At 36.7% G+C, this 72,089-nt stretch overlaps 2 protein-coding genes across 2 annotated transcripts; one reads left to right on the forward strand and one right to left on the reverse strand.

The window, feature by feature from the left end:
• Positions 1–12,270: 12,270 nt before the first annotated feature.
• LOC140144463 (uncharacterized) lies at positions 12,271–38,056 on the reverse strand. The gene is made up of 17 exons (XM_072166273.1): positions 37,576–38,056; positions 34,142–34,399; positions 26,434–26,664; positions 24,632–24,793; positions 24,199–24,315; positions 23,520–23,704; positions 22,436–22,512; positions 21,621–21,732; positions 20,081–20,187; positions 19,449–19,560; positions 18,655–18,808; positions 17,500–17,566; positions 17,170–17,230; positions 16,654–16,739; positions 16,121–16,241; positions 13,517–13,576; positions 12,271–12,327 (listed from the first exon to the last, which is right to left on the reverse strand). The coding sequence occupies exons 1-17, from the start codon at positions 38,054–38,056 to the stop codon at positions 12,271–12,273; spliced, it is 2,448 nt and encodes an 815-aa protein (XP_072022374.1).
• Positions 38,057–50,807: 12,751 nt separating this feature from the next.
• LOC140144465 (uncharacterized) lies at positions 50,808–51,362 on the forward strand. The gene has a single exon (XM_072166275.1). The coding sequence runs from the start codon at positions 50,808–50,810 to the stop codon at positions 51,360–51,362; it is 555 nt and encodes a 184-aa protein (XP_072022376.1).
• The last annotated feature ends 20,727 nt before the right edge of the window (positions 51,363–72,089 follow it).

The following is a 72,089-nucleotide window of genomic DNA, read 5'->3' on the forward strand; positions in this document are numbered from 1 at the left end:
GTCTTTTGCCAGGCGGAAGCTTTATCATAAAAGTAGCATGTTATTAAAAGGGAGGTCTAATGAGCGTGAACCTGGTTTGGATGCAGAGGGAGTGTGCCTGTAACAGACAAAGCCACCAGAAAAGGACCAGCTCAGATCTCGCGCCAAATAAGTTTGCAGTCCATAAATTTCATTTTTTCTCAGCCTTGCAAAAAATAGGCAGAGGTGGGAATCGAACCCGGGACCTCGGTGTTGTAAAACCTACTGCGTTACCACTGAGCCAACTGACAATCAGCTATGAGAAGTTTGATAGTAATCCTTGATATTGCTGAATAGAATAAATCAATACTGATAGGTCTATTTATCTAATGTACAATGTTATTCAAATTGGCCTATAATTAGGAATATAATGTGAAATGACTATCAATCGATCAATCAATCAAGTTGTCAAGTTATCAACAATCAATAATAAACCGACGTAGGCCTATCATGGAATATTACTAACTAGGCCTACTAACTAATATACCAAATAAATAAAATAAATAAATAAGTCAGTAAATAAATAAATAGGCACAGGCCTAAATAAATAAATAAATACATAATGCAGAATGCAGTTAGTATTTTAGTTGCAAAATTCCAAACATTCTATTCACACATTCTATTATAATTTTCTGCTATACACGCAAAGGACCTGTGCCTTTAATATGTCCGCGCCTAATCAATAATGAGTCTTTCACCATGCTCACACACCATGTTAAACTATTGTATCCCTGCAAGTATTATACTGACCAAGTCCTAACACCTCAATGAAATGGATGCTATAACGTACCCAATCAAGCGAACATATCAAGGTCATATCAGGGCGTTATACAAAGAATGGTCAAAGGTCAACGTTTCCAAAGAAGTATAGTAATAGATGTAGACACAAGCTTTCGTGCGGGAAACATAAACACATAGTCGTCAGTCGTGTGGTTTTTATGAGATTTGATACGGCGCTGAAGTCTATTGGCTGTCCCAAAATCAGTACCAGACCCGGTTTCCAGACGGCAATGTGTGTGTTGTTACAAGGAATGCAAACTCATTTTATCAATGAGTGAACCACATAGAGGAATACGACATCTATCGTGAGCCAATCTGCATTCTGTTGCCTGCAAAAGCCGACGATCAGGTAAAAATTCTAAAAGCAGCGTGACTAGATATTTGCGTTAATTTCATGATACGTGTAAAACGCATTGAAAACGCCAAATTGCAGTCATAAAATATATAATATTAGTAAATCACCCAATCGAATGTTAACGTAGGTATGTGGAAAAGAACTGCAATAACAATAACAAACTATGTGCCCAAAGAGTTGTCTTTGGCATGTCGCTTTTTTGAAATATGACCAAAAATATCAAATTTTGGAAAAACGCCCCAAAATTTAAAACAAACACGAACCTTCCAAAATAAATATATATTAGCACACGGCGGCCCAGTCACTACCTGCCGCTGTGATTTGGGGTAACTCATTGCTTCCCCTCTCCAGATACCGGAACTTCAAGGTCGCTCATACCCCAGCCCTTAAGTGGGCCTTGAATTGTCCCCCTCTGCGTACGGTCTAATCTGTATTTTACTTGTTTCTCCACGTCAAGTTGGTGCACCTTGCTCGTTTTACTTTCTGGTTCTATTGATTGGACTGTTGTGATTAATAGTTGACATACTTTGTATAATGCACTGATTGCGGTATTGTGTTTAGCAAATGATCCATGTGATACACGTGCTAAAAATTTGGTTCTATTGATGTCAGTTCCTCTTAAGTGAGTTACTTTGTATATAAATAATAGTTATTGCGGTATTGTGTTCAGCTAATGATCTGTGTAATAAACGTGTTAAAAATTGGGTTCTATTGATGTCAGTGACTTACGTTGTTAACATAATAATAGTAATACCTTTACTGCGCTATTGTGTTCAGCTAATGATCTGGTTGTAAATTTGCTACATTAATATGGTTCTATTGATATCAATTCGTCATAAGTGAGTTACTTTGCATAATACACTTATTGCGCTGTTGTGTTCCTAAAGATCTGTGTGATAAATGGGCTATCAATATATCAGATATGTCATTTAATTTCGAGCAATTAAAGCATGAAAAGAAAATTGTTAACCCTATTTCACTGTATTTTTGTCCTTTCATCTTAACACATTACAAGTAAGAACAATGCAATACGGAGGAGACAGTTTTAACATTAATATACGAAATGCAATAAAAAAATGAAATAATAATACTATCATTGCAAAGTAATACTATATCCCAGCAAACAAAAAAGTTTTCGACCGCATTCGTTAAGGTTAGAAAAGGTTGTCAGAAAACGTTTAAATGTCGGGTTATATAAAGCGTATATAAAAGGTATAAAAGTTTTTCATAACATTCAAACAAAATTCTGAAATCTTACTGCAAATATCCTAACATAATGTTATTGAAATGTTTACAAAATATTTGGGGAAAATGTTTGCAAAGGCGATTTATAATAACATTTTGCCAACATTTAAAAAATGTTGTTGTAGTGGGGTTTTTTTATGTACAAAATCTTCAAAACAATTTCGTGATCTTTATATAACCCGACATTTAATGTTACTAAAACGTTTCTACCAAAACCCTAAGCCCCAAATATAAACTATTTAAAACGTTTTGCGTTTATTGCGGATAATATTGTGGTGTGTGAGATATGAGTGCATAGAAACGCAGTGCGCATGAGAAATTGTGGCACCTATTTTATAGTTGCAAAATACCATAGTCTATAGCATTATCACTATATAGAATATTTACTAATGTTTAATGTTCTTTGTTTTGAAGCCACTTGTAAATAAAACAATAGAATCAGCATATTGCAGTAATTTGTTATGAAGCCACTTGTGAATAAAACAATAGAATCAGCATATTGCAGCAATTTGTTATAAATAAGAATGGTGCAATTTCACCATGAGATATTTCCAGCATAGTTGAATTACCTTGACCAGGACTCCCTATCTTTTAAATTTAATGGCTTTATTTAAATCCTTTCTGATGATACAACAAAATAGTGTGCATTTCTGAATGCCCATAGAGTATACGTGAAACCTGGTGTATCATAACTCCTTCATACAAGTAGAGTAGTAGCGAGACCACGAAAATTCTTCTAGTTAACGAAAAAAACAAAAATGTTGTATTATATGTTCTCAACTGTTAGTCAGATTGTATCAGAATCCTTTCCTACAAGTAGAGTAGCGGCGAGAATTATTTTCGTTAACGAAAAACAAAAATATTGGTATTATACATGTATGTTCGACTTGTTCTTGTAAAATCAGGTTTTACATTGGTAATTTTAAAGTTATGACGTAATCAATATTAAGTTTACTCTACATTGACCTGGTTGATAAATACTCTGTTACTACAGTAAGCCAACCAAATAAGGTACCAGTTGTTATGTTCACCCCTTGCATATCCTAAACAAAGACAGATATGTCATAATTGGAACCAGCAGCCAATAGCTGCATCTTTTAGCTCGAATTTAAGACCTCATTTGTTGCAATTGTTCAAGAAATAAAGATATGACGATCCAAAAACCCAAGGAAGATTCCAATTTAAAAGTTGCAGTTTGCCACATTGCATGCCCTATTGATTTGTACACAAAGTGTTCACGAACAAGACAACTAGCGCCGTGCTTCCATTGATCAATACGTTGAAACTAGCGTCGTGCTTTCATTGATTAGAACACAAAAGTGCAACTTTTGATTTCGTTTTTATTAGGTTTTAGACCACCGTTTCTTTAATTCTCAACCAATCTCAACAAATGAGGTCTTAAATCAGAGCTAAAGAGTACAGGTATTAGCTGCTTGTTTTAATTTTGACTCATTTTTCTTTATTTAGGATATACAGGGATGAACACAACTGGTACCTTAATGGTCATTTAACTAACTCATCCAGCACATCTTTATTTTTATTGGCCCCTTAATGATTTGTTCAACCATGTGCCATTTTTATGTAAAAGTAGTCTTGCTTTGAGGGTCGTTCCCACCAAATTTCAATCCAGTCTGCAAGTCAATCCAGTCTGCCAGTCTGCATAATGTAAGAACCGAAAATGCAGACTCCTTAGCTAGATTGTACTATCATCACATTATATGAATAAGGCCTACAGGGACTTTGTCTTTATTATTGATTTACCTGTTTATACAAATATGACGTTTCATACAATATTCAGATTTACAACATCATGATCATGTTTTTTATTTTTTTTTCGCATTCAAATGTTTTGACTATCTTTCATTTTCAAATTGTTTCCAATGATAGTTAGAGTAATCCCGGAGCTTTGCTGTTTTTGTTTGTCAGTTACAAAGTTTACAATGTGGTAAGCGTGCTTTTGAGGCGACATGATTAATACCTGGTCGACAATCATAATAATAACGTATGATATGATCATATTTTGTACATAAATAAAACCTATATCTGCAAAAAAAGTCTTGTCACGAAACCATGGATGTAACGCACATTAATTATTTATATACATTTTACTTTATGCCTCTTTCGTTAGTTTCAATTTTTAATTTTCTTAATTTCATTCAGTACAGAACTAAGAATCGAATTATTGAAATGTCTCATGTATACCACGGTTCACATACTGCTCCCATTGCAAGTAAAGTGTAAGTTTACCCTCATAGTGGCAAAGATTAGTTATGTTTATGGATATACAGCAATTTGGTACAGTATTATTATTATTATTATTTAGGTTAATATTACTATCTGGTGTAGATGGTGTAATTTCAGCACCTTTATCTCAGAGGGACATCATTACTGTTAAAGGACTTTTATTTAATGATACATGCATATAAAACTGCACATGGGCCAGAATGGAAATTATTTATTTTTGTTTGTAATCACACAAAAAACATTTTGTGTGAATTTTATTATCAAACTAAATTCCATTCAATTGTATGGGCCTTTCTATTTTGTATGTTAAGTCTATGGGGATGGGAGGGGGGTGGCAAGAACCTCGCTTTTGGTCAATTTAGGTACTAAAAATACCCATGGCAAATGATGTAATATAATTTCGTAAAATTTTGCTATACCTGACCGAGTACGAACATAATTAAAATACGTTTCATTTGTTGGGCTTTAAAAAGCCCTATACCGTAATGCTTATGAAACAATGGTGTGATCAACGCCGTAAACTGTCACCACTGTCATAATCAATTGCACTATTGAACAAACTTAGTAACATAGCGTTACTTCTATCTACTTCGAATTGATATCTACTAATAGCTTATTTAAAACATTTAAGGGGGTACCACACCCCTCGATAAATCTGTGTCTATTTTTGCATTTTTCTCAAAAACTAGTAACACAGTGGTAACAAAAGTTATGTATATTATAGAGGCAAGGAATCCAAATACTACACTGGAATTTCAGTGACCCAAGACAAGCGGTTCGTTATTTATGATAAGAAATAAGGTACCGCTAGGATGTACCTCATTTCCTATCATATTATACTGAACCGCTTGTCTTGAGTTACTGAAATTTCAGTGAAGTAATTGGATTCCTTGCCCCTATAATATGGATAACTTTTGTTACCACTGTTTTATTATTTTTTTTAGAAAAATGCAAAAATAGTCACAAATTTACCACAGGGGTGTATTACCCCTTAAGAATGTTGCTATCTACTGAATATAGCTTATTTAAACGTGTGTGTTTTTATCAGCTTGTACTTAGTTTACTATATACCGAAGATATAGCTTATTATTTCAGCTGTATTGTGTTACGAGGCAAGTAAAAATGATATGTGTCCAACTTTTCTTTTCTTCACATTTCGGAAAACATTAATCAAAATCAATCTATGGTTCCCAGGAATGTTTCGGTTTTTAGAATCAGAAGACATATTAATTTAACGACAGCTACCTAATTATGTTCATGACAAAATTGACAAAACACGGAACCCTCATTGTGACATTTTCAGTTTGATGGGACAGATGTTGTGAATATATAAGACTTGATTCAGGTGGACCCCGGGGACGGACCTAGCTGTTATTAGCCCTGTTATTCAGATTTAAAATACCAAGATTTTTGAAAGTCAGAATGACTAATATGATATAGAAAATCTTTGAGCGTGATATTTTAAAATGCCTGCATACCATGATGAGATTGAGTAATCATAACGGCAAAGAACAAGAGCTGAGCAGATCGCCTTTTTGACACTATGATTAAAACCTGTATAATAACAATTGTGTTAATTATCGAATCAAAATGTTGCAAGGATAGCTGTTAGTAATCGATGATTACTGCAATGCATACATATACTAGCGCCCGCGGGTAATAGGTGGGGGTATATTGCCAATATTGTTATTTGTGGTAATGTCCAACTGCACCATGAGCCCGTATGAAGCAATTTATTACAATGCAAAACATAGCGCCATCGGTTAATTGAGTGATTGGAAATGTGTGTTTCAATTTTGTGGCGATGCACCAAGCTACTGCATCATGAGCTGGTATGCAGATACTGTTTTATAATGCAGACGGTTAGCGCCATCGCTTGATTGGGTGATGAATTACTAATACTTCAAATTATATTGGTAGTGTGGCACTGCCGCAAACAATTGCCTGATAATCGTATACACCCAATAGTGACAGTTGGAAGCAAAGTTAGTATTTTGAAGATTTTTGTTCCAATAGGCTCTAACTCCAAGTTGCAGTAACCTTGGCAATCTAATAACATTGGACCACTAGAATAGTTATAATTTTTTTCTCTTTTTTACCTCCCACGTGCGAAAAAGAATCCATAACAATTGTCAAATGTCATTTACACTCAAAATTGTTAAAATATACCAGAAAAATGTGACACCAGGCAGCTTTTTGCAATTTTCTCCAGTGTATATTTGGGTATGTGTCATAACTGTAGGCCCCATGTGATGTACCATAAGTTGTGTGGCCCTAGTTTTAATCGGTCAGACTTCATATTACATTAGGCCCTATGTGATGTACCATTAGCAGTGTGGAGCTACATTTAATCGGACAGACTATCTATTTCAAAGATATTAACATGAAGTGTGCTCTTCTTATGGTCATACTGAAAATTGAATTTTCTCCTCATTCTTATTCTTACTTAATTCTTCTTCTTATTAGGCGTACTGTTGTTATTGTTTATATTCGTATACGTACAACATTTAAACTGCACTGAGTAGTGAAGAACAAACTGTATTGTTCTCATGTTAAATAATAAGGGTAGATTAAAAACCCGTTTCTTATCTGATGAAAAATGCTCAAATAAATTTCATTAACGTAATTGATTGTACACGGGTTATTTCACGTGTAGCTACAACTATCCAATTTGAAATAGCACCGTTCAATGCAGTTTCAAACCCAGTTATGAATAACCAAAATGTGTGGTATTATGGCATTGCATTGTTAGCATATGAAATTGTTTTGTTTTAATTAAATTATAAAACTACCGAACAATATTCTTAAACTTGGTACAGTCTGTCTTTTGCCCTTCTTTACTTATGTTTATTCAGATTCAAACAACCGATATGAATTCTAAATATTCTTACATTATATGTAGCTAATAGTACAAGTTGATGGGTAGCTAACATATTCGCTTCCCAAATTAGGACAAGACATGAATATCGATTATGAGCACGATAAAGGCCAATGCCGGTGTGTACGTCTTTTTTTATGAAAGTCAAATAATGTATTTTAACACCTTACCATCGCTACCATCACCTAATAAAAAAAACCAAACACAAACACACAAAAAAACAACATTTCTTAGTTTTGCCAGGAAGAGAACGAAAGAGACACAAGACACATTTTGTTATTTCGATGTAAATTTTATTTTATGTTTTCCTCATTATGAGTCCATTGGATGTAATTAACAAAACATGTTTTGTACGATATACATAATATTTTTAATTTACATTTTAATAAATGGATCAATAAATAGCTCAAAACCAATGCCCTTGAAGCATCTTTTAATAATTGTTATTATTATAATTTACTGTATCATTATTACTTATGAACATAATGAACATACAGCATTATTTGTTTGTCCACATTTATATATATAATATTTAAAATAAGTCACATACATGCCAAGTAAAGCTTAAAACCTATTGGGTTCTATTGGATTAATTTAAAATGTAATTGGAAACTGATTTTCAAACATGTGGTTCGTTATTGTGTGACTTAATATTCACTTACAATTGAAAACAAATGGAAATATGAAAAGTGCATATTCTATATATTGTGCAAAATCGAGGATTATATATTAATATTATATACATCGAATAATATATATAAATACCTGCCAATAGATAATTACCCCCCTTAATGAATGCTCATTATTCTAAAACGGTTGATCGTATGCCAAATCTGGGACATGCATTCGAAGCTGAATTTATTTCTGCGCATTATGACACCTCATTTGTTGCAATGGTCCCAATATTGATTTACAGACTTGACATTTAGTATGGAATATATTTTCGTAAAATGCCAAGGCTGGTCTGGAAGGGGTCCGCATAAACCGCACGGGGTAAATATTAATTGGGGTGTGTCGGGAGATGGTGAAGTAATTGTTTGACAGAAAATGTGCTTTCCATTAGTTTACATTGTGGTGCTCATAAATTTATCAAATTTATTGAGGTTTGAGGTGATATTTACTTAACCTAAATACCAATAAGTGTTCGTCAGAACTAAGATGGTAGGGTGGCATGTAATCAGCCAAAATAGGGGAGATAGAGGGAACTATATATATATATATGCCTACAGGGTAGTACATACAATAAGGGTGGCTTGTGGGGCGCAACATACAAGGAGGGCTTGTGAAAAAAACGCGTGTCAGTCACCCATAATAGGCGGCACATGGTAACTTGTAACCAGGAGAAGGGGGTGGAAAAGTATATCATGCTTTAAAACTATGAGCTTACAGGGTGACACATACAAGGAGGGTGACCTGTGGGTGGCACATAGAAGAAGCCTGTGACTTGTGGGCGGCACATACAGAAAGTAGGAAGAAGATAGAAAAAACCCTGCATGGTGGCTTTTAGTAGCCAGGAGAAAAGAGGGGTTAAAAGTACAACAGGCGTTATAACTATAATATGCCTACAGGATGACCTATACAAGGCGGGTGGCTAGTGAGGCAGCACATGCATGGAGGGTGGCTTGTAACATGAGCTATCAGGAGTAAAATGGAGGGATGGAGGAGGAAAAAAAACACTTGTTGGTCATGTATAAAGGGCAGCACATCGTGACTTGTAATCAAGAGAATCACGCTTTATGACTACATGTTTTATTGGCATACAGAGTGACACATACAAGGAGGGTGTCTTGTTGGGCAGCACTCACACAGAAATAGGGCGATTTGTGGGCGGCAACATACTGTACAACGTATGTAGGTATTCAAAAAGAGATGCGAAAACGTGCACTTCTTTATCCATACGGATTGGCAGCCCTTTCTGAGAGGCGTAAGTCTAAATTATAGATGGGCGTCAATCCCGGAGGACTAGGGACATGTCCCCTCCACATGTTGGGATGGGGGAACACAATATCAAATCCCTCAAGTAAGCAATGATAAAAGTTTATCCGTATGGATAAAGAAGTGCATTTTTTCGCATCTCTTTTTGGATACCCGTACACTTTATGTTTTAAGCCATTACGTAATAATTAGGCTTAAAATTAAATTAATAATGAACACCTGTTTTCGCTTTTCCTTTTTGACACCAGTACACTTTAACTTAATTACAAGGCATATAATAAATGAATGAATAATGGTCCTCGAATGGCTTCAATTGGGCCTTCATTTTCGCACATGTTTTACTACAACTTTACACAATAATAGTACCAAAAGCCCCTCCGTATGGATAAACAAGTGCACGTTTTCGCATCTCTTTAAGTTCAAAATATTTCTCAAATTGGCCCATCTGACTGCTCGCTCGACACCCGCCACTGATTGGGGATGTTGTGTATGGGGGGGGGGGTGTAGGGCGTCATCTTGTATCCTTTCTTCCGGGCGGAAAAAACTATCTCAGCCCCCCGGCTAAGGGCCTTCTGGATACGCCACTGGATACTGAATACAAGGCAAGAAGATTGTGCTGCAATTTTCAAATCTTAGGTTACGTTCATTTAAATGTACGCTGCGGCACCAATATTGGGACCAAATAATGTGTCATAATGTGCAGAAATAAATTCTGCTTTGATTGCATTCCCAAACTAATGGTCATTAAGAGTGGGGTTAATCATTTGTTGGCAGGTGTTTATGTTTCATCCATAAAATTTTATCATATTGCACGAGTATAATGTGGTGTCTGAGTTTCAGATCCAACTAAAATTAATGAGTAAATGGTGTAAATATGTATTAACTTTTTAATAATTATGACATGGCTCTAGTGCTCGCTTTCATGTCCCTCTAGTGATCATATTGTGTAATCCTAACTAAGACAATATGCTTGAAGTGTTACTAGAATTGGAGCAAATGATAGGACTTATTATATTATAGTTAATGAATCACACATATCTCGATGCATACGATAGCCAGCCTGCTTGTCATTGACGTTATTAAGGCCTTAATAAAGATTTTACAAGAAACAATTACAATAAAAGCTACCTGGCTACTCTTGCCACTAGTACTTTGTAACAATTCAAAATATTTCACATAGCTCGATGGTCATCCTCTATAATACAAGAACATCTACCAGTTTTGTAATGTTTACATTTAATTGCATCAAATTCTATTTTCCCCTTTATTAATTTATTATATTGTTTTTCTTCTGGGCACCTTGACAGAAAAGTGCTAGTGCATTGAAAGGTTTACCCAGGTTGAATAAGGGTAAAATAAAATACATTTTTTGTTTGTTTTATGTTATTAGGTGAAAATGTATTGTCAATGATAATACCATGTTGAAAATTAAATTTAAGTTCTGATCTTTACTTTACTCTATTCATACTATTTCTTAGAAATATTCAGATATCATGGTATATCCACATTACATTATCGTATTCTTTTATATCAAACTACATTTGATAAATTTGTTTTATATACAGGCTCTTTGTTTTTATACATATAAATAATTTATACAAAATTTAGAATATACAACACAACATGTGTCATTATCAGCTATTATCCATACCGTTGTTGTATGTAAACATATTATACACTACCTTAATATATACAATTGATTGCACTTGCGTTTCTCTCACATCTTTAAATCGCAACAACACGATCTATTTCAATACATTATATTGTTCCCCTGATCAAAAATATTTCTTGATCTAACATAATATACTCATAGGAGTGATATATTCACGATCAACAAAATACGATTGATGGTAGTATTGAACATGGTCATACGTCACGAATACAGGGCTCAAGATAAATAAGGTACCAGATACTTATGTATGTACTTAAATATGTAATCTTCTCATCTTTAATTTGAGATATTGTTGACTGAAACTGATTAAGTAATCAACTTATGAAAGAAAAACATTTGTCATCTTTGAAAACAAAATTTGCATTTTTTGATCTTTGATGCGTTATGTTATTAATTTGCATGCATAAAGCTCTAAACAAAATGACCCATTTTTAATGGGTTGAGAACGGTGGTTTAAAACAAGTGTTGCGTGCAGGCATTCTGAAAATGCTTAATTTGTATTTTACTTTCTGCGATGATATCGTTGTGTTTTAATCTTTCTCAAGTTTTCCCAAACTATTTTCAGGCAGTAATGTCTTGACTTAACAATAAGAGAATAGTGCGTAAACCATTCAAATTTCTTGATATTTTGAATCTTGTAAAGGATTTGGTACCTTTTCTATATATATTGTACATTAAATTTCTCATTTTTCATATGTTTGATACAATAACATTTATAACAGTTTTCATATGCAGGTATATATTGTTTTTACATGCAGATAATTATACGTGTATATACACAATACGTAGCAGCTAAAATTTGAATATCTATACAGTCATTCTGTTTACACTTGTTACGCTACTTTTTTTTCTTTCTTTTTTGGCATGCAAGCCCAGTCAACTACAGAAACAATGACTTCGATTGCTTAAGTTTATAATCTATAAACTGAATATTCATCTCATTGTAACATGATCAAGAGAAATGATGCTAATGTCAAATATATTGATTATTGTTACACCAGTTACTAGTGCTTTAAAACTGCTATGTTTGATGCAAACAACATGCAAATTAAACTCTGTGTTATTAGGTAGGCTACATATTAGCGACATTAGACTCATTTCAATTGTTCATATCACATTTATCATGTTTACAGACATCTATCATTAGTCATCTGTCGTATCTATAGGGTCATCCGCTGGTCGGACATTTATCCTTCGAAGCTACAAAATAGAAGAGAAATATAATAAAGTTATCATTAATTGAAATACTTTTTCTTTAAATCTAATATATTTTATAATAGTAGAGATGTATTTTCAGTTTCTAACCTCTGGCTATAATTCATCCATATTTTTGGTGTACAAAAAATAGGACTACCACCATTATTTGTGACCTCTCCCGAAGAAAATGACACCCATCCCAAAGAATGGTATTTGATCCTGTGTCATATACTGGGGTACTCAAAAGGTGGCTTTGTTACATTTGGATGTGCAGCGTGGATTTTAAAACACTGTCTCTTGTGTATTCCTTCACTTAAAAGATTCAATTAGGTCTTAAATTGAGGCTAATTTATTCTATATTACTCATGTTTTTAACCTGTTTTAAAATAATTTTTAATTATTTTCTTATGACGTTTGGCATGAAATGTGCCAAGGGTGGCTGAGGATTAGGGGGAGGAGGATTAGGGGGAGGGATTCGTATCGTAAATATGATCTAAAACCCCCATTAAAAATTTGAATCTAGTAAAAAATGTCTAAATGAACTCCCAGACATCTAAACCAAGTAAATAAATACAGAAGGTCATTTAAAAGACTAATACTTGCTCAGAATTATTGTAAATGTGGAAAAAAAGAGGTGGGGTTAAATCCCGGGGGTTAAATCCCACCTACTTTGTGATTGTTTTTGCCCGCACTCTCTCATTTTTTATCCGCTTTCCATAAAAAAAAAAGTTGTCAAAATGCTCAGGAAGATGAAGCACTTCAAATGAGACGTGTAGGTAAAATGTTTGAACCATTTCATTTTTTTACTATGTAACACAAAGGTACCCCAGGTTATGACACAAGACCATTTATAGATGTTGGGTTTGTGCCGATTTGTTGTCATTTTGAGCGCACTTTGTTTGATAATTACGAACGATGTAATTAAATCTTTCCGTTTGGTATAAAGTTTAGTTTTTTAGTTAGCATGGTTAGTGGACTGAGCTTTCGATCTTTATAGAATCGTCACCATGGTCACAAGACTTTGTCTATAATAAATATTCTGGGATCGCAAGTTTTTTTTTCTCTCTTTTTATATACATTTACCTATTTTCTATTTTTGGTATTGTTTTTAATCTTGATAGGCATTCATTTATTATCTAAGAATGGTGCATTTTTGTAAAACCTTAATAATTAGTATGATATATTAGCTTACATTTATATGTTCGACCCGTCCATTTCTTCTACTCCATTCGCTCTTCAATGCATTACGAACCTGAAATTAATAACGAAAGTCAATAAATTAATATTATGTTTAGATCTGAGTATAGCGCTGGCACAAAACGTTTTCGACATAATTCGCAAAAGGTTATAAAATGTTTTCAGAAAACATTTAAATGTCGGGTTATATAAAGGGTACATTGATGGTATAAAACGTTTTCATAACATTAAATAACCTTTGTTGGTAATTTACTGCACAGCAAACACAAATGTTTTACAGAAAACATTTAAATGTCGGGTTATATAAAGGGTATAAAAACGTTTTAATAACATTCCAAAAACATTCTAAACAGAATGTTATTTTGGGGTTGAAAAATATTTTGCAAAAAATGTTTGCCCAAAATATTTACAATAAGGTTTTTAAAATGTTTTCACGACCTTTATATAACCCGACATTTAAATGTTATTAAAACGTTTTGTAAAAAAACATTTTAAGAACATTTCTGTGTTTGCTGGGTGCGAATATTTTAACATAATGTTATTTAAGTGTTGAAAAAATATTTGGCCAAAAATGTTTTCAGTAATAGTTTACAATGACATTTCGAAAACATTTAAAAAATATTGTTGCAGTGTGTTTTCATACAAAACGTTTCAAAATGATTTCATGACCTTTATATAACCCGACATTTTAATGTTATTAAAACGTTTTTACCTAAACCAAATTTACAAAACCCAAAATATAACTTATTTAAGGGGTACTACACCCCTCGATAAATTTGTGTCTATTTTTGCATTTTCTCAAAAACTAATAACACAGTGGTAACAAAAGTTATGTATATTTTAGGGGCAAGAAATCCAATTACTACACTGAAATTTCAGTGACCCAAGACTAGCGGTTTGTTATTTATGATCAGAAATAAGGTACCGCTAGGATGTACCTCGTTTCCTATCATATATACTGAACCGCTTGCCTTGAGTCAGTGAAATTTCAGTGTAGTAATTAGATTCCTTGCCCCAATAATACACATAACTTTGCTTACCAGTGTGTAATAATTTTTTGAGAAAAATGTAAAAATAGTCACAAATTTACCACATGGGTGTAGTACCCCCTTAAAACGTTTTAAAAACGTTTTTGTGTTTGCTGGGACTACTTGAAGGTGATTTAGAAACAAAAGGAGTCACATTATGTCTGTATTATAAACAAATCCAAGTAAAATCCTACATCATAGCACTTTCTCAAATTGAGAAAGTGCTACGAGAAAAGGAAACTGCTACAGTGTAGCACGACACGTCATTGTAGGTATGTTTAGCACCATTTTACCCAATATTCACTTGGATTGGTTACAAATGATATCTATTGACCATCCTGATGAGCATGGTTATGGAACTAAAATAATATGTACTTGTGGCCCTTGAATATGTTTTAAAACAAAACTGCCCAGAGGTAACATAAGACATTTTTGCTTTAAATATGTTCATACTGTGTTTTGTACCTAACATTGAGACTTGTTACAAAATAATCTGATTATAAAAAAAATAATTTGCATTGCAGGTTTTGATATGAGAAGCACCAATGTGTTTCTCACCGGCCCATAGAACAGTATACTGGTATCCTAACATGAGGGGTGGTCACTTTTTCGTTCGTATTAAAGCTAAACGGAACATATTGCAGGCTTAAAATCTCGCTGAGAGTATGAGACAAATATGAGCTTTATTCTGATGCCAAAATGTTGATAGGATAAAGTGTGGGGATGAGGATGTCGATCTGCCACACTTCTTTAATTAGCAATTGTTTATGTTGCGTATGATATGTGTACAAAATGCGTAAAAACTGTTGTTTCATCTGTTGTTTGTGTCTTGAACGCAAGTGGTTTGTATTTGTCTGGTACTTTTTCCGTGTTGTACACCAATTTTGACCATTTTCTCAAAGAAAATTTGAATTGTGAATTAAAATCCATTTACGGGTTGTTGGAGTTAAAACTACGTACCTCTGAGTTAACATAGCAGGTGACGAAAACCAGATACATCCCCTGCATTAAACAGAAAATAATATTGACAAAATGTGTGAACATATTATGTGTATAGACATGGAAACACCTAAAAGAGAAAAATATACATAAATTATATAGTAGAACAAAGCATTAAGCATAGGAAAGCGATCAATCTTTTTGTCTTTGGCTTAAAACGGTCACAAACGACAAGCTTGTGTCCTGATGTGACCCGGTCATTCTTATAAGCGGAACCACGCGTCATGCATGTAGTCTATAAAGTTACATCAGCCAGCTTTCTTTTTTTTTCAAGAGAGAGATCGAGTCATTTTAATAACAGGCATTGTTTACAATTACAACAGGGGTAGTGTCGTTGAGAAAACAGGGGGTAATCTTGATATTTTACATGATATTAACATGATCTAATTACATCGTCAAAAGAAATTGGGGCTTCCTTTAGATTTTCAATTCTATATTATGAAATAAATATAGCAGTCTAACGATGGTCTTCACCATGTCAAGCAATTTTATACAACACTCTTTTGAAACATGTACGATGGCTTATGAGGTTCCCCCATTGATAAACGTCTACACCAGGTGTCCACACTCACCTGCAACGCACTCAGTAAATCAAAAACGTACGCGACGTTTATGTTGGTGTTGCCAAGGAGTCCAATCAGCCAAGCTACTCCAACCATTGGAAGTAACAAGACTGTACTTCGCAGTCCAATTCTGTTGGAGAAATAGAACAACAAGACATTGCTTAGGGGTAGCTATGTTTTGACATTGCTTAGGCGTAGCTATGTTTTAAGTGCTAAATAAACAAACTATGCCCTTTTTGTGATTTTGGGTCCCTTTAAGAATTTAAGGGTTTCAGGTCTTACTGCTTGTATATATAACATGGTGTGATCCAATCAGACTAAAAGAGACAATTCTGAATATTGTCTTATCGCCATCTGCTCAGTAACTTAGCACACTTTACTGAAATTCTGATGTCACTAGGACACATGGTTGCGAAGTTATGACAATTATGATTTGCCTGTGTTTCAAATGGATAATTGCTACCTTTGGAAATATTGAATGATCTTGTCACCCTAATTGCTCTGGAACCAAGTTTTTCATATGTTATAGGTCGATAACCTACCTGATGGAATGAATTCCGTCCTGTTTATCAGCCTCAGCTACTCCCAAGGTTTTGCACACGATGATCACTAGGATTACTAAGTTGATCTAAATGATAATAATAATAATACTAATAAGGTCATCTAAATTGATAATAATAATAATAACAGCAACAACAACAACAACAACAACAACAACAACAACAACAACAACAACAACAACAACAACAACAACAACAACAACAACAATAATAATAACAGCAGCAATAATAAATGCACACACCCTCACCCCCACCCACCACCACACACACACAAGTTATGAAAAGTAGAGGTGGACAAGAAACGGCCCAAGTGCCAGTTACATTTGCGTGGTTAAGCCGTAAATAACCAAAATATTGGTATCGTTCACTATTTGATCAGGAATGATACTTCTTGAACATTTAAAGTATCAAATATTACTATTTAAGCTGATAATTAAGTTTTAAAAATGTCGCTAGTGTCCTTTACGATAGATAGTCTTATATGAGCCAAGTACTTACCGTCAGAATGGCGATTACTGGGGCGATGAAGGCCCAAATAAACTGTCCTGTCAACCAGCATCTAATGAGAACAATCATAAAGGGGGCACGTATGAATTGGTTGATTTATTTAGCTACATTGATCCCATGTATTACAAATATTCAAATTAAAATATGGATTTTACTACTGATCTGAGCACTATGTTTTTAGATTGTCCGTGTTAATTAAGTAGTGCAACTCAATGTAGTCGCATTGGCAACCTTTATAATATAATATAAATTGTCATAAGACAATTATACACTATAATAAAAGGTCATATAATGATCATACACATTCTGGTTATACTGTACCTTTCGTGGTCGTGCAAATGTTCTCTACCAATTGAAGCTGTAATGGTGGTCATTAACATAGGCACACCTGATCAAGTAAAATACAAAGTTTTGTGTGAAGTTCGCGAAGTTGATGTATTGTGTTCATGGAGATATTTAGCATAAAGTTACCGTAGTTTAGAACCATCTCGTGTAATACAAAATAAGAAAGCGATGGTGATAAGTTCAGCTAAAGAATATTGTTAATCTTCTTCACTAGTAATATTGGGCTATTCCAGTTGAAATACAATTCAAATGGAGTCATCCATTCAGGTAAACCCATTTGAAATTCACATTCCTGTGTGGAAGACTATTAAGGCTTATATCGTCCATATAGCCCGTTGTTTGTTTGATTCCTGTTTAAGTCGAACCCGGAATTCGAACTAAAACATTCCCAGAACTTGCGGAACATTACTTGCCTCATCCTTTCGAAGTGCCAATCTTTATCCTCGGTACATGTTAATTTTTGGGCTTTTAATTGTTATATGAGCGAAAGCGGAAATGTTTGCTTATTTGAACCTTCACTGAACATTTTTCACATACCTTTAGCAATATTTAGTGAAGGAAATGAGTTATTGTGCTGCTTCAAAATAATAGGCCAAAATTACCGTCGCTCCATTGAACTGACAGTATGTCTTGTTTTTCCCTTTTGGTCTGCCATGACCCCCCCCCCACCCACCCATTATCCCGCCCTTTTGGCCTGCCCCTTATTACAGTCTCATGGGACACGTATTTACTTTACAGTCCCTTTGACCATCGAGTGAAACATTTGTCGGTTTTAGATTGTTTCATTTCTTTAGAATGATGACTTTTATAATGTGATTTTAAGTCATACAATTCCGAGCTACGCATCGTGAACCACGAACCAGAAAAAACAGCTGATCACGTGATGGGATCTAGGAATCAAGTTTATGGTAAAGGAGAAACTATAATCATAGCACGGAAAAGAAGGGCTTAAACTACTCAATGTACTACGATATATTACCTGCAAACAAACTCATATAGCAATTGCCGGTTTAAACTCAAGAAATCAAAACCTCAACTCTATGCATGCTAGAAAGACGCATTGTGATTATTGTGGTCTTGAGTTTTCCTCGGAATTCGCTAGTTTCGTTTGTTATTTATTCATGCCCTTACCCCAGCTAATGACGATGTAAGCAACTCTAAAATTTCTCTCAATCCCGAAAACGAGCACTATCATACGGTAAAGATGTAGAGCTTCGACGAGCATGCAACAAAAAACTGACATGAGCATGTTATACCGCAAGATGGTTACTGCAAGACAGGCGATCTGATGAAGAAGAACACCAGGGCATAAAATATAACATGAAATAGCAGATTTATTTATATCAAATAGCAGAGTATAGCTCTGAAGGAGATGATAAAACTAATAGATACATGTACCGGTATTTATTCCATGGTAATATGTGTAATGAGCGTCAGACATAAGCCAGCACCTTGCGTGACCTGCGGCACACGTATGTCCATGCTAAAGAAAGGAGCACCCGCGCCACTGTTTCCCAGGTGTTGAATAGACATGTTCGAAACCGTAATTAATAAAACAACACAATTAAATATTTTTAGACTTGTTTTGCCAAATTAAGATCCAGTGACTTGTCTGACCTCTTGTATCGCTCACTTGAATTTTTCATTATTGCTATATATGGGTAGACTTTATTAACATATTTCCATAACAACCAAGAAACATTAAAAGAGGTTATGGAGGAAATATATGTAGGAAATGACTGAAAGCCACTAAGGCTTTCATATGGTCATTCCTATTTAGAAAATAAACATGAAAAAAATAATGAAATCGACCATGAGAAGAGCTATTCAAAACTTTAGTAAATACTCTTCTAATGTTTCTTGAGCATTATTTCATGTATTTTTTAATGACTTACAGCAACTATTATGTGCAATTCATTACATACCTGATTCGATTTGGCGCTGCTGCTTGCAAGGGTCATAAAGTACGCTAATGCCATTGCAACCATCAGGTTGGCATGGATCAATATCCTTTCCTTGTCCAAGGATGTTCGTTTCCTATGTAAAATACATTATAGAGAAAAGGATATTAACAATCATTATTATTTGTTTTAATTTGTATTGTAGTTTTTATGAATTTAAATTGAGCTTTACCTTTTATCATGTATTTTTAACCCTATCCTAATACAGTCCCTAAAGTTTTTCATCCAACATATAACGCTCGTATAATACTCTCACACGACTTAAGCTAATTGTAGATCCATCTTTTGCGCTTGTTTTAAGTTTAACCCACCATATTACCCGGTGGTATTAGCCCAAACGTCAACATTAAGGTGGGATGGTCTACAGAAAAATACATAGGTTTCGACACTAAAATAAATGATTTTTATTTTCCTCTTGTCAGATTATTCTGAGGTGGTAAACGATGTTAAGATACACATTGCCTTTCATATCTGGAGGAAAACTTAACAATATTGCTTTGAAATTAGATCAATTTTAATTAAGATGTATTATTCAGTATCAATTCCATGATTATTAATACTATTATTATAATCTTAAACGAAAAAAGTGCACTTACCACAAGATTGCACAGATGACCAAACCAATACACAATGCGGCGAGAGAAGTACCAATGAGAACCTTTACCAACTTGTCTATCACGGGTGAGTAATTATTGGTAACACCCTATATAAATGGTGGGTAAAATATATATTTTGATCATTTTGTAGGTTAAACATAAAACGTGTATGGTTTCAAGGCACAAGCAATACACATGATGTTGTATTCGTAACTTACAAACAGACATGATTTGATGATGATAATAATGTAATTATCAGGAATAATGTGAAAGGGGGATCAGTTTCGGATTATGCTTTCTTAAGGCTGATCGAGCTATAGTCCAACATATTATGCAGGCCGGGTATGCGTGGCTTTGCGAGGGATACTGCATTGTCAGTTCTCAGCAGCCTATTTTGGTTCTCTACTTTGATTTTCCTTTTTTCCATGTTGTAACAAGCTGTTAGGCTCTATTTTTCCTCTTGATGTTTTCTGCAGCAAAAGACATCGAACTATAGATGACCTTAACCCTAACCCCCTCCCCCAAATACCACAAAATAACACAGGGTGGGAGGGATCGGGCAACACGCGTAGGGCACCCCGGCAAAGCCCACATCAAGATCGTTTGGGTTAATAAGGCATATGGTCAAAAAGTGACCATCCTAAAATATGGCCAAAAACACCATGCAATCGGTGTACAAGGTTTTAGGCCAACTACGATTATTGCGGAGGTATAATCACGTACAGGGAGAGGTAACATAATCCCGTTTATGCCATAACTAAACCAGCAACCAGACGATGGTAGTCAACGTCATTTAATGAGGCAGCAGCCTGTTACAGCCAATATCATAAGCAAAAAATGACAATGTGACGGCAACACTGCCTGGACGTTGGACGCAATATTATGCCTAGAGCTGAGGTGCGTTTTTGGCTCTATTGGCCCTGTTACAGAAAAAAAACGTGCAGAAAATATATTTCCCAGTGCAATGTATTTTCAAATGAAAATAAACAATTTTGGATTAAAAATGAATGGAAAAATTTTGACTTCGCCGGGTATGGAACTCAGACTGGCCGGTTCTAAAGCGAGAGTGCTAACCATTATACCAGCTAACCAATGTAACATACATGTGAATTTTCAGGTATAATATCATATAATATATCGTAGTCACACGTGAAAAAGAAAACATACCTTACAGTGGAATGTACTATCACGCCCCAACAGATTTAGACTAGTAACATACTGCTTGATAACATAACCACTTTGGGAATTATTTGTCATAGTTTTGTGCTTACATGGTAAACCAATGACGACATCAAAATTAAGTCAATCACCCCCCCCCAACACTGCCTTGCAATGATACACCTTTTTTGACCCGACCACCCTCCTTTTTTGCATTCTCAATAACCATATAAGGCCAAAAACCTCCCTCAGAGAGAATTTTATGGACTAGAATAATTAAATGTCGCACTACAAAATGTGTATTATATAGCAGCTACAAAATGTGTATTATATAGCAGCTTTAGTTAAAGAAAGAATTAGTTAGCATTATTAAAGAAATTACCTTCGAAAATTCGAAAAGTACAGCAAAGGTTGTAAGATGGGTAAATCCACAGGTTTGGAGTTTATCATTGGTATCTGCCTCGTACGTCAATGAACCTTCTTGCGACCACAAGCTAATATAATATTAGACAAACACAATAATAATAATTAGAATCATAGCTCTTTCCATTCAGTGAACTTAAAGATTAGACATCAGTATGGGATTACTGTGGCCTACATTGTTTTAGGCAATGTAGAAACTTAACATTTTAATAGCCCGCCTTGCATATTATATTAAAATAATTAATGAAGTCTGCAGTGTGCTTACTGTACATGCTGCCAGTTATTCAAAAACATTCAATGAAAAACTAACCAAAATAAGTCACATTTCAATCTCCATAAACATGATAAAAACCTTAACACTACCTTAAACTACAAACCATGAGTTCACGAGAGAGCGGAAACCAAACTTCAAGCAAGCCAAGTGATAAAGAATTTGTTTACAAAAAAGTGAAATCAAATAACAAAATGTCAGCTCGAAGTCGATTCCGCTCTCCCTAAAGGATGAGAAAAATAATACACTTAAACAAAACTTATAAACATGATAAAACGTTATGCTCAAGAATCAAGCCAGAGTGACACAAAAGATAGAACTAAAAGTTGTGTGAGTGATTTTTGCACAATACACATAAAACATAACATATACACAAAATCATTTAGCATAAAAGAAGACGAAATTAAAATAACTCAAAATATAGTCGTTATGAAGGCTGTGCAGATGTAAAATGTCTAAATATCTGTCCTCATCCAAATTTCACACTACTTCTATTAACTTACGTGTTTTCGACATCCCAAAATGCACAAATTAGCTTGCTGTACTTGGTTTGCTTCGAAGTATTCCAACTATGAGGATCCTGTCAAACAAAGAATTAAAGTCAGTGATCCCAGCGAAAGTGCTAAAAAAATTCAAATTGTTTATAAATTGCTTCAAAATTCATATGTCATTTGGTAATTTTGAAATGAAAAATTTGGCAAAAAAACCGAAAGAAAACATCAGTATCGACGAAGTTGAAGCCCTATTCAAATACATGTAGCTAATTTATATACTGGAAATTACAGACTCATGTAAAATGCCTTATTTTTCTGACATACACGGCTTTCAGCTGAACCACTTGAAGGCTATGTTATCATCTGTGACAATGACAAAGGTACCAACATGTGATTTTTACGATCGTCCGGATGAGCAAATCACTGAATGGGCCTTTCAGGTTACACTGAGCACTGTTTAATCAATTACATCTTATGTGACCCCTCCCCAACAAATCTGAACATGTCAACATAACTGTTTTTGAGATCAAGACCTTTATAAGATACACACCATACACAATGGTCAAAAACCCGGTTCTAAAACTGACTATTGGTTCTTGGTGCGTTTGGATCTGATACCTATATTACATTAATATATAAACAGAAGCATTTAAGAAGAAGAATTATATAGTTAGTAATTGCCCGTTTACTAGTGTTAAACCTCCTTCAGATTTTTGACAAGTTCATTGCTGTATTTTATCAGAAGTGCATTGACACGCAAGTCACACATATCTAAAGACATGGACAATTGTACCATATTATCCAAAAATATGCATGTACTACAATAGCTATACCAAAATCTCAAAATTGTTCAATCTTAATATAATATGTGCTAGATTTTGTGGGAACGGATTCAAGAGACAAAGGCAATGTTTTATTCATTGTTCAATGTACTACGGATATATTAATTGGTGCCAGTTAAGTTAGCATCTAATGTGTAATATGATTGGTGAATGTCTGCCACACTGAAATTATTTTGATTCCATTTTTATGATAATTTAAGATAAAAAGGTAGTTTAGATTGTGCTACTCTCTCGCTATGATTGATATTTACCTTTATTGGGAAAGAAATATTCAGTGGGTAGTACTCATCCTCGTGCTTCCTCAGAGTGCCATTTTTGCTGAATAGGTTTATTGAAACCAATGCACTCCCAAGCTGGTGGTATACTTCGCCCGAATCATCACCCCAGTATTCAGTATCATCATTTGGTGTTTTCTTAATGACGACTGTGATATAACCTGTCACAAAAATGTATTTATTGAAGAATGTTCTTGTGTGTCTTATATCTATTGACAGTTGTCAACATATGTTAAATGCTGCACTATATATAGTACCATCCCAATTATGAGAAATAATCTGAATTGTAATGTAATTGCATACAATATTCATCAATATTAAGACACTTAGTCAATCCATTAAAATGACATTTTAGAGGCAACAAATCTGTCCGGTTGCCATCATGGGATATAACTTACTACCATTGTCAGATATATCCTTTACTCATTCGAGAGATCTATAATCATTTGGTGCAGGCATATAATCAATGTGCACATTTAGCACACAATTAATCCGATGTAGTAAGGGTTTTATCATGTACAGTGGGTGTGCTACTAGACAGCATTGATTATTGAAACTGTTAAATATATTTTAAAATCTTGTTAACAAGTGAACAACATGCTCACAAAGAAACACTCATCGCACATTTTACCCTTAAATGTTCAAATAAACTTACCGGTTCCGTTATGAAGTCCTGACGCGAGAAATTCCTTTTGAATTGTAAGCGACAAGTCACCTTCGCTATTGAACTTGAAATCTTCTTCCCGGTTTTTGTGTTCAAATAGGTAGGATACTGCAATAGGTTATGTCAATATGAAAATACGTGAAACAAATTAATTGCTATTATATATGCAGTCAAAGCTGACATAGTTTCAATTTAAGAAGAAAAAAAACCACCACATTTGTTGACCAAATTAAAAAAAAAACTTCATCATTCTTTAGTTATTGAGCAAAGGACATTGCATGACATATACAATCCATTCTACTACTTTCATATTATTGTACAGTTCCATTTAAAACACAGATATCGATCCAGATACACAGATATGTTTGTATCATTCATGGATGACAAATAAAATTACGAGGACAGCAAATAATATTTGACTTACCTAAATCACTGTTATTAGTTATTATTCCTGGTGTCACATTGTACGGGAATATGGATGCCACATTCTCAAAGGCTGATATAGATTGAACACCTGTTGTTGTAGTATCCATCTTCATTGGTGTCATATTTTGTGTCGTTATCTGCTGGGTTGTGATTTCGGGCTCTATATTATAGGGGACAATTTTTGAAAGAGAATGACAAAACAGCCACCACAAGTTTCGCACGCCTTCACGCCCACCTGCTTTCACTTTGGGCGACATTCATTCATTCATTCATTCGTTCATTCATTCATTCACTCATTCATACATACATTCATTCATTCATTCATTCATTCATTCATTCATTCATTCATTCATTCATTCATTCATCATTTATTTCCAATCTTGTTTGGGAGTATGAAAGAGCTTATTTTCATCATTAATTTTCTGGAGTGTCTTCCCTGGTAGGCCTAAACAGGTCAAGTCCATCCCTACCCACTACTTACCACATACTTATCCCTACCTGTACCCCACTCCTTATACCCACCCTACGTCCTAAACCACGATTACTTCCACCAGGGCTTACGCCTGGCAGATCTGGACATAATTTGTCCACAAGGTCCGTTATTAATGTGTGAAGGATTTTGCAAACATTATGCAAATTACCAACTTAAATCTTAGACAGGTAGCAGTACCCCCATGTCCAGCAAACACAGAAATGTATTTAAAACGTTGATTCAGCACGTTTTAATAACATTTATATGTCGATTTATTATGAAGATCGTGGATACGTTTTTAAAACTTTAAAATCTATAATCTATTTTGGGTAAACATTCTTGCAACTTCTTTTATAAATAACATTCTGTTAGAATGTTTTGCATCACTTTTTCAAAAATATTTGGAAAAATAATGAATGTTATTAAAACGTTTTTATAACCTTATAACACAACATTTAATCCAAAAAGTATTTTATATTTATTTTTTTATGTAAACCTTTTTTAGCAAAACGTTGTGTGTTTGGTCCCCTTTGCTGGGCATAGCTTGCTCCTGTTGAGATTTGCTCAACATTGTGGTTAAAAGCTGGACACGGGTTTAGAAACATAATGCAAAAATACATGTGTATTGTGTATTTCACATCCTTTGTATGGTCACCAGCTTAGGTCAAAGGTCATAGTCACAACAATGTCACAAAATGTAAAGACTTGTAAACTGCTCATTTACTAAAGGAAAAAAAATCATCAATGAGATGAAGTTTGCAAAGACATCCCAAAACAAGTGAACAACAATACTAAGGCCACCAACAATGTAAGTCTCGATAACAATAATAAAATTAATGTTTCAATCAAAATAATTAGTGTCTTCCATTACGACCATATTCATAAATATTTTGTGAATGATGAATTAAAATGTAAATCATAATATCACTAATAATGCAACTATATCAGCTAACATGAATTTGAACTATCATTACCATGGCGTTTTGCTTAAATAAAATAATGTTACAACCAGACAGTGGTTATGCCCTAACCTAGCCCACCCTAACCTCGCACCATCCCTTATCCCATGCACCCAACACCTCCCATACCACACACTACCCTCACATACACTAATCATATCCTCACAACCCATCCCTCCCCAACATCACCCACCACACCCTATCGTGCCCACTACTCCACCACCGTACACATTCAAAACTTCTACCCCAAACCATATCCCTACCCTTTACCCCACATATTATACCTCCTAACACTTCTCTATCCCCATGTCACCTGACCCCTTACCCAACCCATTCCTAAACCCCATCCCACATCTTTACCACACCTACCCGTAGTAACTTCATCTGTCGTTGTCGCCCCTGTCGTCGCCTCTGTCGTCACCCCCGTTGTCACCCCCGTCGTCACCTCTGTCGTCGCCCCCGTTATCGTACCCGTCGTTGCCTCTGTTGTCGCTTCCGTCGTTACCTCTGTCGTTACCTCTGTCGTCGCCGCCTCAATCGTCGTCGCCTCTGTCGTCGCCTCTATCGTCGTCTCCACATGCTCGGTCGTTACCTGGGAAACTGTATGAAAAAATCGTTGGTAAATTATAAAGCAATCAAGTTCACGAAGCACAAGTATTGAGTGTCTTCACGACCACCGCTTTCAAGACGTTTTTTTTTCAATCCTAGATTGAGCAATGCTTCATCTTTATTTGTTTTTCATTATTCATTTTTTATTATTCATTATACATTATTCATTTATTTTCATGCATTTTTTGTCCTCCTACTCTTTCATATACCCTTGTAGGCATTGCTTTTTATCTTATCAAACATTCACTTCATATTTCTTTGCAATTCGGCACCCTTTCTTTTATCCAACACATGCCATCCAACATAGCTCGAAATACTTTAGCTAAAATACAGGTTTACATTTTACTATCTTACATTATCTTACTGTATTTCAGCTAGAGCGCGATAGATAGAAAACCCTGGTTTTTCTGCGAACAATACAAACATCTTTTCATGACTTCAGTGACGCGACCCCGATGGCCATTAGTTCTATTCACCATGTTCATTGAAGTGAGAGAGAATTGAATAGATGCGTGTTCGTCACAACAGAAATTAACACAATAGAAATTAGTATCTCATGAATGCGCTACCAATCTTTAGAAATAAGAAACTGAAGAAAACCCACTTTTACTAGACGCTCCAACACCCTGCCCAAGTGTTGTAGGAACCACTTGATCATTCTCTTTATTCACTTCATATTTCAATTCTACCTAATTCACCAATACACACCGGGGGGGGGCGGCCAAGATTTACTGAATTTTGACGTCGTCATTGGTTTTACACGTAAACACAAAAATGTCTCAAATAATTCCAAAAGTGTATGCATGTTATCAAGCACTATTTTATCAGTCTAAATCCGTTGAGGTTCGACAATGAACCTCATTGTAAGTACTGTTTTTTTTGAATTTTTTGTATGAATAACGCACGATATGTTACAATATTATACTGAAAATTTCGCCCATGTGTACCAATGCGATTACGTGGTGAAATGGTTAAGACTCTCGCCTCCCACGCAGAGGGTCCCGAGATCGATTCCATTCTCCGCCAATGAGTAAAAAATTTTCTTCTTTTTTTCTTTGAATCTAAAATTATTTATTTTCATGTGAAAATGTATACATTGCACTGGGAAATATATTTTGTGCATTTTTTCTGTAATGGGGCCAATAGAGCTAAAAACGCATCTTGGCTCGGGAAAAAATAATTGCGTCCAGCGTGCAGGCAGTGTTGTCGTCATATTGTCTGTTTTGTTTACGCTTTTGGCTGTTGCCACATTGAATAATGTCGTCCACCATCGTCTGTACACACCTATGACGTCGCGCTATTGTTTTACCGCTCCATTATTTTCCACGAATTGAGCGATGAGCACAATAACACGCCATTCGTAAATGCCTTTCTCTTTTCTCTGAAAAGCAAATACTTTTCAGGGGAAAAGTACTGGCATTTACTAATGTAGTGTTAATAACAATTGCACTTTCGAAAAGCAAGTATTTGCGAAAAGTGCAGTTTATTGTTATCATCACTTCATTCATGTAAAACAATGATACGAAAAACAACAAGACAATGATTTTGATTAATACATTATTAAGGAAGCGGGTTGCCACATTTGCACAGTATTGTTGTGGGACCTAACATCAGATATCGAATTTCATGCTGAATACGAGGAATGTCTTTCTGATATCAAATAATTTTGTGAAATTCGCGATACTACAAATTTTATTGCAAATTATTAAAATTTCATATTTTTGAAATTTAACAGTCCTCGAAGTAAACTTTATAAATCTAATGACATGTATGAAGTTTGGAATTACATCATGTACATAGCTGGGATGAAAAGCCGACCATCAATTGACAATTTTGACCTTTCATATTGAACATAAACATTTTTTTTTCCAAAAAGACCTACATTTTTTTAGTGTTTTGAGCTATTATCTTCAATAATGAAGGTCAAAATTTTCACATGATGGACGTATGCTGTTCACCCAAACCTCATATTCTTTTTAAGTGCATATCGTTAGATTTATACAATTTACTTTGAGGACTGTTAAATTTCAAAAATTTAATTAAATATTTTAATATTTTGCCATAAAATGTGTATTATATCGCGAATTAAATAAATCAAAATTATTTGATATGATAAGGACATTCCTCTTATTCAAAATGCAATTCGATGTGTCTGATGTGCTCTCAGATCCCACAAAAATACGTGAAAACGTCGCTATCCGAGCCCTTAAACATAAATTTACAATGCAATCTGTGAAAAGCAAGGCAAGATCAAAACGGGCAGGTTCAACTGTTGGCCAAGTTATACTTATTATGCAGGATGTGTTTTTACCCTCACTTTGGAAAATGCTTATTTTAGGCTTCATTTGGTATTATTTGGGACATTTCTTTCCACGCTCAATTCAGGTTAAAAAGAGAAGTTAAACATGTTACTGTTTTTCATAACATTTTTTCTTCTTTATATTTGCATACGTTTTCAGTGGTTTAGGCCCTACATATAATTTGTTATTTTGGCAACATTGCTATAATACATAATACACATTCTACATTTTGTATCAATGCATTTAGGCCTATGCATCTGTTTATTTTTTTAATTGTTTGCTTTTGGGCATGTTTAGTAATGATAACAGCCACAGTAGGCCTATTTTTTTTTAAATTCGTATTGCATGCGTGAGCCACACACGCATTTTCTGTATGATTTTTTATTTGTCTTTCGTACATTTTTTGTTTCATCTGACGGTATTTTGGCATGCTTGAATATAACTTCTAATCAGTAGGCCTATCCGATAATTAAATATTATAATGTTACGGATACTCCATGGGCTGGAAGTTTAGGTCGAAGCTTTTATTTCGCGCCGAAGTTGTCTTTTTTTTTTGGGGGGCGGGGGGGTTGTTGGTGTTTTGGTTTTTTTTTTTTTTTGGACATGAAGGTAAAATGGTTTGTAATACATATAATAGGGCCAACCCAGTTGTTGTAACTACAAATTTCGAACGTTTGAGGACTATTAAACTCTAAACACTAACAATGTTTAAAATTTAAACATGGTGTTTAAAAAAACGTTGTATCGTTAGTGTTTATAACACTTTGATGTGTTTAAGTTTAAACTTTAGAGTGCGATTATTTGAAAATGGAAAGTGTTAGGTTTTATTTTGGATTTGTAATAATGTAGGGGTCTGAAAATACCAGTAATTTCTTGAAAATGTGGATACTAACTATTTTCAGTTTTTAATAAACGCATTGGCGTGTTTAAAAAGGGTTACAGAAACCTAAACATTTTTATTTTCAGTGTATACTTAAAATTATGGACCTTATACTTTCGACGCTCAATTAAGTTAAACAAGTTGAATGTTTATTATAACATATTTTTAGTATTTGAATATTTACATTCGGTTTTTTTTTCTGTTTTTTTTTTATTAAACTTTGTTTAGTTTTTCTTTTTTTTTTTTTTCTTTGTATTTTTTATGCGTTTTCAGTCGATTAGACCCTACGTATAATTTGTTATTTGTGAAACATTGCTACATATACATTCTGTATCAATGCATTTAGGCCTATAAATTTGTTTATTTAATAGTTTGATTTGCACATGTTTACTGGTGATAAAAGTCACAGTATGTCTATTTTTTGTTTAATTTTGATATGTCTTTAATACATCTGATGTTTCATCTGATGGTATTTTGGTGATGCTTGGATATTTATTTACATCGATCAGTAGGCCTATCTGATAAATGTTAGGGACGCTCCATTTGATTTCGGGAGGGGGACTGGAAGTTGAGGTCAGGGCTTTTATTTCGCGGCGAGGGCGGCGAAGTTTTTTCATTTTTGTTTTTTGTTTTGTTTTTGCCGCCGAAGTTTAGTGACATGTAGGCCTGACATGTAGGCCTATGTAAAATGGGTTGTAATAAGGCCAACCAAATAAAACAAATAAAAGTTTGCACATCCACATTTACAATTCTCGTACCTTTCTTCGGCTAATCGTAGAATCATGCCTGACTCCCTTCGAAAGAAATGCTGCGGATCAACGATATATATCCTCTCAATGATTCCATCACCAACTTAATTATCCAAATCCAACGAAGATAAAAAATAATGTCCATAACTGCATGGTTGATCCAAAATCGAACACTCGATTCACAGAGAAGAGTATCATTGCTCAGATATGTAATGCAGGTCAAGCTTTATTGAGGTACCCTGATGTAATGACCCGCAATTGAACCTTTCATATGAACCTATGACCACTTTGTCAATTTTCCTTATTATGCAAAATAGAGACCTAAACGCAACTACTTCAATAGTTAATACATTAGAAGTGGGCATAAAGAACTAATTGTTGGTCTAATCACTTGAATGATTGTACAAATCTACGTTTATTCAATTCATGTAACAAACATTTTAAATCAGTCTTTATAATTCAAGAAGGTGGTTACGGATGATTTGAACTAAACACCTGGATCGTGATGGGTAATTCTATAGAAATTTTGCATAAAGCTGACTAGTCAATGTATTTTTCAATCGCACCTGCAAAACCATTGTTATTATTACGGTATCAATCAGCAATTGATCAATTTGTAAATGAGCAGCCTATTTCTATAACACTCCATTCGTGGAAAATAATGGAGCGATAAAACAATAGCGCGACGTCATAGGTGTGTATTAAGTCGGTTAATGGCCGCGGATTAGAACGTGAGTGGATAAGAATGGCTTTGGGCCTTCGGCCCACGGCCATTCTTATCCACTCACGTTCTAATCCTTGGCCATTATCCTATACATATCCCACACATGCCACCCAACATCCTGTCCCATTGTTAAAGCAACCACTTGATCATTCTCTCCTCATTCACCATTCATTTTAATTTCTACTCAGCTTTCATTAATTGATCATTTCATCTGTTTTATCTCATTGCCTGTCTATGTCTGGTATATTAACATAATTATGTATGTGTGTTGTCTTGTCACTCTGCCATTGATAAAGATCCTGTTAGGATCGATAGCTCACGACATTAAACAAATTTGATTTTTGTTTCTTTCTTCACTTTTGACTCAAAATATGTCTGCATTGATTCTGCTTTTCATGCATTTAGACATTTTGATGTGTTAAGTTTAGTTTATCAATTTTCTCACCATATGAGGGGAATAAGGTTTTTACATCAGGTTACAAATGCTACATTTTGATGCAAACCTGATCAAAATCGGACATCTGGTTAACAAGTTATGAGCAATTTATCAAAGTCTAAAAATAATATATAATAACAGAATTTGAACACTGTTTTTGCCAATATATCTCAAAAACAATATTAGCGACATCCCGACTCATTCCCCTTGAACATGTTACATATATTGAAACTGTATCCCTCCCTAACCTTGGTATAGTAGACCATTATTATAACACCTCGTTTAAAATATGCTCGACCTGGGTATTTATTCACATTTAGAGTTCCCAAGTGAACATGTTTTTGCATCATTGCTACACTTGTAATATAATCACATGTTGACAAGGGCAGCAGCGTTTGCTGAAATATACGCAAGTAAGTGCATTTTATGGACCAGATACAACAAACCTTGTTTGCTGAGTTTACACTACCGATCCTGATGATTTTGTTAAAATTTGGGGCTTCACTTTTGTAGCATCATTTGGGTTTATTCCATTGTCTTATTATATAAGACTGCAAGGTCTTCTGTACTCGTTATTAGGAAAGAGGATTCGACGGGACACAACATTAGAACAAATTATTTGCTTTCATTGAATGCGCAATTCGGTTATAAAAATGTGTTATCTCTGTGCATGTACAAAATATAGTGTGAAATTGAAATAGGTATTGATATCAGCGCCATAATAATTACATAATGTTACCCAATGTCCATTATCTTATTTCATCAGTCCTTTGTAATAAAATCGGAACATACACATCAACACATAATAATTACTGCATTGAAGAAGGTGCCCGATTTAATTTAGAATAAAATATTGCAAACACATAATGTTGGAAGGTTTGGATTCTGATAGGCATATCTGTTGGCAGAGTTGATTACCGTTTGCGGAGTAAGAATATAATATCCTGAAGTTCTGGTAAGAATTGACAAATTACAAGTAACGCCACTAAGATTATTTGTCGTACAAATGTAACAACTTGTTGAATTGTGTACAAAAGAATTTCATATCGATACAAAATATTTTATTGTTTTAATACAAGCCATTTTAAAGAAAGACAACTATGAGTCTATTTTCTAACAAAGTCATATAAGGAATAATGTCCATTGCTGTATAGATGAGTTGATCTCAATGTTTATCAACAAAGGCAAGGGACTGGTATACCGATATGCTTCAGTGAACCCCACGCAACCACTACACTGTTTAATAGCCTTATTGTGATGTGGCGGGAGTTTTAAAAACACGAGCCCTGAACAAAATATGATTTCGCCAGGCATTGATGTCAGAAGTCAACTCATCTATACTGATATATAAAATGACCCACCAGTATAAAGTAGATGCCGAAAAAGGTCCTTTCCTAATGTTGGGTGTTTATGACATTTCATTTTAGCAATTGAATACCTGAGTGAAAGAAGGGCCCAACTCCACCATTATAAAAAAGGAATAAAAAAAACACAAACATTTTGTTGCCAGCAGCCAGTTCTTCCTTGTGTGTAAAATAAAGAAGGGCCCAAAATCCACTCTCTAAATAGTATTTCAAGTACTAATTTTAAATCATGGTTTGCATGGAAGTAGGGGCCAAATGCATGGAGGATTTTCTTAATATCTCAAAACAGTTGGGCCCTTCTTCCACTTAGGAATTCAATTAAAAAAATAGGATAAATAACAGGTTGATATTTTTGAGATTCTAAAATACGCAGTTTCATAAAATATCATCATGTGACAATGATCCTTGCCCAGAGTATCGTCTTCCGAGGCGCAACAAACACAACTTATTTCCATCAAAATGTAAATGTACAAATGACAGTATCAAATGTCAAGGCTGAAAGATGTTTTGTAAAAACTGTGTTAATTCGCATTCTTAATCATAAATTCTTGATGGGGTCTTTTTACACATTTTGGCAATCAGATTTATAATACACTAGGAACCTTCATAGATAGGGAGTGAGGGATGAGGTCATTCAACTATGGTAGACATAGCACATAATGAAACTGAGCTGACATACTCCTTTAATTATGGCTATATCTGCATTGTATGTCTGAAGTAATAACTAACTTGTACTTACCATTCATTGTGTGGATGCTGACAAGGCTACTATAATCCTCCAAACCAGTCACTGTGAGATTCACTAATGACATACTCCTTTAATTATGGCTATATCTACATTGTATAATGTCTGAAGTAATAACTAACTTGTACTTAGCATTCATTGTGTGGATGCTGACAAAGCTACTACGACCCTCCAAACCAGTCACTGTGAGATTCACTAATGACACACTCCTTTAATTATGGCTATATCTACATTGTATAATGTCTGAAGTAACAACTAACTTCCACTTACCATTCATTGTGTGGATGCTGTAGAAGTAGCTGCAATCCTCTAAACCAGTAATGGTGAGGGATATTAGTGCACCACCATTCTTGGGTATGGCCTTGATGCCATTGCCCCACTCCACAAAGATGAGATAGTCACCAAGGACCGTGATGTCGTCTATGTACGCTCCTGCATTGTATATATCAACCTGGTCAGTATTGCCCAGGTTGTATTTTACAATGCGATCAGATGATCCAGTGGAGGATCCCGCATACAGGATCCTATCTGTAATAATGATGATGATGATAATAATAATATTAATAATAACAACAACAACAACAACAACAACAACAACAACAACAACAACAACAACAACAACAACAACAACAACAATAATAATAATAATAATTATGATAAAAATAACAAATAATGGTAATTATGCACAAATATAAACAACAACAACAATAATAATAATAATAATAACGATAATAATAATGATAATGATAAAAATAACAAATAATGGTAATTATGCACAAATCTTAAATTCATGTGCAAATTATGATTCAAAATGAATGTTTTGTACTCATAGCAAATCACCACTCAAATGTTAACCAATGGTGAATGCTATCTTCCATATCTACTGATAACATTGCCTGCTGATAAAAAGCACTATTTCACTATACATTACATATTTCCTATTATAACAAATTAGTACTTTAAAGTTTTTAATACCAAGTCGACAGTTTTGTTTTGTTATTACCAATATTGGAAGTAAAACTATCAACTAGCAGCCATGTCAGCTGTCAATTACAATAACTGATCTGTGGTGATTTTGAATCTTGATGTAGGGTCCAAGCCCATATGCTGGGTGGGAAAATGGAGGGGGTGGTGGTGCAGGCGCTGCCGTAAAATATATAAAGTCCTAAAAATCCCCATTTGCAAGCGTAACGACAAACTAAACACCAAACGTTTTTCACATCATTCGCAAGAGGTTGCCAGAAAACATTAAAATGTCAGGTTATGTAAGGGATAAAGGCTATAAAACGTTTTCACAACATTCAAAAACATAAAAATTGTTGATAACCTACTGCAAATATTCTAACATGTTATTCAAGGGTTGACAAAATTATTTGGAAAAAGTGTTTGGAAAAATGTTTTACAATAACATTTTGAAAACATTAAAAATATTGTTGTGTATTTTCAAATAAAACTTTTTAATACGTTTCAATGACCTTTATATAACCTGCCATTTAATGTAATGAAAACGTTTTTATCTAAACCAAAACCCAAAATATAACATGTTTAAATCGTTTTAAAAATATTTCTGTGTTTGCTGGGGAACCATTTTTTTTGAATGCATTTTTGGTCAAAAAGGTCCACTTTTCACAAAATTGCCCCCCCGTAAAATGTTCACTTGGTAGGGTCAGAGAGAGAGAGAGAGATAGAGGCCCGAAAAGTGAGAAAATGCCGTTTAAAAGAGTGGGGAGGTAGGAGGTCCCTACGTATCTCGTCGTTTTACGTGCAGAGAGAGAGAGAGAGAGAGAGGGGTGTAGGGTGTTAAGGTATGGTGGTTAGAGAGTTTTTAAAAAGAGAGAGAAGGGTTAAAAAAACTACAAGTTCGTAATGCAGCCTCTATTGGGCCGGTGGGGCTGGTATATTAGGCCTACAATGATGTTGGCCAGGCGAGTTGAGAACAAAGAACTGATGATTTTGCAAGATCGACAGCATCCCATTACCTCTGCGCAATCCCCCAATATTTTGCTAGGGGGATGGTCCATACAATCATCCCCCCCCCCCGTGTTGATGCTGTATCAAGGCTGTATGTGGGTTTCTGACCAAATGAACCTCATATTTGGCCATTTTAGCCACAAAAGTGCCAATTTTTGCTAGCTTTGTACCATATTTCACCAGTTTAGCTTTAACCTGGCAAATTTTGCGTGCGCATGTGTACCATAAACTTATTCGGTCTCCAAAAGGTACTGAATTCACTATACCTCAACAATGTTTCACAAGCTCATCCCCCTCAATATCAAAAAGAAATCTACGCCACTGTTCAGCACCAATTGAGATTAGCCATGGAGCAGGGTGGCAAGTCAGCCCTCTGCTCAGTCGACAGATATATTGTGACAAAATTTATGATTTGGATCTTCCTTTTGGTCTATTTTAGAACCAAAATTAACCATATTCTGAAAAATGAGAGTAACTATTATAACTCCAACCTATAATGTAAGCCTAAATCATGAAATCATAAATAATATGAGTGCTAGGGCAGCTCATCTGATGCCTGGAAAAAGCACTTGTGTACTGGATCAAAATATTAATTTAAAAAAATTAACCAAAAGTTGTAAAAGGCCTGCCCTATATGCATCTTCCTTTGGCACGATTTGAGGGCACATTGTCCTCAATTTGTTCATTTTAGAATTGAAATTTCAATTTTTACGTTTTACGTTTTTACATTTATCCCAATAATGTTCTTTTAGTTGCAGATCAGTGGGACGATTTGGAAATTTTGCCTCCTGGCTCTATGACTCCGGTACATCCCCCTTTGATTTTTAGCATTGAAATAGCAAATTTTCGTTCGCTAAGCGCGCACTTTATCAAATGTTCGTGCACCTTTCCCGGTAAAGGAATTCAGGGGACAGCTTGAAAAAAACTTGGGTTACAGTTGTGGGGTAGAGGGGTGTATTCTATCTGAAAATCCAGAGGTGGCAATCATGTTGCCGTGCCCAGGGGTCATCAAAAGGTATATAAATCCGGATATATACCAGCACAGTCATAATAGTATAATACAGGCCTATTAAATGCCTGTGATGCATGAAGGCGGTTCCTCGGCCCAAAAGCAAGTGAAAACTACTCCGGGTCCATCAACATGATCAATCCATGCATGCTTTATAGTAGGCCTAGTCCTAATTGCCAGTCTCAAGTCTCTTTGACCCACTCTCAGTCTCTTTGACCCACTTGTTTAACTTTAGTCTTTCTATGGGACAGGTTCCCCAACCTTGGAAAACGAGTAGAGTTACTCCTCTTTTTAAAGAGGGTTCTAGATCTACATTTTGGATTTTTTTTGACAACACCAAGTGAATACTCACTACAATATTTCGTCCTACTCATCGGAGGACTTCATCAGGTATGACTGATATGGTCATCTGATCCACTTTCCCGGCAAACAAGTTTGAGTGGTTTCCGGTGTTCCTTAGTCTCTTTTGCAGACTTCAGTAGTGGATCATAGACGTGACTTAAGAGGTATGTGCCCTCCTCTCTGTTTAGGGTCTTGGTGCCCCGTCTCCTTATTTCCATTGCTTCCCGCACTTCTCTAGACCTTTTATCATGTTCCCGTCCAAGGATCTTAGATTCTTCTGAGTCTATAACGTGGTTTGCCCGTGCAACGTGATCTGAAATTGCTGATTTTGTTTGTTCCATTTCGGATGTCCTTCGTTCAGAGCGGGTGTACTTTTTCTCACTCGCCTTTTTCACTTCTGCTTGGTGTTCAGCTAACCTGGTACCTAACATGCGTGAAGTTTCTCCGACATAACTGAGGTCACAATTTTTGCAACCAATTTCATATATGCAGTTACCGGTTTTTTCTTTTTCCCGTTTGTCTTTTGGATGGACTAAGATTTGTCTGAGGGTGCGGTGGGGTTTAATAGCCGTGTCAACTTTGTGTTTCTTGAGGACTCTTTGGATACGCTCCGAAAGGCCGCTGACGTACGGGATGACCACCATGGCCTTGCTCTTTTCCTCAGTGGTCTTACTTTTCTTTGATCTTGATTTTTCAGCATCTTTGTTTTTATTATGCATTTGGTTTTTGACTCTGTCCATCGCCCAATCTGGGTAGCCACAAGTTTTTAAGGCTGCACGTACACACTCTTCTTCTTGGGTTCTGTCTTCCGTTTCTGTTACTACAGAGTTCATGCGATCGAAAAACGTTCTGATCACACCCATTTTTTGGTGGAGAGGATGTTCTGATTTGAAATTAAGGTACTGATCAGTGTGCGTCGGTTTGCGGTACACTAATAGCTTAACTGATCCGTCTGGTTTCCTAACAATGAGTGTATCTAAAAATGGGATTTGGCCATTTTTCTCTTCCGGAACACCGGAAACCACTCAAACTTGTTTGCAGGGAAAGTGGATCAGATGACCATATCAGTCATACCTGATGAAGTCCTCCGATGAGTAGGACGAAATATTGTAGTGAGTATTCACTTGGTTTTGTCAAACAAAAATCCAAAATGTTTATTTACTGAACAAACCTGATGAATCTATTCAACGGTTCTAGATCTGAGGTAAATAACTACCGCCCAATATCCGTCCTTCCTGTTGTCATGAAGATTTTTGAGAGACTGATCCATAATTAACTTTATTCTTACTTGAGTGAAAACAACCTTCTTTCTTCAAACCAATCTGGCTTCAGACCCAAACATTCCACACTCACCACCTTAGTTGAGGTTTCTGACTACATCCTTACAAACATGGATGCCGGTCATCTTGTAGGAGGTATTTTTATTGATCTCAAGAAGGCCTTTGACACAGTCATCCATTCTATTCTGCTTCACAAACTCAAATCTTTTGGAATTGCAGGTTTGGAGCTGGATTGGTTTAGTTCATATTTGTATGATAGGAAGCAAGCCACTAAAGTTGGAAATGTTGTTTCTGAATTTGAAATAGTCCAGTATGGGGTGCCTCAAGGATCAATACTTGGCCCTCTCCTTTTCACAATGTATATAAATGATCTCCCCCTGGTTGTTTCTAAGGAAACAAAAATCAACCTTTATGCTCATGACACTGCCATATTTTTTGCTTCTAAAGATGTTCACAACATTAATGATCATCTCAATTCTGACCTTTCTCAAATTGCATTGTGGATGGACAGAAATAAACTCACTCTTAATTCAAAAAAGACCAAAGCCATGCTCTTTTGCTCAAGTCGTAATATTAGTAAATCTGATGATCTTAGTTTATTTTTGAATAATGATGTCTTGGAAACTGTAAATAAATGTAAATACTTAGGCCTCACTCTGGATCAAAAAATGTGCTGGGAGCCTCACATAAATCAAATTTGTTGTAATGTTTCAAAATATATTGGTCTTCTATATACAATTAGAGAGTGGCTATCAGCTGACAATTTAAATACAATTTACAAAGCTCTTGTGCTTCCCAGACTCAGTTATTGTGACATTGTATGGGGTAACTGCAATTATACTCTCCAGAACAGGATGGAACGTCTTCAGAATCGGGTTGGGAGCTATTCTCAGGGTCCCTGTTCGCACACCTTCTTCATTTATTAGGGACAGGCTTGGCTGGAAGCTCCTAAGTGATCGTAGACATGATAACTTATGTATCACTGTCTTTAAATGCCTAGCCGGGCTTGTTCCTGAAGGCCTAAATGATGTTTTTACTCTTGTTAGAGACAATCATGGCCATAATACAAGAGGTAGCTCTCACGGTAATATAGCTCTCAATTTTAAACCCAGAACTGAAGCTGGAAGACGTTCTTTCCTGTTCAGGGGGGGGGGGCAAAGCATGGAATAATCTGAAATCTGATCTGAAATATCCAATACCAACCAATACTTCCATTTTCAAAAACAGGTTTTTAAGTGTGTAATAATATTAGCAATATTTAATAGTGTAATATGACCATTTGTGTAATTAAGTAGCAAACCTTTTTAAAACAATTGTGTGAACATGGCCTTGCCCTTAGGCTTGTATTTGGCCAATGTTGCAATCAAAATTTTAGTTTTCAAATGTGTATATATAATTGAAATGCTGATGAAATTTCTTACTGTATCGATTGTTTTATAATTAGAGAAATATGCTTATTTAATTCAAATACTAAATGATGAATTTTCTTGTTATGCAAATTCTATTATGTCATAAATCTTAAACTGTGTAAATTATTTAGTTTCCAAAACATGTCTTTTAGCAAGTATAATGGAAATCTTAAATCTTAAATTTCTTTCTTGAAAAAATTCTCAATTCTTAATTTTATATTTGATAAAAAACAATTTGTAGTTAAATTTGATACGCTGTGTTTGTTATGTATTTTATAATATGTATTTTATAATATGTAAAATATGGGTTAGTTTCCCCATTTTAAATTCATGATTGTGTATGGTTATATATTTATATATCCTATGTATTTAAATATTTTGTTTCATTATTTTGATGTATTTTAATGTATATTTTTATGTGACCCATGGGCCTCATGGAAGAACAGAGGATACCTTAAAACATCCACTGAATGAGTAACCCAGGCAAAAGAAGAAATAAAACAAGTCTTAGTAAGTGTCAGTGGACCAGTGTAACAATTTTGCAAATTCAGTTCGAGCCATTTTTTGTTGTTGAAAGCAATGATATAAATAGTGTAAAAATGATGCACCAAATTTGCTTCAATTGGCACTTTTTTGCAAATTTTGAACATCCCCCTCAAATACTCCCCTGCGTATGGTTAAACAACTGGTTGTTTTCACTTCTGTATCAGACACGCGTATGTTTTAAGCAATAACTTAATAATTAGGCCTATAGTAATATGTAGTAAATTGTAACTTTTTCTAACTTACTTTTTGTACACAATAATAGTGTCAAAATCGCCCACCAAATGGCTTCAATTAGGCCTTCATTTTGCAAACTTTATAAAGCAATAATTTATACCAAAAGAGTGAAAACTTGTCCACGAATGGCTTCAATTGGGCCGCCATTTCAAACATTTTGGCTTTTTCAAACTAAAATTTTACACAATAATACGTCGGCCGTATCACATACTGACGTATTTGCAAAATATGCATTTCAAGAAAATCGAACTTGAGAATCTAGCGATTTTCATTTGCTGCATAATCTTGATTCAAATATTATTGTCGATTAAAACTACAATCTACGAAAAAAGTCCTTGGAACGCTTAGTACACTTGGTACACTCTGTCGAAATTCCGTGCAGAATTTCATATGATCATGGAAATGACGTATATTTTGCCTGGGAACAAGTATGACATCTACAACAATGATTAACCCTTCCCCTCTCCCCATCAATCAATGTTGGAACACATTGGGAAACCGCTGTAAAATATGCAAACTAAAAAACTTCCGAAAGAAAATTTTTTAAACACAACCTAGTCTTGTTGAATCTGACAAAATAATGACGAAACAAGAAATGATCGGAATGCAAAACATCGCCTGTGTACCACGTGACTTGGCAACAGTACACAAATTCACACAATAGGCCTTACCAACGGGCCGACCACAGCATTTATTCTGCAGGGGTTAAATTGGTTTTCAATTGATGGGATTGAAAACGTTATTCTGCAAAAAAAATTAATATTAAATAAAATACGTCACTATGTGAAAAGGACTAATGTCAATTTCGCCGTTCAAATAACAAATACGTCGCGCAAATACGTCAGTATGTGAAACAGTTGCGCAAATACGTCAGTATATGGAAAGGACAAAACAGCATTTTGCCGTGCAATGACAGAGTCGCGCAAATACGTAGCGCAAATACGTCAGTATGTGAAACGGCAAATTCTTCAAATTGCAGATACGATATACTGGGCTTGCGCAGTATAGGCGATCGGCAAATATGTCGTTATGTGATGCAGACATTTAAATTAATTAATATCTTACTAATTACGCCACTTTGAGGCATGGTTTTTGGTGAGTATATAGAGTAGAACATAACAAACTAACATACTAATTTCTCAAAAATGTTAAAAATCGAATACGTCAGTATGTGATACGGCCGAGTGCCAAAATGGGCTACCAAATGGCTTCAATAAGGTCTTCATTTTGCACAAGTTTCTCACTTCTGAGGGCGGGTACAACCCCCTCAGACACCCCCTGCGTCACGCAAGCTCACCAAGATGCCCGCTTCGCGGCAATATTGTATTTTAAAAAACAAATCTAATTTGCCCCCCCCCGGTCTACGAATTCATGGATACGCGCCTGATAAACCCCTTGTAACCTAAACACTTGCTTTACAGACTAAAGCTTCCAGCTATGATTATAAAGCCCATGTAACCTAAACACTTGCTTACAGAATGTAGCGTGGAAATAAAATCCCAAATGATACCTAGAATAATTGGATTTCACATAAACACATTTTTAAATATCACAACATTCGTTGGGCCCCCTTTTCATGGGACACCTCACCCCACCACCCACTATTACCCAATCACCCTACCTATTTATTCCACCACCCTACCACCACCACCCTTAGTACTCCACCACCCACTCAGTCTCCATCACATTTCACCCTACCCCGCCACCACCTTACTCCCCACCCTACCCCATCATCCACTATTACCCAAACACCATACCCCAATCACCCTACCTATCACCCTACCTATCACCCTTATCCCACCACCCAATATTAAACAACAACCCTACCCCATTACCTCACCACCCTATCCTTACTTCACCATCTACTATTACCCCTGCACCATACTCAATAATCACCCTACCTATGCCACCACCCACTATTACCCAACCACCCTACCTATTTATTCCACCACCCTACCACCACCACCCTTAGTACTCCACCACCCACTCAGTCCTCCATCACATTTCACCCTACCCCACCACCACCTTACTCCCCACCCTACCCCATCATACACTATTACCCAAACACCATACCCCAATCACCCTACCTATCACCCTTATCCCACCACCCACTATTAAACAACAACCCTACCCCATTACCTCACCACCCTATCCTTACTTCACCATCTACTATTACCCCTGCACCATACTCAATAATCACCCTACCTATGCCACCACCCACTATTACCCAACCACCCTACCTATTTATTCCACCACCCTACCACCACCCTTAGTACTCCACCACCCACTCAGTCTCCATCACATTTCACCCTACCCCACCACCACCTTACTCCCCACCCTACCCCATCATACACTATTACCCAAACACCATACCCCAATCACCCTACCTATTACACTTATCCCACCACCCACTATTAAACCATCACCCTGACCATTACCTCTCCACCCTACCACCCTTACTTCACCATCCACTATTACCCCTGCACCATACCTACGCCACCACCAACTATTTTTCCTCAATGCCCTACACCCACCACCCTGCCATTACCTCACCATCCTACACCACCATCACCCTACACCCACCACATACCCCATCACCCACTATTACCCTACCACCTATTGCCTGACCACCATACCCTACCCCTACTATTAGAACAATACCCACTATTACCCGATCATCCATTAAACAAACTTACCCCCACCACCCCAAAACCACCATCTATTACCTCACCACCCTACCCCATTATCTTATCATCCTACCACCACTGTCCTTACCAAACAACACAGTATTAACCACTACTTTATCACATAGTCACCCTTTCCACCACTCTTTCCCACCACACAGTATTACCCCACCACTTTATCACATAGTCACCCTATCCACCACTCTTACCCACCACCTACTATTACCCCACCACTTTATCACATAGTCACCCTATCCACCACTCTTACCTAACCACACAGTATTACCCCACCACTTTATCACATAGTCACCCTATCCACCACTCTTACCCACCACCTACTATTACCCCACCACTTTATCACATAGTCACCCTATCCACCACTCTTACCTAACCACACAGTATTACCCCACCACTTTATCACATAGTCACCCTATCCACCACTCTTACCCACCACCTACTATTACCCCACCACTTTATCACATAGTCACCCTATCCACCACTCTTACCCACCACCTACTATTACCCCACCACTTTATCACATAGTCACCCTATCCATCACTCTTACCCAACAACACACTATTACCCCACCACTTTATCCCATAGTCACCCTATCCACCACTTTTACCCACCACCCACTATTACCCCACCATTTTATCACATAGTCACCCTATCCACCACCCTTACCCAACCACACAGTATTTCCCCACCACTTTATCACATAGTCACCCTATCCACCACTCTTACCCACCACCCACTATTACCCCACCACTTTATCCCATAGTCACCCTATCCGCCACTCTTACCCAACCACACAGTATTACCCCACCACTTTATCATATAGTCACCCTATCCATCACTCTTACCCAACTATACAGTATTACCCCACCACTTTATCACATAGTCACCCTATCCACCACTCTTACCCAACCACCCACTATTACCCTATCACTTTATCACATAGTCACCCTATCCACCACTCTTACCTAACCACACAGTATTACCCCACCACTTTATCACATAGTCACCCTATCCACCACTCTTACCCACCACATAGTATTACCCCACCACTTTATCACAGTCACCCTATCCACCACTCTTACCAAGCGAAGATTTTGACACCATTTTCATCAAGATCGGAGCACGTTTAAATTTTTACCCTTTAGAGGTCAATGCTTGACCTTTGACCTTTTTGGTAATAACTCAAGAACAGCACATCCTAATCCTAGATAGGTAAAACTATACATTTTCTGAATCCATATAACCAGAGGGATACATTAGTAATGTTTTCGACACAATTTGATGAAGTTTGAAATTTGACACCATGTTAAGTTTAATGACCTTTCCCCCACCCATGGGACAATATTTTATTTTGGGAACGACAAAATTTGTGTACGTTAAGGATTACGAAGAAATAGGTTAGAAAATACATCATCTGGGTATATGGGAACAATAGCTGAGAACCCCACTACGGAGTGAACTGATCAAGTTCTATAAGACAAGGACACTTTAGCTCACTTTCTAGCATGTATTAAAGTGTATTGTACTGTATTCAACCTAATTTAGTACCCTGGGCACAGCTCGCAGTTTTGGACCTCACGATCCGAGCGAACTGATCGAGTTCTATGTGAGAAGGACACTTTCTATCATGTAAGTGTACTGTATTCGACCTAATTAGTACCATGGGCACTTAAGGTTGGTCTTAACCTAAGTCCTTTTTTTTATCTCGGGAGAAATTGGATATTTTACACAAATATGTTCTCTTACTACATATCATGGATTATGGATAGTGGTAATATGGGGTATATGTAGTAGTATATAAAGTAGTATAGCCATGTCTCCTACTAGAGCTATTCTCTTACTATGTTTGTAGTTAATCAAGCCATAGACCAATGTGCTCAAAACTCACTCAGCAGCAATGGGCCAGTTGAAATCCATATTATCTCCCACTTTTGTACACTTTTTATCGTCCTTTTGAAGGGAAAAATCACATGGCCCATGACAGCTTGATGAAATGGAGGGCCGGGGGTGGGGTGGGGGGGGTGGTGGCTGGGGTCACATGACAAATTTTTGGGTGGGTGTGCTCCTCCGGAATTTGGAGGTGGTGGTATGTGAGAGTTTTTGACAGCTGAAAATTGCCTGACAATATATTAAACAGAAATGTGCCAAATGAGTAATTTAGGGGTCTTTAGAGCTAAAATTGTCCAAATCAAAGCTCTTTCGGTGCTTGGTATTGGTAAAATTCAGGGGTCTTTCGGAGGCAGGCATCTTTCCATGGAGCATACCTGTATAGTCGTTTGTGTTGATTAAACTCCCCCAAACGTTACTCACACTTTTGTAAAACGTGTGCAGCAAGTGTATTATATACGACCATGAGTTGTAAAAATGGTAGGAATCTGGATATTTGCATAATGCGGGGTTTTTTTTTGCTGTCAACTTTAAGCATGAAAAATAATAATTTTTATTGTAACATTTCCATACTAAAACTGTAAAAATTATTTCTTTTTCATAAAATGTTAGCTTTTGCTGTCAGTTATGTCACCTTTAAATTTTGAGCTGACCAGCTGTGGTAAAGCAAACAAACTTGGAATTTCCTACCAGTGCCAATGACGCCAATGGTCAGTTGGTCATGCTATACAATCCTTTGATGTACTATGTATAACCGTCCTGGATGCCATGTATGTACATGTACTGTATTTTGAACATCGCATACGCGTTCGACTAATATTTTCATCGTGAAACTTGAAAAGATAAAAATATTTTCATCGTGAAAATTAAACATCAGTTCCAGATGTTTAGTTTAATAAAGTACAATACCATTGTGTAAAAAAACAGAATTTCGAAAAATATTGAGGGCGTCCTCCTCAGGAAAAGTTATGATGTGGCTTTAAGTTGACATAAATGTTTGGGTCAAAATAATGCCATTTTATGATTTTACTTTTACTAAATAATATGTGTACTTTTATACACTTTAGAGCAACAATTTAGCAGTTATGAGGCTAAAACGTTGTCCATAATTCTGTGATTAAGACCAACTTTATAGGGGTACTACACCCCTGCCCAATTTTGTGCCTATTTTTGCATTTTTCTCAAAATTATAATGCATTGGTGACAAGTAAGATATGTATATTATAGGGGCAAGGACTACAACTACTGCACTGGAAATTTTTATTTCAGCACAGACAACGGTTGTGGAGTTACAGTCAAAAATGAGGGAAAACCAATATTTGATCAATAAATCAATAACTACTTGCCTTGAGTGGCTGAATTTTCAGTGCAGTAGTTGCAGTCTTTGCCCCTATAATTATTATCTTACCTGTCATCAATGCGCTATAATTTTTGAGAAAAATGCAAAAATAGGCACAGAATTGGCCAGGGGTGTAGTACCCCCTTAAGTCATCAGAGGGGACGCGTAATAATAATTACCATATAAGTGAAACTGGATATTTTCATGTCATAGTTCTTGAAAAGTTCTTGCAATGCTGCCAATGGAACAAAATAATTAATCTCCCAACTCCCCTCCAGTACCAATACATTGTTCGGTTTAAATTGGCGAAGACGCATAGCATCATGAGTTAAGCAACTGGATGATAATAACTTGAAGTTAAGGTTGGTCTGAACCCTGGAATTATGGAAACTTCCGGGCCTCATAACTTCTAAATTGTTGGTCTAAAGTATATAAAAGTATACATATTTAGAATGGCAAAGACTTGATAAGTTCAGCTGTGAGGTCAAATTTGGGTCAAAATGGCACTTTTGGCCTAAAATCCCAAAAATAATGGTTTTGGCCCACTTCTTTTTTGTGCACCATAACAAAAAAATTCTTGGGCCAAAATTTTTTTTTAATTAATTTTTAAAAAACTAGATCAAAATATCTAGGACCCGTTTTTTCATTTTTTGAATTTCGACTAACTTTGAGAAATTTGCCCCAAAAATGGTCAAAAATGTTGATTTGTCAAAAAATCATAAAAAGCCCGATTTTGGCACAAATTTCAAATATTTTTGGTGAAATTGGTCAAATTTCAAAAAATAAAAAAAACGGGTCCTAGATATTTTTGATCTAGTTTTAAAATTAATAAAAATTAAATTTTGGCTCAAGAATTTTTTTGTTACAATTCACAAAAAAGAAGTGGGCCAAAAACTGTTATTTTGAGATTTTGGGCCAAAGTGCCATTTTGGCCCAAATTTGACCTCACAGATGAACTTATCCAGTCTTTGCCATTCTAAATATGTATACTTTTATATACTTTAGACAAACAATTTAGAAGTTATGAGGCCCGAAAGTTTCCATAATTCCAGGGTTCAGACCAACCTACATGGACAAGACCCAAGTTCATTGTATTTGGCTCGCCACACAATATCAATCTCGTCTCCTCTTCACTTCATCTTATGGTTGGCGATACTGTTATTAAACCTGCCACTTCAGTTCGTAACCTTGGCGTTAAACTTGACTCACCTCTATCCATGAATGACCATGTATCTGGACTCTGCCAAACTCTTAACTTCCAACTTCGCAATATTGCTCGAATCAGGTGCTTCCTAGATACAGACTCATGCCATCACATCATCCGTGCACTCATATTATCACGCCTCGACTACGGTAACTCTCTCCTTGCTGGCACCACAAACATCAATTTATCCAAACTGCAGCATATTCAAAATAGGGCGGTGCGTCTCATCTACGGCCTCAAACGTTGTGACCACATAACCCCATACACCAAGGACTTACATTGGTTGTCAATGTCAAGATCCTCACCATCATAATCAATGTGTCAATGACATAGCTCCACTCTACCTTCAATCTGGAATTCATTCTTACACCACATCTCGTCATTTACGCTCTTCCATGGATACAACACGGCTCTCCATTCCTCTCACAAACAAATTAGCTGGTGATAACGCCTTCACTTCCTTTGTTCCTCGAATTTGGAACAACCTCCCATGCAACATCAGGGAGGCCCAAACACTGGCCAGCTTCAAAAAGCTTTTAAAACCCCATCTTTTTCAAATTTGATCCATTTCTTGTCATTGCTATTTCTTTCTTTGTTTTCTCTTATTGTAATGCGCCTAGAGCTAAAATTGTATAGGCGCAATATAAATCTATGTATGTACAGGGTGTAACAATAAAATTTATACAATTGCATTTTGACTTCTCAGGAAACAAGAAATGTCTTTAAAAAAGACAATGCCTAAAGAGATTCCAGCCGGCACCATTTGTTATTAGCTTATAAGAGATACTTGAAATGCTGGCTTTAAGCCATCTTGCAATGGTAATAATTCTGATGTATTTAATGCAGGAATACCTAGACTCGCTTGCCAGTCTCGTGTACGGCGTTTGTACACTGAGCCTGGATTATGCCATTTTGTGTGTCAATGGGATTTACACACTTAACGTTTTCCTGTCACCAGGACCAAAAAAAGTACTAAAAAGGCTACTTGGAAATTTGATGATCATACCTAGCATGGAGGACAGGCCTAGGCAAAAAAACACACATTTTTTTCTAATAATTTCTCCTCAAGGGTCAATTATGTCGACAAATTGTTCGCAAATCCACAGCAGGGTTGCAAATATACCATATGTCACTCGGAGTGCGACAATTTGTAAAGATAAATTTATCACAGGTATTTTTCTATTAATTTGGCCATTCGTCTGCATATTACCAAAAATAATGCATTTTGGGCCACCGTTTCTCTGTGAACGTCATTTATGTTGACAAATTGTTCGCAAATCCACCACAGGGTTGCAAATATGTCATACGTCACTCGGAGTGCGACAATGTGTACAGATAAATTTATCACAGGTATTTTCTATTAATTTGATCATTCGTCTGCATATTACCAAATATAACCCATTTTGGGCCACCGTTTCTCCGCGAACATTTTATGTCGACAAATTGTTCGCAAATCCACCGGTTAGTTTTAAGGATATAATACACAAGTCGAGTCGAGACAAATCGAGTCACATAATTTCTCAAGTCATATCGAGTCATGAGTATCGAACAATTTTTTTACATTTCGCTTTGTTTATTAAAATACTACTTTAAATACATTAGACCTATGTGTATAGTGTACTATTTAAATTACTTCAAGTTATTAACCACCTTGCTTGATTTATATTTTATAATATATAGCTTATTGGTCTGGGTATAATACAACATTAATGCATTATAGTTCTCTCATGTCAATGCATGTATTAATCTTGAGCATTTCTTGAGTGATAACTATGTATCTCAATGTTGGGTAAAATCGTATTAAATGTTTCTGGTAGATCGTTAGTATAATGTTTGAACATAAAGCTGTTCAATTCAAGTTTTAAACTATTATAAAACATTTTAATAAAGTAGAGAGAGTGGGCTGGAATATTAGTAACGATTTGAAATAGTTCGTATATAGCACACGTTTCTAATCATGCTACTGTAAGTATAGATTAGCAGCATTTCACATACCAGCACACTTATCACTGCAAAAAGTGTGTCTAGCATGGAGACATGTCCTCAGTAGACATGTCTTAATTTAGTATCTTTGTGCAAGTCACATACCATAACCACATGTCTTGTGGTTAGTCATGACTTTATGCATATGAGTCATGTCTAGTTTAGAGACATATGAAATTGCGATAAGACACGACTCGAAGAATTAGTGACTTGTTAGAAGTCACTTATTCGATAATGCGTCTTTAATTAGGACATGAAGTAAGACATGTCCCATTCTGCTCTTTTTAATTAAGACATGACTTACTGTGTTGATGTCTTGTAGCTAGTCATGTCTTAGATAAGGACATAGCTCAAAGTCCTGCCTTTCCACAAGCCATGTCTCCATGCAAGACATGACTTGCATAAGGACATGGCTAAAAAGTGTCCTCAGGTAAGACACAATTTTGCAGTGTATGTTAGGTTTTCATAAATACAACTCCAAGAAATTTGGTTTGATTGATATTGTCAAATTTACAGCATTATCCAATGCAATATTTACCGACGAGCATTTACTTCATCACTTCTATCATCGTTTAGCACAGTTCCCCTGAAACCATAATAATATTAATATTCTAGACTATTCTAGATTATATAATGCTATTTTCCGGGACTATTTTATTCGCGATTCCCGGGTTGGGTGGTTCTTGTGACTATCTCTAATTACCCAACACCCGTTACCCATATAGGCCTACTTGCCCTGACCTTTTAAACTACTAATAGGCCTCTGCACGTGTGCCGTTTTGGAATCCGATGAGATGCACCTGCACGATTAACCTGAGGGTTGTCAGAGGCATACTGACATCCACTCCTACGGGAGAATCCAGGGGAGGATGAGCAGCCAGCTCATTCCCTTGCCGGGTGGTAGTACCATATAGCCCCCAGATCCTGTCTGGGTGACCAACAGTGACCGAGCTACTTCACATCAACGTAGCACTCGTCAACCCGCAACAGTGGCCAGCGTGACAAGTTAGGGCCACAACCCCTAACTAATATGGCAGCACAAAGTATGAAACGGCCCTCAGTCCCCAGCAGCTCTCAAGTCCCTGACCACGGGAGCGGTTATGGTGAGGCGAGAGTAGAGGGTGCTAAGAATCACTGGGAAAGGACAGGCTCCCTAAAGGAATTGACTATTTGCACATATAATGTGCGAACCCTCCTTGGCGAACCAAAACTTCATGAGTTGGAAAAAGAACTTGATCATATCACATGGGATATCCTCGGCCTATGCGAAGTTAGACGTCTGGAACTCAAGAGTGGACACATGCTTTACACAAGGGGTAAAGATAATAGCAGCACTGGAGGAGTTGGCTTCCTAATACGAAAAGACTTGGCATCAAATGTTGTTAGCTACAAAAACCAGTCGGACAGAGTAGCACAAGTCATCATCAAAATCTCCAAAAGACAGACCTTGAAAATCATTCAATCGTATTTGCCAACAATCAGCTACCCAGATGAAGATGTAGATGCAGTCTACGAAGAAATTAACGAACTGCTCAACCAAGACAAAGCAAATCACACAATCATTATGGGAGACTTTAATGCTTAAGTAGGAAAGAAAACAAACTCAAATGAAACCATGCTAGGAAAATATGTGGAAGAGCGAAATGAAAGGGGAGACAGGCTTCTAGAATTCACCGAAAGCAAGAACTTACAAATCATGAATACCTTCTTCAAGAAAAAAGAATCTCGTAAGTGGACATGGTGAAGCCCAAATGGATTGTATCGAAATGAAATTGACTTCATCTTGACAAGCGAACCAAAAAATGTGAAAGATGTCTTAGTTCTAAACCGCTTCAACACAGGAAGTGATCACAGGCTAGTAAGAGCAAGGATCTCCATCAACTTGAAACTGGAAAGATACAAACTCGTGCAAAAAAGAAGGATGCAGGTCAATCTGGATAAGCTACAACAGAACAAAGAGGAATTCCAGATGAAGCTGCAAAACAAGTTTGATCTCCTGAAGGATGAAGCAGAAGACCTAGATGTAAATGATGTCCGTGAAAGACTTACAAACACAATCCTAGATTGTGCTTTGGAGACAGCAGGGAAAAAAGACCCACAGAAGATAGACAAGATTTCAAAGGAAACTTTTGAAATGATGAAAAGGAGACGGGAAATGAAGAACACGATTGGAATCCAACATATCGAGTATACAGAATTATGCAAAACCATAAGGAAGCGAATGACAAATGAAATCCGAGCACACAACACAAAGATGATTCAGAAAACTCTTGAAGATAACAAAAGCTACAAGAAAACAAAGCAAGGACTTGCCACTGGAAAATCTCAAATAATAGCACTGAAGGGGGAAGACGGAAACATAATCTCAGACAGAGAATTAGTCATCAAGCGGGTAGAAGAGTTCTACCAAGATCTCTACTCCAGCAAAGTCCATATAACCCCACCAATTATAGATGTTGAAAGTGCAGAAGAGAATATACCACCAATTGGAGAGGATGAAGTTAACAAATGTCTCAATGACATGAAAAGAGGTAAAGCACCAGGAGAAGATGGAGTGCTAGTCGACATTCTCAAGGATGGAGGCAGCGCAGTAAAGGCAGAGCTTATAAAGCTATTCACACTATGTATCCAGACTAACAAGACACCGGACAGTTGGAATAACGCCCTTATAATTCTCATCCACAAGAAAGGGGACATCAAAGACTTGAAGAACTACAGACCAATCAGCTTACTCTCAAACACATACAAACTTTTCACCAAAGTTCTTACAAATCGGATTACCAACATCCTTGACTTCAACCAACCCAGGGAAAAGGCGGGGTTCCGGAGCGGTTATTCAACCATGGATCACCTTCATGTCATCAACCAAATTGTCGAAAAGATGGGTGAATATAGACAGCCACTATGCCTTGGATTCATTGACTACGAAAAAGCTTCTGATAGCATTGAGATCCAGGCAGTCATCACAGCCCTCAAACAGCAAGGCGTCCATCCTGGATACATCCAGATAATAGATACTATCTACAGCAAGGGCACTTCAACAATCTGCCTCCACAAGGACAGTGATAAGATATCTATCCAACGAGGGGTGCGACAAGGTGATACCATTTCACCTAAACTGTTTAATGCGGTGCAGCACTTCAAGAAATTATACGTCACCTAGACTGGGAAAGTAAGGGCATTAGCATAAACGGAGACAACCTGAGTCACCTTCGCTTCGCAGATGACATAGTCATAATAACAGACAATGCTAAAGACCTAAGAGAAATGATCAATGATCTCAACCAGAGAAGCAATCAAGTGGTACTAAAGATAAACATGCAAAAGACAAAAGTCATGTTCAACCAGTTCGCCACAGAACAGCTGGTCATGGTAGGGAACACAGAAATAGAAAAGGTGGACCAATATGTGTACTTAGGACAACTAATCAACATGACTCACAATCACATGGATGAAGTAAAGAGGAGGACTAGGACTGGTTGGTGTGCATCATGAGAAGTAAGATGCCAACTTGCCTGAAACGAAAGGTTTTCAACCAATGTGTACTACCAGCCATGACCTATGGAGCTGAAACATGGTCACTTACTAAGAGGATGGAGCAAAAACTGAAAAACTGCACAGCATAGCATGGAAAGATGTATGCTGGGCTACACCAAAAGGGACAGGAAAACAGTGGCATGGATCAGGAGCCAAACAGACGTTACAGACATAATCCACACAATAAAGATAAAGAAGTGGCATTGGGCTGGCCATCTTGCAAGATCAACAGATAATAGATGGACAAAGAATGTCACAGAATGGATGCCTTGGCTGGGCTCAAGACACCAAAGCAGACAGAAAGTCAGATGGAGGGATGAGATAGCAAGTTTCATAGGGATCAGGTGGATGGCAAAAGCAAATGACAGGAAACTTTGGTGCCAACTTGGGGAGGCTTTCGCCCTGCAGTGGGCTGAATACGGCTGATGATGGTGATGAATGCTTTCCGATGCTCGCACTGTGCCCGTCGGTATATTCCGCGCACTACGCGATAGCGCGCACGCGATACGCACAGCGAGCACGCGTTAGTGAGCCACTCGCACGCGATAGCGCGCGGACAGAGGGACGGACAGACATGCCATGATTAGTATTATGATGGCATAAAATATGACAATTTATCAAAATAAATTTATAACGAACGCTTTTGTGGATATTTGCCAATACAATATACATCTGACATGTACATGGTATATGATTTATGTCTTCAGTAGGAATTCAGCTGAGACTAGTCTCAGGTTGTAGTAAGCTACAAATTTCAAATGTTTGAGGACTTGTTCTCATTGCTTACCTGTGTTTTCACATCATATTTTGTGGTCAAAATGATTACAAATGTGTAAATTTGCAATCATTTCGTCGTGTGTACGGCGAACGTTGTGCTACTACTTCAATAGTGAAACAGACTTATTCCCGTATTTAATTGACAATCCCGTATTTGATTGACACCAAATTTCTCCGACATGGCAGATGTCGAATGCTATTTTACGTACCGTTATCAGCAAAAATACAGCTGATTTAGCCAAAGTGAACATTGACTCATCGGTTATAATATATTCCTAGCATATTGAGCTAACACCACAGCTACTTGGTTTTTCACAATATACTAGTAATAAAATAAAGAAAATCAGTAAGCTTAACCTGAGACGAATATACCTAGGGGAGACCGGGGCGAAGTGGAACAATTTTTTTGTCCAGCCCAATCAGGATTACGAAGGAAGGCAAGGCAAAACTTAAGGTTTACAAGATACATATTTGGTGCATACGCACCAATATGAACCTCGCGCCAATCGGGCCGTCTTCACGTACCAGAGGAAAAGTTTGACATATCGCGACTCTGTGGTTTATTTGGTTAACAAGATAGAGGGTTAAATGCACAAAGTAGAAAAAAGTAACTATATCTCATCAACCAATGATTCTACAGATATGCGACCACTGACTTTTTGTTCCTTATGACCAGAGGCAAAGTTTGACATATCGCACGACTCTGTGGTATATTTGGCTAAAAAGATAGAGGGTTAACTGCATGAGTGTGATGTTCTTATTATATACATGAGCTTGGCGATTGAGTGCCGCACATACAAAAGTTAATGGTGGTATTCCGCTTTACCCGTGTTCCACTTTGCCCCGGTCTCCCCTAAATATTTGTTTCAGGCTTAACTATTTAGGTGCTGTTCACAAAAAAATTCGACATTTTTGTAAGGCGGGGGGGTGCAGGCCCTCTAAATATCCTTAAAATCCTTCACAGATACCTTATTTCAGATTAACTTCTTTAAAACAATAAAAACTTTAAATATTCAAAGCTTTATATTCTTTTCAAAGTCCAGAATCAAGTCAAACATTTTTTATAATCACTCTTCAAGGCAAACATTTTACTACAACCCCTTATAAAGAATTTATGACCGTCCCTGCCAACGGCTTTTCTAATGCATAATTCATTAGCCCGACATGCAGACACATTGAGCATTTTGTACCGTAAGAACTTTGTGGCAACATGAAAAACGTAGCCCAAACCTGAGTTCTATTAATATTAGAGTACTTGACTGAATGATTTGTCATGGCAATCCGGCTATTATTCCGCCCAAATAGTCGTGTTTCGGGCAATTCCATGTTACTCGCGTTACATTTTTGATAAAATCAGCACATTCAATGTCATATAAATATAATTGAACAAGGAGTTGATTTATTCATCTTCTCTTCACATGTACTTACAGACCCAATGTATCAAATCACATGTACTTTTAATTTGTGAATAACTAGATGAAACATTTATTAGCAAAAAATGAGATCGTGACTCGCGTTACGAAAAATTACACCTTCAAAATTAGGCTTTTACTTGTTCAGTATTTCTCCTCAAACAAACAGCTGCAGACAAAAGTTGATACCACTAAGTAATTACCTTATAGTGCAGCTGTACTACAGAAACAAACACCAACTATATTTGAGATCGGTATTTTTGAAATGGCCAACTTAAGTTAACTTAGTGTGTGACTCGCGTTACGTGAGTCACGTTACGCTCACTATTTGATTACATGGCCCCACTTTGAAAGCTTTAAACATGCTCAATTTCATTTCCATTATGGTAAGTTTTACTTAAACACTATAACAATACTGTAATTCAGCATTAAGAAGGACCCTCTCCTCTGGGGTGGGGAAATACCGCTGGTGGTGGGGTGGGGTGGTGTGGTGGTGATGGGTTAATGATGGAAATAAAAAAAAACCTTCCAATTTGAATAAGAATACAATTTTTATGTACATAATTTATCTTGAATAACTTGTGTCCATTAACACTTGACACTTTATAATACACATTAACAGGTCACTTTCATTAACCCTAACACCAGATACTGCTTTTTGCTATCAAAAGTTAAAAAAAGGAACAAGAAAGGAGAGAAGATGAATAAAGAAGTCACTTGGTACCCCAGGATTGGAACCTTAGACCCCTTGTATGCCAAGCACACAATCACCGGCCGGTAGCTATACGGGTTGCACTGGCCCAGCCTGCAATTCCCTGAGCATATAGCACTTAGGCTGAGTGTGTCATCGCATCACGTGGGGTTCATTCATGCGCTATGGTTATCATTGATGTATTTAGGCGTGTTAGGGTTAAGATAATAACAATAATATAGTTATGTGACATGCTCCCACAAAATGAGCATAAAATCGCAAGTTGGGTGTTTCGAAACATTCCAACTGTTGAGTTTATCTTTCTTGCTTGAAGACACAAAGGACATACCACTTACTATACAGGTGTCTTCAAACAAAGAACAGCAACTCAACAATGGAAGTTCTTGAAACCACCAGCATGCAACTTAACGCACATTTCATGGGAATATGTCACATATTGTCCATCACTAATCATTCCATTTTACAGGTCTGAATTAAGTTCATGAAAACACTGCAATCATATATTCCTGAATGCATCAGTAACAGGTATTCCAACCTCTATACAAATTAGATGGGGTTTTATGTTCTCCAACTTATTATAGGATGTGCAATAATTATGAGCCCTTGAAGGGTAAAATTGGGGGGAGAGGTAAAACTAGCCAAAAAGGGACAGGGCAAGGAATAAGCAATTATTGGCAAGTCAAGAGAGAGGCAATCAATTTTGGGCACACATTTAGCGCACCTTTTCAATAAAATGCATTGAAAAACTGTATGGAAACGTTCATATATATTCACTGATATAGACCATTTAAGGTCAAAAGGTCACCACTGTGGTCACCACTGTGGTCACCACTGTGGTCACCACTGTGGCTAGCAGCAAAAAATTTCGCTCCGTCCATCGGTGGACATTTTTATCCAAATTTAGTTATTTATTTTCATCTTTCACGCGAGTTTTATCAACCATTCAGTTATTTTAACTATCTAGCATTCCGTGTTTCGTGATTTTTCGTCATTCTCGCATTTTTGGAAGATATATCTTCAGTTGAAAATTTTTGATGTTCCCGCGTCTGGAGAATTGCTAGCGGCCATATTGCCTTTGGCTATATCCTGAATACATCTTGGACCCACCCAGCGACTTTTTCAGCGTGGATATTACCTGTACTTTCGGTGTTTTTTATCAAACAGTGGCGCAGTTTTTAACTCTTTGAAATAAATTTGCAGTCTTTTTATGAAATACCTTGTGTCTTCAGTGCGCATTTTAACATTTTGAAATAATTTTCCGCGATTTTGATGTGTAAATTTTTAATGACGCAATAAGGGTGTCGCCATCTTGCCACATCTTATCAGCCATCTCGTTACATTACTTCTCTGAATTACTCAACCGCATAGTGCAATAATGGGATTTATGAATGCATCACCATACTGTTCTTTGTTTGCTACGTTGTTTATCATGTTTTGGAGGATCCTAAATACGCCTGTAGAGTTGGATTTGCCTGACTACCATTGCGAGCATTGGTCGTCGACATTGACTAACGGTACAGATTTGGTCATTTGGGATTTATGGGTGAGTTCGTTCCATATTTCTTCTCAGTCACCATCAAGTACTCTTGTTAAAAAAGCATTTGCTGTCAAAAACCTGAACTTAAAAACTCAGTTATGCCTGCTCATTCTGCTTTGTGGAGACATAGAAAAAAACCCGGGCCCTACTTATGTGCCTAAGTACCCCTGTACTATATGTACAAAAGCAGCAAAATGGGGCCAACAAGCCATTGAATGTGACAATAATGTCAGGAGTGGTTCCATCGCGAATGTATCGGTTTGAGTGAGGATATTTACAATGTTTTGGCTCAACATGATTCATATTCATGGATTTGCTGCTCATGTGGAATTCCGCATTTTGAACAGTACACTTTTGGAAATTCTAGCATTGACCTTTCAAACAGTTTTGATCCACTATCAAATTTGGACTCGGAAAGTTAGGTTGTTTGCTGACGACTGTATAGTATATAGAGAGATTAAGTCATCAAGCGACCAGCTTCAGCTTCAGGCAGACATAAATGAAGTCTCTGATTGGGAGAAAACATGGCAGATGAGCTTTAATAAAAACAAATGTTTTTCGATGGGAGTTACGCATAAAAGGAAACCTGAAATCCAAACGTACAACATGGACGACACTCCATTGGAGGACGTCAAAAGTTATCCTTATCTTGGTGTAGAGATATCTAAAGACTTGAACTGGGGTTCTCATATAAACAAGATCAGTAACAAAGCAAATAGAATGCTGGGATTGCTACGGAGAAATATATTCAGCTGCCCTGCAGATGTTAAATCAATTGCCTATAAGGCACTTGTTCGACCCAGGTTGGAGTACTGTAATACTATCTGGGACCCACACCACAAAACTCACAAAAACAATGTCGAGAAAATTCAAAGAAGAGCAGCGCGTTTCGTCTCAAGAGACTACAGCAGAGAAACAAGTGCATCTGCTTTGGTTCAAGACCTAGGATGGGACACTCTGGAAGTTCGTCGCACTAAAGCCAGGCTAGCCCTGATTTACAAGGAGTCACGGGGACTGTTACCCAGTAACATAGAACAATTTATTCATAAAAACACTTACCACTCTCGCCGTATGCATGGACAATATTCATATAAGACACCCAGTTTCAACAAGGATTGTTTAAAATATTCACTCTATCCAAGAACTTTACCTGAATGGAATCTTTTGCCTGAGGAAATGAAGTTGGCACCGAGCGTGGACAGTTTTAAAACTGCTTTAGATACTTTGGACATAAATAATTTAGTCATCCGCGCACACTTCAGGATTTAATTTGCTGCTACCCACATGACCAGACCTGTACCGAGATAACCCTACAGGGTGATGAGTACAGTACTTAAGCAGAAGCAGAAGCAGAAGGTTTGCAAAATGGGTTCCTAAAAATGTGCCTTATTTGCAAAGAGGGGTAAGGGTTTTTTGGCAGGCCGAGAAGGGGGAGCAAGCAATTTATGGCAGGCTGAGAGGGGACTCACAATTATAGCAGAGCCCCAAGTAGCAAAATATAAAAGGCTGATGTGGAACACATTCCCCAAACATGATTTATTCATCTTCTTTTTATATGTATCAAATCACATAAACTTGTAATTTATGAATAACTCTATGTAATTATGTAACATTTATTGGCAAAAAATGTGGTTGTGACTTGTGTTACTAAAAATTACCCCTTCCAAATTGGGCTTTTACTTTTTCAATATTTCTCCTCAAACAAGAAGCTGCACACAAAAGTTGATACTACTTAATTACCTTTTACTACAGCTGTACTACAGAAGTAAACATTAAGTAGATTTGAGTTTGGTATTTTCAAAATGGCCAACTTAGTGTGTGACTCGCGTTACGTGACTCGCGTTATGCTCACTATTTGATAACATGGCCCCACTTTGAAAGCTCTAATGATGCTCTATTTAATTTCCATTGTGGAATTCACCTTTAAACATTACCTTCTGTTCTGGGGTGGGGAAACTGGGGGTGGAATGGTGGTAGTGGGTGTTAATAATGGAAATTCAAATTGTGAATTCGAATTCACAGATGCGGACAAAAATGGTTTCCAGTCCTGCAACTTGTTAAGTGATGCACGGTACAATATTATTATGAGCCCTGGGCAGAGTAAAATTGGGAGGGGGAAAGTTTTAGTGATTATTTTGGGATTATTTGCCAGCCCTACTGTACAGAGAGCTGTATAACATGTGTGACTCGCGTTACAATATCGTAACTCACGTTACATTGTGACTCGTGTTACAATTTTGAATAGTCTGTCTCTGGTGGTACAATTGCAGCAAACCAAAACCTTATGAAATAAATAGGAGTTATGGTCCAAACCAGGAGAAAAAATGAAAGGGAACATTTATAACTCTTTAGATTTTTACCGGCATAAAAGTTCTTCTTTTTGTGACTCGCGTTACATGCTTAACATTATACAACTTGCTGTGTCATCCTGGCCATTTACCAACACAGTTTCCCAATTTTTCATTTTTTATTTTGACAATTATGTATCAAACAACCCTATCACAAAAAAAAAATTGTTTTTGTTCCATATATTAAAGAGAAAAAAATTACTTTTGACTATCTGCTATTAACAAAATATAGGAAAATATGTAAAATCCTTCAAATCGATGAAAAAAAAATACTGCAGCTGATATTCAGTTGAAAATTTCTTTTTTGTTAACTTTAAAGGGTGTGTAATCAAAATATATCATCAGTTATTGCCAATTGAAAAGTTCATATTTTTGAAAAGATGTCATTTTAACATGGAATTGCCCTTTCAGGTTCCAATTCCAATACATACTGCTTTCGACAGAAAAACTAAAAGAGTTATTGCACAAATGTTATGTGCAATACAATCAATAATATCTTGGCTAAAAGAAGACGTTTAGTTGGTTCCCTTACTAGCTTGGATTCAAAAGTTATGTCCGGTTAATTAAATCGTCCAGAAAACGTGTTGGGCCACTTTTGCCATGTTTACGCATATCAAGTTTGAACCACGTAGATATGCTTATCGTGCATTAAACATTAAAGAACTGACACAAAAGAATTATAAGTTGCGTTTCTTCATTATAATTGACATGAACTTAATAATAATATGATATTTCTTTAAAATAAAGTCATAAAATTTCTTTCAAAATATCTTGTAAATAAAGTAATTTCTCATATCCCTGAGATATCATTGGTTCCGTAAGTACAAAACAATAAAATTTTGAAATTAAGTTCAGCTGGGCTTCTAGCTGTTCTGGGGCGACCACTATTGCCAGCATTTCTGTTAACAAATTCTACATACTTCTCATAGTTATGGAAGACGAGAGTTTGGAAAATGAGCTATAAACAATCTTATTGTTTCTTCTTGACTCCATGTGCTAACGAAGAATGTCACAACCATAAAAACTACGCACTTCCAACGTGAATTGGGGTTGAAGTTGTATACCGTCGATTTTATTGGAACAAAGCTTATCTGGTGGCTAAAGAAATTATCAAACCAAAAAGTAAGCCGCATACTTGTGCCATTCTATTTTCAAAATTGTACGAATTTTATTGTTACACCCTGTATGTATGTATGTATGTATCATGGATTGAGTATTTAAAACGTATTGCACGCAGAACTTACTCCAGTTGCGCTTTGCGTAAATGCTTATTTAATTAATATGACCTTGTTACGAGTCGTACTTGACTCAAGGCCAAAATCACCTTTTACCCGAACTCACACGAATGCACAACACAAATACACTGTTTAATTAAGCTAACAAAATCTAAGTCTTTAATTGAAAGCACGTTATAATTGGTACAATATTTTACAACAAATGCACATACACAATAATCAAATATAATCACTCTTTATCTATAGTACTTAGCCAGCATTCTTCTTCTTGGTGATCATAAAGTTCTTGCAATGTTCTGGACGACTGATGTAATATATCCTTATTCACTTGTCCTGCAAAAATCAGCGAAGTCCTTTGTACACTTGCATTGATAAATCCTTGCGTATAAAATCCTCATACGAAAATGGTGTTACTTTCTCCCAAGTACTCCTTGCGTCGTTCTCCAAACACATTCGTAACTCTTTGCGCAGTTCTCCAAATCACTTTACTCCTTGCGCTGCTTTCTCAAAACTTGGTGCTATTTCCACCTTTCACACAATATCTTCAGGAAGCAGGACTGCGATGCAGTTGTCCCCACTTATTTTGACAGTTGCGTTGAATCAAAACACCAGACTTTAGCAAGTCGACAGAAGAATATATATTCCTTTCTTGGAAGAATTACGTTCATTGACGTATTCTAGATCTTCTCCGACACCCAACACTGGCAAATAGTAGTACTTTGACCACATAAAATATTTCTGGTTTGCAATTTCCTTTCTTTGAAGGAATTGGACTGTAAGCATATTAGCTATCTAGCCCAGATCAACACTACCAACTGTGTCTATAATTGTGTTTACATTTTCTTATATATCAAGCAGGGGGAAATCCCAAATATTAATAGCCAAATGTGGAAATTCCCAAGCCTTAATTATAGCATTAACCTTTCTCATTACATCACTTCCTGAGGGGAAATCCCATTACATCACTTCCTGAGGGGAATCCCATATATGATGTCATCTTTACTTTACACTTTCTCAGGGGGGTTTCCAAATATTCCAAATTAGATATGATTCAACTTGTTTTGCTCAATTTGAGAGGGGAATTCCCCCAAAATGTCATCACTCATGTAATTTTGTAAACAAAGATAATCAAATTAAATTACTCAGGGCACATCACACCTTATTCAATTAATATGATAATTTATGTGATCATCTTTATCTAATAATTATAAGAATATAGAATCTATTGAGGGGCTGCAAAGAAGGCCCTTTAACTGCCATCAACCAACCCAACTAATTCCCCAATGTGAGTATTTATGATGCATGGTGTGTTATAAGAATATAGAATATATTGAGGGGCTGCAAAGAAGGCCCTTTAACTGCCATCAACCAACCCAACTAATTCCCCAATGTGATTATTTACGATGCATTGTGTGTTATAAGAATATAGAATATATTGAGGGGCTGCAAAGAAGGCCCTTTAACTGCCATCAACCAAACCAACTAATTCCCCAATGTGATTATTTACGATGCATGGTGTGTTATAAGAATATATTGAGGGCCACAAAGAACGCAACTAAACCTTTCACCTTTACAGGGTTCAAATAAGGTCATGTGGATCAAACGTCCACCTTATAGACGAATCCAACGAGCCAAGTCATGGTCAGGATTTGGTCGGCCATCTTTGGGTAGCCGCTAGCACCAACCTGGTGTTTTGAGTGCCCAATTGTGCAAATAAAAGCCGCCTAACACCTAGAGAAGATGCAAGGACGAGGAGGGTTGAATAATACAATAGAGATAATTCCGCAGGTAATCCCATCGCATCTATTCATACATAGTCCTTTTGTTCGCATGCACATCCATTTGTAGCGTTTGATACCGCGTGTAGTTAATCCAATTATTATGTCACTTCAACAGCGAATAGACCATGTAGAAGCTGTGTGTTTTGCCGAAGGGAACTGTAGGGCCTATTGTGTTGTAAACTTTAATCATTCTTTTGTCTCCCTGTGTTTTCGCGGAACTTGTAAAACGGATGATGAAATGCAGTTTAAAATTTCCGCCAAGGCCGAATCATTTCACATTTTGGGTGCATTGTAGCCGACGGGTACCCAACTAAAGGCTGCTAGTCAGGTGTAGGAATGCGTGGATTTGGATTCGTCTATATCAAAAATGTGACCTATTTTATCAGCACAATCCACCTGGTTGAGTTATAATACATACCGCAGGCTTAGTGATGCCAATGCCGCGCCTTAGGTGCACAATTGGGCTACTTTGCGATCACCAGCCGGTGCCTACAAACTATCCTGCTAATGCCTGTAATTGTGTTATTTTGCCAGTGTTAGGCTGCTGCAGTAATTTGACATATTTTCATTTCAAATTGTAAAGGTTTTCAGTCTCTGACGCTCCAAATTGCAATAAATATGGATTTTGTGACCATTTATTGATCAGTTAGTAACTTCCCACTTTTTACCCAATTGGGTGATTTACTTTCTAAATTTTGGTAAAAGCACCCAAATATCCAGTATTGGGAACTTTTTTGGAACCCTTAAAATTGGGCTACTTTGGGAGTCATTCACGGCGGCCTGGTGATTAAGAGCCAATTGGCCATACCTTGGCACTGAAAAGTTTTGACAACACTTCACATCAGGCTCTGGGGTAGATGCAGGCCTTTAGAGTTGAATGAAATGTATAGAAGCCATTTTGTATGTTCCAAAAATCCTAACGATGATTATTCATACAAAAATTGTTCTTTAAATGGAAATTCTACAGCAATTATGGGTGGGGCATTTATAAAAGCAGTGGCGTTTATTAAGAAAGTTTTACACGGGGGAACAGGAATTTAGGGACATGTTTTTTTTTTCAAGCAAAACGAGAGTAGTACAATTTTTAAAGGGGAAATAAAGAATTTAGGGACATGACATTTTTGAGTAAACATTCATAACCTCATGAATATGCATGATGCGTGTGATCCAATCATATTTTATTATTTGTGAAAACGCGAACGCAGTTTGGAGTCATTAATATCTCACAATTGACCTCAAAGTGCGTATCACACGCTTATAAAAGACCTCCGCGTGTGACGTATTTGTTGACAGCACATTGCTACATGCATTTGCTCAGTTAATTGGGGCCCCGAACATGGATAATATTTGGCGAATCTTGACAGCGGTAAATACAAAATGGCGATCGCCTTCAGAAAACAAAAACAAACGATAGCGAAACCCAAATACACACAAAATGTACTCAAATAAGGGTCCTTTCACAAAAATAACATTAGCCATGTCTCCAATTTGAAACAGATATTCTTTGAATGATCGAGTCATACATGTAGTCAGTATTTTGTTTACATGTAGTCTGCGCTGAGCAGCACGTACGCGATATTCGCGCATTTATATACACGTACACATGCATGACCTGGTACAATATCTCACACCTGATACACAACCATTTGTTATTGTACACAACCATTTGTTATTGTACAAATGTATCTTTCAATCATACTTCGGGCAGGGGTTCACTTTCAAAGGAATTTCCTCAATCAGTATCAGCATAGATCATCTAAAATGGTATCAGTAATCACGCTGATCTTCTTTTTTTTTTACTGATTTTGTGGTAAAAACACCAGAGCACATTATTGCATGTTCGTGCATTATAAAAAATAATACCAGCAACCATCATAAAAAATAGGAATAAAAAACATAGAAACATAAAAAAAATAGGACGCTGTAAATTAATTATTATCTTCAGAAGAGGGTCATGATTAAATATAGGGGGGGGGGTCATAGACATAGAATTTTTACACCAAAATATGGGATCGTATTTTTGTAATTGATACACAGAAAGGGGGGTCGTACAAATTTTCCACACAACAGAGTGAGAGGGTACAATAATTTCAGTCCACAAATGGGGGTTCTAAATAATTGACATCAATATTCACGACCATCCAAAGAAAATGCGAGCAACAACAACAACAACAACAACAACAACAACAACAACAACAACAACAACAACAACAGAACGACAACAACAACGACAACAATCAAATTACAATTAATTTGTCATATACGGTACTGGTATCAATGATGATTTCTAAAGACAATAATAACTGCGTGCTATCAACAATTTAACAACTGAATAACAAAACAACCTATACACCAACAACAACAACAACAACAACAACAACAACAACAACAACAACAACAACAACAACAATCAAATTACAATTAATTTGTCATATACGGTAGGGCCTACTGGTATCAATGATGATTTCTAAAGACAATAATAACTGCGTGCTATCTGTTTTAGGTTATTGTGTGAAATCGGAGGGGTTTGTTTTGGGCCCGGCGGGTGGGCAGTGACGGTATGTGCCTGTCAATAGGCCCTCTCTACAATTTAAATTGTAATTTGCATTTTTAATGAAACATGGTTTAATATTGTCATGATGGTAGATAGTAGATACTCTGCAGTGCATGTATAGTTAAAACGTCAGTCAAATATCAATTTTGTATTGGCAGAAATAAGCCTGAACAATTTAGCATGACTGAGTTAATTTTAAAAGTAATTTGCTTGGTTACCTTTATATTTTCCACAATGACTTTGTTTTAGTCCTAGCCTACATGCCTGGTTAAATTTGAAGTTATTTATATTTGAAAATGTTACATGGAATATTGAGGAGCATGATAGCTCGTGATTGATTGGAGATATCATCGAGATCTTTTGTCATGGTCAGTCAGTGGCAGTGACATACACTCATACAGTCATGTTTTCGACATGACTTGAACTTGAAGCTTGAACTTTACATGACTTACCTTTTGCAGCTTCATGATGCATGATCATGATGATGTGAATGATGAAAATACATAGAAACTTCGCATTGATGATATACATGTACTTACTGTGAAGATATCAATTAATGGAATATTCCACTGGCCATCTCAAGTTATGTGCACATGTTTACTTGCAGTAATAATCCGAGGTTAGAAACATTCCCCTGGAAACATTCGAACTCAAACATCAACATTGCAAAGTATGTTTACATTCCAAGTAATCATAATTTCCTGTGTGTTGACCTTAGCATGTAAATACTGTATTCCATGCACGTGTGCATGATTAAAACTTCGTATTTTTCTCCACAAAATAGTGATCAGACACTTGTATATATCCATCCCAGAGTCTCTCAGCATGGTCAGTAATTCTTATAATGATATTCCATTGATATTCCATTAGCATGATTACAAAGAAGAGTGAAAAAATGGTTACATCAGCTCAATTTTACACAAACCCCAGCACAAACTTCTGTCAACGACATGCGATCCACTGATCCCTCCAACCAGTTAAATTGGCCCCTGAACATGAATTTCAAATCATGAATAATTATGCAAATTTTAACCAGCTCTTGCAACACATCGTCAAATCCCGTGTTCTAATTGGTCAAAGGTTGTTGTTGAGCTGATGACGTACAATTCAAGGAAATTCCCAAAGGCTGATCCATTTTGTAAGGGGTGATTTAAATACAAAGGAGTGATGTTTAACCTTTTATTTATTTTATATCGCATAAATCGTAATATTTGACTTTTTTCTTACAAATACGGTAATGAATGACAATAATAACTTTGTGCTATCTGTTTATAGGTTATTGTGTGAAATCGTCGGGGTTTGTTTTGGGCCTCGATATTTTTCCTCGGGGCTGACGCCCCTCGGAAAAATATCTCGGCCCAAAACAAACCCCTCCGATTTCACACAATAACCTATAAACAGATAGCACGCAGTTATTATTGTCTAAATAGGGTGGGACACAATATTTTAATGCTAAACATTACACATTCCCTACTCCACACCCATTGGTGTATGTTAAATACTGATGATATACTAAAGCGGAACCTTCAACTTATGTCAAAAAGCAACAAATCAACTTTTGAACAAAGAGCCTGGTATTTTTTATTTTATATGTAAACAGAAATATTATCCTTTTGTAAAAGTACCCAAATATCCAGTATTGGGCACTTATTTGGCTGTACATGGGAGTCATTCATCAAGACCTGGTGAGCACGCCTTGGCACTAAAAAGAGAGAACGCCTTACCTGCAATAGCTGCCAGGTGTCAGATGGGCACAATATAAAGAGTCACATGGGTTAGAGTCACATCTCTATTTAGGCACAGTACCCTAGTCAGCTTACATCTAGAATAACCATCACAGCCAGTATTAACTCCCCGAGTTCCCATACGGGTAACAAGACTAGAAGCAGTTACCACGATTACCCAGCATCGTTTAGAGTCACATCTCTATATAGGCACAGTACCCTAGTCAGCTTACATCTAGAATAACCATCACAGCCAGTATTAACTCCCCGAGTTCCCATACGGGTAACCGAGACAAGAAGCAGCTAGTTCCTTGCACAGGGGAATTTCAAGTTCAATCATTCATGAGAACAAACAGAGAGTGTGCCAGGGCTCAAACTTGCATCACCATAAACCAATACACAGGAGTCTTATAGTGCTAAATAGGGAGTGCGCCAGAGCTCAAATTTGTATCGCCATAAACCAATACAAATGAGTCTTATAGTGCTTTGCTGATTCTCACATGACTACTTGGCTTGGGAGTAAAATCAGTATGATTCACTTTACTATGAGAACATTAATGTTCATAGCGCTAAACTTATTAAAACAAACAGCATTAAATCCAATAGTATTCATATCCGCATGAATACAAAAATTTCCAGTGCCACCACACTAAAAAAGTGCAACTTAGAACTGTTTTGTCCCGTATATTGCACCCTAAGCAATGTTTAAGTTATATAAAAAAACCTCGAAAAGTTTTATAAAGAACCTTACAGATTTAAATAGGCCTAGGAACTTTCGAATTCATTAATCCAGGGACTCATTACAAAGTTAAAAAAAGTGAAAAGGTGCCACCACTGGTTGACACCACTGAGTACACTCCAATCAATAGAATATGCATGGTCAGTGATATCTTGTAAAGGCTCCTGGAATTCTGTGTTCGTCACAGATACCAGCTACAATGACTTTATGGCGTTATTGCAAAACGCAATCCCATGCAATGCCATCACAATTCTGTCGTTGCTAATGTCTTGTTCATTATCATCAGTCGGCTGCTATTGTGATCTTGGGCAAGCAGAACAATTTTGTTTGGCAGCAGCATCCCTTCAGTATCTCCCAGGTGGTGCTGGACATACTGTAAGTACAGTGTGCGCGGTGGTCCTGGTTTCCTCTTCCCATGTGATGGAATATAAGGGGCATATTCTTTCACAGGCTCATCGTCTGCAAGACGCAGTATATGGCCGAGAAATTTGAGTGGATGAAGCTTGACTCTGGCAACCAGTGGAATGGTGTTGGTCAGTGGTGATGGTTTCATTTGGAATCCGATCCACACGCTTGATGTTTAGCATGACTCTGCAAGATGTTGCAAAGGCATTGATCTTGTTTTCCATGTCCTTGGTGATTACCCATGACCCGCACCCGTACAGAAAAAGAGTAACACACCTGATTGCTATTTGTGTGGTAAATTATTATTAAACTGTTTACATTTACATTTTATGGCCAAAAAAACATGTCACAACTCCTACATAAACGAGTGTGCAACAAATATTTAACGCTGCACTGTATGTCACAACTCCTATATAGACGGGTGTGCAACAAACAACTAAAGATGCACCGTATGTCACAACTGGGTCAGTCCATGTCAAAACAGATTGAGTGTACACCCACCCTCTTGGATTTTGCTCTCCTTTGGCTCAGGGTACCTTTCATGGATCCCTAGGTGAGGTCACAAGAAAAATTCAAATTCCATTTCGTTTGCGAATGGCGGGCCATCAAAGTTTGGCGACCTTGGCCAAAATTGGGAATTTAAGGTGTCCAAATGACAAAGTGCTCCACAGTCAAAAGGCCCTATACTAGTAGGGCTAAGAAAATGTCTACTAGTATAGGGCCTTTTGACTGTGGTGATCCAAAACCATGCTATATCATAAAACCTAGCTATGTCCAGAGAGCTGCTGCCAGTGACTACTAATTCCCATTTCTCGGGGACAGCGGTTAGTGGGTTGTGAGCTGTCACTGGGGTTTTAGCAGTTCTCAGTATATAGCATGGTGTATAGTATATAATGTGTAATAAAAAAGGCCCTGTGGTAGGGCTACATTTTCTTCTCAATTGAATCAGTTGTGACCCTCCTTTTGAATGTGGTCACTCACTGACTGTGTCTGAAATACCTAATGCCAAAAAAGATAGATTTCGGAATTTTGTTGGGATTTCAGGAGGGGGGGGGGTCAAAATCAGCACTTCATACTGTTCAACCATGTGCTAATGTTTATTAAGCAATTCAAAAAAAAATTCTAAACCCCTACAGAATTTTAGGCCCCCTAAAGTGGTTCAGCCACAAATGGCGCTTAAAATCGGCAAATTCCTAGTAACATTAGACTACATTCTGTCAGATACAAAAGACTAGAAATTCATATCTGGTGTACACCTAAAGTTATTAGGGGTCAAAATTTGCCGATTTTAAGCGCCATTTGTGGCTGAACCACTTTAGGGGGGCCTAAAATTCTGTAGGGGGTCTAGAAATTTCTCTTTTTTTGAATTGCTCATAGACATTGGCACATGGTTAATCCATTCTGAACATAATTAGGACCTATAAGTGCACTGTGACATTATCATAGGTCCTTCAAAATCAAAGATAATTTGATTGTACAGTACGAAGTGCTGATTTTGACCCCCCATGAAAGGTACCCCTGAGCCAAAGGAGAGCAAAATCCAAGAGGGTGGGTGTACACTCAATCTGTTTTGACATGGACTGACCCAACTCCTCATTATGTATTTTTTCTCAAAATGTTGTACCAAATGACCACCTTTAGATTTTTTTTAATAACAATCCCATTTTGTTGAACAACATAAGTCCCCTACTTCCCGACTCCGGTAGGCACATACATGTCTCTTTTAAAACATCCCCCTCCCTATAATAATTACAAAGGGACCACTTTTTCATGTTAAACTGTTCAAAATAACCCACAAAAGCATATTTTTAGAGAGGTGAAGGAAACATTTTTGTTGCATGCTAGTGAGTATGGAGGGGTCCACATTTTATATCCAATTTTTATTGAGGTCTTTTCTTGGATAATTCAAATGACCTTCATGCACACTACATGTAGATAAACTGTTGTGATATTTAGCCAAACAAAAAATTAATTTCCTTTGGTCATCATTAAAATGACCAAATAGAATCATACAAGACATACAAAATTACTTGAAATTCAATTTACATACTTGGCACAAAGAAGTATAGAGTGAGAGAAAACACAGCCTAAGTAAGGACATGGCCCTAGTGGGACATGGCCCTAGTGGGACATGGCTCTAGTGGGACATGGTCTAAGTGGGACATGGCCCTAGTGGCATAGTTTGTTACAAGCTGGCATCTATGTTATATCAAGTCCTTATATAGTAAAGTTTCACATCAGGGGCGATGCCAAAAATAAAAATTAATTTTTGGCCGTTTATGGGCCCAAAACACCCATTTTTGGTCAAAAAAGGGTCAACATTTTAAAAGTGGTCCAATCTTCTTGAAATGCATATCAAATTACTCGTCTCGACGAGTAGAGTTGAAAAATGTATAGTTTTACCTATTTCTGACCTTGCGTTACACCACAATGACCGAAAACGTGGAAAGGTCAACGCACTAAAGGGTCAAATTCGTAACATCTGGTATCAAGGTCCGATTTTGACAATTTTGGTGTCTAAGTATATGTTTTCTTGCATGAAGAAACTAATGAAATAACTTTTAAAGACCATTTGGACAGTCTTAGCTATGGAAATACAATTATGATCAGTACCTTGCTGGAGGCCCTACTGTATTTCTGAGTCTTTGAAGAGCTTGTCTATTCCTGGTTTAGGTGGGTGCTCGGGTGACTTTGTGTTTGGTATAGGTCCATATGCCTATGTTGTCTCTTCCCTGTGTATATTTGACAGAACTTTGTGGAATTATAGGCTAGCCATTTTGTTGGTGGTGAATCATGTTGTCACCCGGGGTTGTCACATAACAAGGCGTTGCGTAGGCCTATGTCTTCGTGCATATTTTCTTAATGTTTACGATCAAGAAGAGTTGTTGAATACCCCATCTCTTCAAGTTCTTCAGATGGAGAGATCTATTATGTGTTGGTGGATTCAGTATCTGAATCCTCGATGGATACAAATTTGTTGAAGCCCCTACTCTCTGTTTCCAATTCTTGAAGTTGTTGTAAGGTTGGTAAGGTGGAAGGGATGTTCTCGTACCTCACTAAGTCCTCATAAGTGTGGTCATCTTCTGCTGGAGATGGATGTTTGGCCTTTACTAGAGAGTCTCGCAGGTTTTCACCTCTGCTGTAGGCTACCATTGGTGGTTTGGGGAATGTTATTTTCAACTTCTGATTGTTGCTGATAATATTCCAATGTTTTTGTATAGCCTGTTTTATGTGCTTTCCTGCGAATTTCTTGAGATTTTGGGTTCTCTTCGAGGAATAAATGGCGGTCTTCAAAGTTGATCGAGGAACCCACCTTGAGAAGTTCAGCTTCGCTGTAGCCTCTGGTGGAAAGTTTCTCCATGAAGAAATCTTTCTTTTCCAAGAACGTTTCATACTTGTAATTATTTCTTGCTTATCGCATGACTTCAGCGCGTACGAAACCATCGAAAACTGGCTGTGGGTGGCATGATGATCTATGTAAGAATTGCCCTGTCTCTGTTTTCTTTGTATGACATTTGATATCCAGGATACCTTTCTCTTTAAAGTCTTTG

The sequence above is a fragment of the Amphiura filiformis genome, unplaced genomic scaffold (assembly GCF_039555335.1).
Source record: "Amphiura filiformis unplaced genomic scaffold, Afil_fr2py scaffold_56, whole genome shotgun sequence".
Taxonomy (NCBI): Eukaryota; Metazoa; Echinodermata; class Ophiuroidea; order Amphilepidida; family Amphiuridae; genus Amphiura; species Amphiura filiformis.

Coding starts and splice junctions, on each gene's coding strand:
- LOC140144463 (XM_072166273.1), bottom strand. CDS start 38,056: ATGGGTGTGATCAGAACGTTTTTCGATCGCATGAACTCTGTAGTAACA. Junction 23,705..24,198: donor AGGACTTCATAACGGAACCG/GTAAGTTTATTT, acceptor TTTTTGTGACAG/GTTATATCACAGTCGTCATT. Junction 20,188..21,620: donor TACTTTTCGAATTTTCGAAG/GTAATTTCTTTA, acceptor CCATTTATATAG/GGTGTTACCAATAATTACTC.
- LOC140144465 (XM_072166275.1), top strand. CDS start 50,808: ATGGCAGCACAAAGTATGAAACGGCCCTCAGTCCCCAGCAGCTCTCAA.